General features: G+C 34.6%; 1 protein-coding gene across 1 annotated transcript; it reads left to right on the forward strand.

The window, feature by feature from the left end:
- Nucleotides 1-22,024: 22,024 nt before the first annotated feature.
- Nucleotides 22,025-50,064, forward strand: LOC118201928 (uncharacterized). Its single transcript, XM_085824360.1, has 3 exons — nt 22,025-22,654; nt 28,618-28,941; nt 48,238-50,064. The coding sequence occupies exons 1-3, from the start codon at nt 22,192-22,194 to the stop codon at nt 49,926-49,928; spliced, it is 2,478 nt and encodes an 825-aa protein (XP_085680486.1). The 5' UTR covers nt 22,025-22,191; the 3' UTR covers nt 49,929-50,064.
- The last annotated feature ends 22,025 nt before the right edge of the window (nt 50,065-72,089 follow it).

Here is a 72,089-nt window from a genome sequence, read left to right on the forward strand (position 1 = left end):
ATACTGGCATATTCTGATAAAACAACGAAATGATCTAATTTTGAATACGATCCCAATATGTTTTTATAAAATCCATTTCATATTTTGTAAAACGTGAACGACTGACTTTCAAGCTGGCTGCATGGGTGTTTTTTTTTCGTGGTTTTTCCCCATGTGTAACGTGAATACGAGCCAGTTTCCCTTCCAAAGTCCTCAACGAAGGCATTTCTTAAGGCAAATAGCCGTCAAATGCTTTACCGTCCTCCAAATCGACTTGACCTCTCTCCAACTTCCACGGTGTCATTTGAATGCTCGAGTCGGCTGTTGGAAAAAAATGTCTGACAGCTGAAAACAATATCTCCACACACCTTCACAAAACCTCTTTCCAGGAGGAAGCAGCGTGTATTCAGCTCCAGTGCACAGCACAGACTGATTTAAAGCTGAAACGCGAGTGGTTTAAATAGATGAAAACCCTCTATAGAAATAATTTGAATATATCTGATTTTGTGAATCAAGCCAACTGGGAAAAAAATTCTCAGAGCTCAGAAAAAAATTCTGAGATGTAAAAAAAAAAAAAAAAAAAAAAAAAAAAAAAAAAAAAAACCCTTTTTGTTCATTTTTATCATGTCTTCTAGACATGATAAAAATTAACTCCCTTCTCTTTTTGTCTGGGAATGTTGTCTCACTCTTTCTAAAAATAGACTATAACTCATTCTTGTGGAATTCTGTTGGGATTTTACTTTCGATTGGTTTTTGACTTTGTTTCAATTCCCCAGTTATCTATAAAAGCATTCCGCGTTTCTCTTCAGATCCGTGTGGGCTGTGGAAGAGGCAACACATCTCTCTCTTTACCCAATCTCATGATATTCTTTAAGAATTTCTTAGCCATTTGTCAAAGAAGGGGACTATAATTGAAGAATTTATGAATTTGGGAACATGTCACCCATGGAAAATCTAAAATCTTGGAAGTGGATACTGGAAAGCCCCGCTCTGATTATAATTCTGAGTTCTAGCATGGGACATTTTTTAAATCAATAAGCTAAACTATTCCGCGTTTCACTTCAGATCCGTGTGGGCTGTGGAAGAGGCAACACGTCTCTCTCTTTACCCAATCCCATGATATTCTTTAAGAATTTCTTAGCCATTTGTCAAAGAAGGGGATTATAATTGAAGAATTTATGAATTTGGGAACATGTCACCCATGGCAAATCTAAAATCTTGGAAGTGGATACTGGAAAGACCCGCTCTGATTATAATTCTGAGTTCTAGCATGGGACATTTTTTAAATCAATAAGCTAAACTATTTTTCTAGTCTCATATTCTCTCGTGACTAGGGTTCCAGATTTGGGTAGAGAGAGACATGTTGCCTCATCAACAGCCCGCACTGTTCTCAACAGAAACGTGGAATGCTTTTAAAGAAAAGTGAAGAGTTGAAAGTGAAAGTCGAAAAACGAAATGGGATCGGCTAGGAAAAATTTCTCAGAGCTCAGAAAAAAATTCTGAGATGTCAAAAAAAAAAAAAAAATCTTTTTGTTAATTTTTATCATGTCTTCTAGACATGATAAAAATTAACTCCCTTCTCTTTTTGTCTGGGAATGTTGTCTCCCACTTTCTAAAAATAGACCATGACTCATTCTTTCTAAAGAATAGAATTCCAAGAAAAGATTGGATGAGTTATGGTCTATTTTTAGAAAGTGGGAGACAACATTCCCATACAAAAGGGGGGGTGAGTTAATTTTTATCATGTCTAGAAGACATGATAAAAATTAACAAAAAGTTTTTTTTTTTTTTTTACATCTCAGAATTTTTTTCTGAGCTCTGAAAATATTTTCCCAGCCGATCTCATTTCGTTTTTCGACTTTCACTTTCAACTCTTCTCTTTTCTATAAAAGTATTTCGAGTTTCTGTTCAGAACACTGTGGGCTGTTGAAAAGGCAACACGTCTCCCTCTCTACATTAATTGGGAATCCATGATGTTCTAAAGAAGAATTCTTTGAGAATCTCTTAACCTTTCTGAACTTTAGACGAGCTAGCTGGATATTTCTTCATTTCTTTTTCAAGTATGGGTTCAAAGGATTTTTTTAAATAGTTGCAAGTAAGACGTTGTATCATTTTCTGTTGATCATGAATCTATTAAAAAATTTCAATGCCTAGTTTTAGGGCTACATATACCCAACATGATTCATATGTTTTACTCTACGTTTTAGATGAGACCCTCTCTTAAAAACATGATTTTCCTATTCAAAGTTAAAATGATTTTCCAAAAGCATGATCCTTTTAAAAAAAACATGTGTGTTTGTGTAGGTGTGGTGGGACGGTTAGCTTTCTTTCTTACGAGATAGTCATCTCCACGAGATGTGTTTTGGATATCTTCTCCACCCTCTCGTGGTCGCTGAAATCTCGTGATGGATCAAGTGAAAAGGGTTCGTTTATTTTGACTCACAGCCACGTTATATTTTTTTGGATATCTCCTCCAACGTCTCGTGGAACTCTTTTCCCTGAAATCAGGTATGTTTAGCAAGCCCTCTGAAGTGAAGGTCGGAATACTTTGACAAATCCTGTCGAGTGGATTCTGAAACCATTTTTAAAGGATCTCAGAGAAACACCCATGAAGACCATAGCAACGTGTCGTTTTTTTCGGAAAGGATGAAGCTGGCTCATAGTGAGAGATGTTGCTGTAAAATGTTTTTTTTTCTTAGAAATTTGCAAAAAAAAATAGAGAGTAGTAAGACACAGTCTCTTTTTTCGAAACTGAGTAGGAGGGTCATTTTGAGATGAGCTGGAAAATATTTTCTGAGAGATTTGAAAAAAATTTTTAAAAAATTAAAAAATATATATATTATATAATATATATTATAAATACTTTTTGTTCATTTTTATCATGTCTTCAGACATGATAAAAATGAACGACATCTCTCTTTTCTCTTTGAAACCTCTTTCAACCTATCTCGTCCTGTTTCTCAAGTAACATTTCTTTCCTGAAAAGCTAATTTCTTTAGAAACCTAAGACAACTCCTTTCCTGAAAAGCTAATTTCTTTAGACACCTAAGACAACAGGTAGAGACATACTTCGAACCAAAAAGAGAGTAGAGATCCTTTTGAATAATGTCGAATAGACAAAAGACGAGTAGCCATTTCCGTTCTATGCTTCTTCCTAGAGACGATCCACGAAAGGGTCCTCTTTTGTTCACGACCCGTGGTTCACCCATGAATTAAACACGTAGGCTTGAAACTTTCTAACATCTCTACCTCCACGGTGCAGTTTGAAAGGAAGGTGACCCACCCATCACCCCAGCTATGAAATGAAACGTCAAAACAGTGCACACGTTCTAGAATAAGAACCCTTGTAGACATTTGGGGGCTCTACAGCACAGACTCAACAGAAACAAAACGATAAAAATTTTCATAGATCCCAGAGAGTGGATGCTTAAAAATAAGGTGATGTCTCGTCGATCAAATCAGCTGTAAATAAATGTCTAAGAGCTGTGAAGAATGGATGGCCTACCTTCACAAAAGCTCTTTCTAGGAGGGAAAAGTGTGTATCCAAGCAGAATACACAGCACAGACTGATGTTAAGTCGAAACTGGAGTGATTTCAATACACAAGTATGAATTCGTTCTAATAACACTTTAGATAGGTCTCGTTTGACTCATCGAGTCGAGGGGGAAAACATTGACGTGTTGCCTTTCCAACAGCCCACACTGTTCTGAACAGAAACGTAGAATGCTTTTATAGATAAGAGAAGAATTGAAAATGAAAGTAAAAAAACGAAATCAGATCGGCTGGGAAAATATCTGAGCCGAGAAAAAATTCTGAGTCAGGAAAAAAAAAATAATAATAATAATAATAATAATAATAATAATAACCCTTCCTTTTTTCTTTTTTAATTTGATGTCTTCACTTTTTGATATTCTACAAGGTCAAAAGAGTGAAGACATCAAATTAATAAAAAAAAAGAAAGAGGTTTTTTTTTTTTTTTTTTTTTTTTTTTCAATCTCAGAATTTTTCCTGAGCTCTGAAAAATTTTTTCCCAGCCGATCCCATTTCGTTTTTTGACTTTCACTTTCAATTCTTCTCTTTTTTATAAAAGTATTCCACGTTTTTGTGAAGAACAGTGTGGGCTGTTGAAAAGGTAACATGTCTCCCTCTCTCTTTACCCAAATCTGGAACCCATGATGACCTTAAGAAGAATTCTGTAAGAATCTCTTACGATTCCTGAACCTTAGACAAGCTGAATGTTTCTTTTTCGTATTTCGAAGCTATTGATGGATCAAAGAAGAAGATTTCAATGGAATGACTTCATCGTTCTAGGATAGAATATTTTTCGAAATCTCTTCCTACTTTCGTCTACACAGAAATGCTTTCAACGAAAGTTAGGTCCTCTTTTACATTTCCTTTTTAAATAGTTGTTCAAAGGGATTTTCGTTCTGCTGATTCAGGTTTCCCGCGCTTCACGCTACCCATCCTCACCCATTCCTAAAGGATCTCAGAGAAAATTGAAAGGGAGATCGCGAAAAAGAAATACCCTCCAGTGAACACAGTTCCAACGACAGTGGATAGATTTTTTCGGTCCTTCCAGAGATATCCCCGGTGACCGATAGGTTGTTCAGCCACATGGGTGTCACGAAAAGGCACACCATGCCTGTTTCCCTCCCTAAAATGTTTCTTCGGAAAAGGGAAAGTTTTTTTCCCACCCCTTTGGAGATTCCTTTTCCGAATCGATACCCAAACCCATCGGCCAGAAAAATAATTTTTTTAAGAACATGCCGTTTCTGAAATATATTACAAATATACGTATTTATTCTAATATTGTTAACAAATTGGATGAACTAGTCTGTAAACTCTAAATTTCTTAACTGATTCCAACAACATGAGACTTTAGTGTTATTTCATCAATCTTTTAAATACTATTTGTGTCTTGTCAAATCCTTTTTATTTGAGATGGATCATTGCTAAACAAAATGGTTGAAATAGCATGATAAGAAGGAAACGAAATACGTGTTAGCAAATATTTACGTGACATAAATATTATCTAATTATTTCCACGGATCCAGCTAACTCAAACTGCCTATATATTAATTGTTTTGGGGAGTTAAACTCATCTTGTCATAGATTTTAGCTAAATACACAATGTATTAGAAATTCCTTAGAAACTTTAAACAATATAGTTGTAAGAGTTTAGAAGAAAGAAATAATAATACGGTTCTTCCAAGCTACTTTACGTAAGATTCACGAAGCATTGTAAGAAACAATAAATAACCTCTTAAAATACATGTATGCATAATTTATTAAAAATATTACAATGAATACGTATCTTATCTACGGGTTTCAAGAGTAGAAAAGTTCTTAAAAAAATTTATTTTTCTGGCCGATGAGTTTGGGTATCGATTCGGAAAAGGAATCTCCAAAGGGGCGGGAAAAAAACTTTCCCTTTTCCGAAGAAACATTTTAGGGAGGGAAACAGGCATGGTGTGCCTTTTCGTGACACCCATGTGGCTGAACAACCTATCGGTCACCGGGGATATCTCTGGAAGGACCGAAAAAATCTATCCACTGTCGTTGGAACTGTGTTCACTGGAGGGTATTTCTTTTTCGCGATCTCCCTTTCAATTTTCTCTGAGATCCTTTAGGAATGGGTGAGGATGGGTAGCGTGAAGCGCGGAAAACCTGAATCAGCAGAACGAAAATCCCTTTGGACAACTATTTAAAAAGGAAATGTAAAAGAGGACCTAACTTTCGTTGAAAGCATTTCTGTGTAGACGAAAGTAGGAAGAGATTTCGAAAAATATTCTATCCTAGAACGATGAAGTCATTCCATTGAAATCTTCTTCTTTGATCCATCAATAGCTTCGAAATACCAAAAAGAAACATTCAGCTTGTCTAAGGTTCAGGAATCGTAAGAGATTCTTAAAGAATTCTTCTTAAGGTCATCATGGGTTCCAGATTTGGGTAAAGAGAGAGGGAGACATGTTACCTTTTCAACAGCCCACACTGTTCTGAACAAAAACGTGGAATACTTTTATAGAAAAGAGAAGAATTGAAAGTGAAAGTCAAAAAACGAAATGGGATCGGCTGGGAAAAAATTTTTCAGAGCTCAGGAAAAATTCTGAGATTGGAAAAAAAAAAAAAAAAAAAAAAAAAAAAAAAAAAAAAAAAACCTCTTCCTTTTTTTATTAATTTGATGTCTTCACTCTTTTGACCTTGTAGAATATCAAAAAGTGAAGACATCAAATTAAAAAAGAAAAAAGGAAGGGTTATTATTATTATTATTATTATTATTATTATTATTATTTTATTTATTTATTTTTTCCTGACTCAGAATTTTTTCTCGGCTCAGAAATTTTCCCAGCCGATCTGATTTCGTTTTTTTACTTTCATTTTCAATTCTTCTCTTATCTATAAAAGCATTCTACGTTTCTGTTCAGAACAGTGTGGGCTGTTGGAAAGGCAACACGTCAATGTTTTCCCCCTCGACTCGATGAGTCAAACGAGACCTATCTAAAGTGTTATTAGAACGAATTCATGCTTGTGTATTGAAATCACTCCAGTTTCGACTTAACATCAGTCTGTGCTGTGTATTCTGCTTGGATACACACTTTTCCCTCCTAGAAAGAGCTTTTGTGAAGGTAGGCCATCCATTCTTCACAGCTCTTAGACATTTTTTTACAGCTGATTTGATCGACGAGACATCACCTTATTTTTAAGCATCCACTCTCTGGGATCTATGAAAATTTTTATCGTTTTGTTTCTGTTGAGTCTGTGCTGTAGAGCCCCCAAATGTCTACAAGGGTTCTTATTCTAGAACGTGTGCACTGTTTTGACGTTTCATTTCATAGCTGGGGTGATGGGTGGGTCACATTCCTTTCAAACTGCACCGTGGAGGTAGAGATGTTAGAAAGTTTCAAGCCTACGTGTTTAATTCATGGGTGAACCACGGGTCGTGAACAAAAGAGGACCCTTTCGTGGATCGTCCCTAGGAAGAAGCATAGAACGGAAATGGCTACTCGTCTTTTGTCTATTCGACATTATTCAAAAGGATCTCTACTCTCTTTTTGGTTCGAAGTATGTCTCTACCTGTTGTCTTAGGTGTCTAAAGAAATTAGCTTTTCAGGAAAGGAGTTGTCTTAGGTTTCTAAAGAAATTAGCTTTTCAGGAAAGAAATGTTACTTGAGAAACAGGACGAGATAGGTTGAAAGAGGTTTCAAAGAGAAAAGAGAGATGTCGTTCATTTTTATCATGTCTTTAAAAATTTTTTTCAAATCTCTCAGAAAATATTTTCCAGCTCATCTCAAAATGACCCTCCTACTCAGTTTCGAAAAAAGAGACTGTGTCTTACTACTCTCTATTTTTTTTTCAAATTTCTAAGAAAAAAAACATTTTACAGCAACATCTCTCACTATGAGCCTGCTTCATCCTTTCCGAAAAAAACGACACGTTGCTATGATCTTCATGGGTGTTTCTCTGAGATCCTTTAAAAATGGTTTCAGAATCCACTCGACAGGATTTGTCAAAGTATTCCGAGCTTCACCTTAGAGGGCTTGCTAAACATACCTGATTTCAGGGAAAAGAGTTCCACGAGTCGTTGGAGGAGATATCCAAAAAAATATAACGTGGCTGTGAGTCAAAATAAACGAACCCTTTTCACTTGAGCCATCACGAGATTTCAGCGACCACGAGAGGGTGGAGAAGATATCCAAAACACATCTCGTGGAGATGACTATCTCGTAAGAAAGAAAGCTAACCGTCCCACCACACCTACACAAACACACATGTTTTTTTTTAAAAGGATCATGCTTTTGGAAAATCATTTTAACTTTGAATAGGAAAATCATGTTTTTAAGAGAGGGTCTCATCTAAAACGTAGAGTAAAACATATGAATCATGTTGGGTATAGGTAGCCCTAAAACTAGGCATTGAAATTTTTTAATAGATTCATGATCAACAGAAAATGATACAACGTCTTACTTGCAACTATTTAAAAGAATCCTTTGAACCCATACTTGAAAAAGAAATGAAGAAATATCCAGCTAGCTCGTCTAAAGTTCAGAAAGGTTAAGGGATTCTCAAAGAATTCTTCTTTAGAACATCATGGATTCCCAATTAATGTAGAGAGGGAGACGTGTTGCCTTTTCAACAGCCCACAGTGTTCTGAACAGAAACTCGAAATACTTTTATAGAAAAGAGAAGAGTTGAAAGTGAAAGTCGAAAAACGAAATGAGATCGGCTGGGAAAATATTTTCAGAGCTCAGAAAAAAATTCTGAGATGTTAAAAAAAAAAAAAAACTTTTTGTTAATTTTTATCATGTCTTCTAGACATGATAAAAATTAACTCACCCCCCCTTTTGTATGGGAATGTTGTCTCCCACTTTCTAAAAATAGACCATGACTCATCCAATCTTTTCTTGGAATTCTATTCTTTAGAAAGAATGAGTCATTGTCTATTTTTAGAAAGTGGGAGACAACATTCCCAGACAAAAAGAGAAGGGAGTTAATTTTTATCATGTCTAGAAGACATGATAAAAATTAACAAAAAGATTGTTTTTTTTTTTTTTTTTTTTACATCTCAGAATTTTTTTCTGAGCTCTGAGAAATTTTTCCTAGCCGATCCCATTTCGTTTTTCGACTTTCACTTTCAACTCTTCACTTTTCTATAAAAGCATTCCACGTTTCTGTTCAGAACAGTGCGGGCTGTTGATGAGGCAACATGTCCCTCTCTACCCAAATCTGGAACCCTAGTCACGAGAGAATATGAGACTAGAAAAATAGTTTAGCTTATTGATTTAAAAAATGTCCCATGCTAGAACTCAGAATTATAATCAGAGCGGGGCTTTCCAGTATCCACTTCCAAGATTTTAGATTTGCCATGGGTGACATGTTCCCAAATTCATAAATTCTTCAATTATAGTCCCCTTCTTTGACAAATGGCTAAGAAATTCTTAAAGAATATCATGAGATTGGGTAAAGAGAGAGACGCGTTGCCTCTTCCACAGCCCACACGGATCTGAAGTGAAACGCGGAATAGTTTAGCTTATTGATTTAAAAAATGTCCCATGCTAGAACTCAGAATTATAATCAGAGCGGGGCTTTCCAGTATCCACTTCCAAGATTTTAGATTTGCCATGGGTGACATGTTCCCAAATTCATAAATTCTTCAATTATAGTCCCCTTCTTTGACAAATGGCTAAGAAATTCTTAAAGAATATCATGAGATTGGGTAAAGAGAGAGACGTGTTGCCTCTTCCACAGCCCACACGGATCTGAAGTGAAACGCGGAATGCTTTTATAGATAACTCGGGAATTGAAACAAATTCAAAACCCAATCGAAAGTAAAATCCCAACAGAATTCCACAAGAATGAGTCATAGTCTATTTTTAGAAAGAGTGAGACAACATTCCCAGACCAAAAGAGAAGTGAGTTAATTATTATCATGTCTAGAAGACATGATAAAAATTAACAAAAGGATTTTTTTTTTTTTTTTTTTTACATCTCAGAATTTTTTTCTGAGCTCTGAGAATTTTTTTTCCCAGTCGGCTTGATTCACAAAACCAGATATATTCAAATTATTTCTATAGAGGGTTCTCATCTATTTAAACCACTCGCGTTTCAGCTTTAAATCAGTCTGTGCTGTGCACTGGAGCTGAATACACGCTTCTTCCTCCTGGAAAGAGGTTTTGTGAAGGTGTGTGGAGATATTGTTTTCAGCTGTCAGACATTTTTTTCCAACAGCCGACTCGATCATTCAAATGACACCGTGGAAGTTGGAGAGAGGTCAAGTCGATTTGGAGGACGGTAAAGCATTTGAGGGCTATTTGCCTTAGGAAATGCCTTCGTGGAGGACTTTGGAAGGGAAACTGGCTCGTATTCACGTTACACATGGGCAAAAACCACGAAAAAAAACACCCATGCAGCCAGCTTGAAAGTCAGTCGTTCACGTTTTACAAAATATGAAATGGATTTTATAAAAACATATTGGGATCGTATTCAAAATTGGATCATTCTGTTGTTTTATCAGAATATGCCAGTATAAGATTGAACAATTCTATTGAATCACATGATCTTGCCTTCTTGAAAGTCATTTGTTAACGTTTCACAAAACATATATCAGTATAAGATGGAACCATCGTGATCCGTTATCCTGACTGATGGAGTCAGCTGTGGATCACAAGACCTTGCCTTTTTTGAAAAGGATTTGTTAAAGTTCCACAAAATATATTAGTATACAATGGAACTATCGCGATCCGTTAATCCTGACTGATTGAGTCAGTTCTGGATCACGAGATCTTGCCTTCTTGAAAGTCATTTGTTAAAATTTCACAAAATATATCAGTATACGAGCAAACAGTGGTGATCCGATTATACTGACTGCTCTAGCCAGCTGTGGATCACGAGATCTTGCCTTCTTGAAAAGGATTTGTTACAGAAGTTTCACAAAATATATCAGTATACGATTGATAAAATCGTGATCCGTTTTTTCTGACTAATGGAGTCAGCTGTGGATCACGAGATCTTGGCTTCTTGAAAGGAATTTGTTAAAGTTTCACAAAATATATCAGTATAGGATGGAACAATCGTGATCCAATTACACTGACGGGTCTAGCCAGCTGTGGATCACGAGATCTTGGCTTCTTGAAAGGAATTTGTTAAAGTTTCACAAAATATATCAGTATAGGATGGAACAATCGTGATCCGATTACACTGACGTGTTTAGCCAGCTGTGGATCACGAGATCTTGGCTTCTTGAAAGGAATTTGTTAAAGTTTCTCAAAATATATCAGTATAGGATGGAACAATCGTGATCCGATTACACTGACGGGTCTAGCCAGCTGTAGATCACATGATCTTAGCTTGTTGAAAAGGATTTGTTAAAGTTTCACAAAATATATCAGTATATGATGGAACAATCGTGATCCGATTACACTGACGTGTCTAGCCAGCTGTGGATCACGAGATCTTGCCTTGTTGAAAAGGATTTGTTAAAGTTTCACAAAATATATCAGTATACGAAATAATAGCATGTTTTCTATAAAAAACAGCTATTGAGTATAACATTTCTAGCCTTGAAAAACAAAAACGGTAGCAGGGGGGAAAATATTACCCTACGTCAAAGTATTGAAAGGAAATAAGAATACATTTCTATAAAATGGGTGACTCAATAAATATTTGTATTCTATGAAATACAAAAGAGTAAGAAAAAATGTTCACATACCTTCACAGAAGCTCTTCCCAGGAGAGTGAGAAGCGTGTATCCACGTTGAGTGCACAGCACAGACTGATCTGAAACTGAAACGCGAGTCGTTTAAATACATTAACGAGTTGCTTCTAGAAACCGACTGGGAAAAATTCTCAGAACTCTGGAAAAATTTTCACAAATTTAAAAAAAAAAAAAAAAAAAAAAAAAAAAAAAAAAAAAAAAAACTTCCTTTTTTCTTTCTTAATTTGATGTCTTCACTTTTTTTATTTCTACAAGGTCAAAAGAATGAAGACATCAAATTAAGAAAGAAAAAGGAAGTATTTTTTTTTTAAATCTTTTTTCAGCTTTGAAAATTTTCTTCCCAGTCGTTAACATTTCGTTTTTGGACTTTCAGTTTCAATTCTTGGACCCATGATGTTCTTTTCTTGATGTTCTTGTAGTATATTCCTATACAAATTCACTCCTTTTCCCCAAAAAAGATATTTTTTTTTATTTTTTTTTACCTTCCAATTTGTATAGCTATATACTGAAAACAGGCATTAAAGACAGTTTGTAGTATATTCCTATACAAATTCACTTAATTTCCCAGCAAAAAGATGTCTTTTTTATTTTTTTACCTTCCAATTTGTATAGCTATATGCTGAAAACAGGCTTTAAAGTCCGTTTGTAGTATATTCCTATACAAATTCACTGCCTTCCCCCCCCGAAAAAAAAAGATGTCTTTTTTTATTTTTTTTTACCTTCCAATTTGTATAGCTATATGCTGAAAACAGGCTTTAAAGTCCGTTTGTAGTATATTCCTATACAAATTCACTGCCTTCCCCTCCGAAAAAAAAATTGTCTTTTTTTTTATTTTTTTTACCTTCCAATTTGTATAGCTATATGCTGAAAACAGGCTTTAAAGTCCGTTTGTAGTATATTCCTATACAAATTCACTGCCTTCCCCCCCCTCGAAAAAAAGATGTCTTTTTTTATTTTTTTTTACCTTCCAATTTGTATAGCTATATACTGAAAACAGGCCTTAAATTCCGTTTGTAGTATATTCCTATACAAATTTACTCCCTTTTCCCCAAAAAGATGTCTTTTTTTTAATTTTACCTTCAAATTTGTATAGCTACATACTGAGAACAGGCGTTCAAGTCCGTTTGTAGTATATTGGTATACATGGTCTATTTTTAGAAACAGTGAGACAACATTTCCACACAAAAGGGGGGTAGGGTTAATTATTATCATGTCTAGAAGACATGATAAAAATTAACAAAAAGTTTTTTTTTTCTTTTTTTACATCTCAAATTTTTTTTTTTCTGAGCTTTGAAAAATTTTTCCCAGTCGGCAACCAAGTGAAAATTCTCAAGCCAAGACGATTGGCCTTTTACTTTCACTTTCAACACTTTTCTATAAAAGTATTCTACGTTTTCTGTTCAGAACTGTGCGGGCTGTCCAACGTGCAGCATGCTTTTTCTCTCTCCACCTCATCTGGACCCAGGACCACTCTTCTAGAAAGAGCTTCTGTGAACACAAGCTTTTTTCCAATTTTTGACGTCTCACAGAATAGAAAACATTCCTCCTTTTAGGGGAAAATGTTTCCCATTTGAAAAGCTAGGACCCCTCGTTTGGATTTCATCAGCAACCGTTTATCAGGTTCTAGCGAAATTGGATGATCCATCCATGAATCAGAATTTCCCATCCGTGGTTTTTATGCATCAAGATTTCAACATAGTTTAAGAAAAATCCTTCAATCCTATTTGAAAAGAGATGACATGATATTGAAAGACATTTTCCCATGACGGACATTGAAAGACATTTTCCCATGACGAAATCTCTCTATCCCACATCTTCTTCTTTAAAGAGATTTTTCATACCGGGTTTTCAATTTTCACCTCAAATCATACCGTTGACGACGTGTGACACACAAACCGTGACATAAATTTCAGTTTCCATGACAGCTAACAGTCTTGAGGTTTAAACAAATGTATGAAAGAATTTATTTTTGATCCGTTTCAGCGATTGAGTGGGCTGGGATAAAAAATGCTCTTTCCATGACAGCTAACACGCTTGAGCTTTAAACATGTATGAAAGAATTTATTTTTAATCCATTTCAGCGATTGAGTGGGCTGTGAAAAGAAAAAGCTCTTTCCATGATACCTAACACGCTTGAGCTTTAAAAACTTTATGAAAGAATTTATTTTTAATCCATTTCAGCCATTGAGGGGGCTGGGAACATAAAAGACGATTGGAAATTTTTCACTTGGTTGCCGATTGGGAAAAAATTTTCAAAGCTCAGAAAAAAAATTCTGAGATGTAAAAAAAAAAAAAAAAAAAAAAAAAAAAACTCTTCCTTTTTTTCTATTAATTTGATGTCTTCACTTTGTTTACTTTGGAATGGAGAAACCCAAAGACCATGACTCATCCTTTCTAAAACATTTAATTCCTAGAATGAGTCATGATCTATTTTTAGAAACAGTGAGACAACATTCCCACACAAAAGGGGGGTAGGGTTAATTTTTATAAAAATTAACAAAAAGTTTTTTTTTTTTTTTTTTTTTTTTTTACATCTCAGAATTTTCTTTTTGAGCTCTGAAAATTTTTTCCCAGTCGGCAACCAAGTGAAAAATTTCCAATCGGCTTTTACTTTCACTTTCAACTCTTTTCTATAAAAGCATTCCACGTTTTCTGTTCAGAACCGTGCGGGCTCTCCATGGTGCAACTTGCGTTTTCTCTCTCTACCTCATCTGCAGCTCTATGACAGCTAACACGCTTGAGCTTTAAAAATGTATGAAAGAAGTTATTTTTAATCCATTTCAGCGATTGAGTGGGCTGGGGAAAAAAAAGGGCCTTTCCATGACAGCTAACACGCTTGAGCTTTAAAAATGTATGAAAGAATTTGTTTTTAATCCATTTCAGCGATTGAGTCTGCTGGGAAACATTTTCTTAGAGCTCAGGGGAAAAAAGGCTCTTTCCATGACAGCTAACACTCTTGAGCTTTAAAAATGTATGAAAGAATTTGTTTTTAATCCATTTCAGCGATTGAGTCTGCTGGGAAACATTTTCTTAGAGCTCAGGGGAAAAAAGGGTCTTTCCATGACAGCTAACACGCTTAAGCTTTAAAAATGTATGAAAGAATTTATTTTTAATCCATTTCAGCGATTGAGTCTGCTGGGAAACATTTTCTTAGAGCTCAGGGGAAAAAAGGCTCTTTCCATGACAGCTAACACGCTTAAGCTTTAAAAATGTATGAAAGAATTTATTTTTAATCCATTTCAGCGATTGAGTCTGCTGGGAAACATTTTCTTAGTGCTCAGGGGAAAAAAGGCTCTTTCCATGACAGCTAACACGCTTAAGCTTTAAAAATGTATGAAAGAATTTATTTTTAATCCATTTCAGCGATTGAGTCTGCTGGGAAACATTCTCTTAAAGCTCAGGGAAAAAAAGCTCTTTCCATGACAGCTAACACTCTTGAGGTTTAAAAATGTATGAAACAATTTATTTTTAATCCATTTCAGCGATTGAGTGGGCTGGGAAACATTTTCTTAGAGCTCCGGGAATGTGTCTCCAGGTTGAATGCACAGCACACACGAATGGGAAGTCGAAACTCGAGTGGCTTAAAAAATAAATATACGAAAGTTGGTTCATCGAGCTGACTAGGAAAAATTTTCAGAGTTCTGGAAATAATTCTGAGTTCAATCATGGGACACGAGAACAGAAATGTATTACAATCATCATGTCATCATTGTTTTCGAAAGCCAAAAGAATTCCTCATGAAAGAACATCTTTTTTTCCCCTGGTTGTGGGATGGAGTAGAGTTGCTGCATCTTGAACAACCCACACTGATCTGAACAGAAACATGAAATGTTCTTCTAGATATAAGAAATGAATTGAAAGTGAAAGTAAAAATGAAATTGTATTGGCTGGAAATATTTCTTGGCTGTTGAATGGGGAAAATATTTCCAGAGCTAAAAAAAAAAAAAAACTCTTCCTTTTTTTCTATTAATTTGATGTCTTCACTTTGTTTACTTTGGAATGGAGAAACCCAAAGACCATGACTCATCCTTTCTAAAACATATAATTCCTAGAATGAGTCATGATCTATTTTTAGAAACAGTGAGACAACATTCCCACACAAAAGGGGGGTAGGGTTAATTTTTATCATGTCTAGAAAACATGATAAGAATTAACAAAAAGTTTTTTTTTTTTTTTTTTTTTTTTACATCTCAGAATTTTTTTTTGAGCTCTGAAAATTTTTTCCCAGTCGGCAACCAATTGAAAAATTTCCAATCGGCTTTTACTTTCACTTTCAACTCTTTTCTATAAAAGCATTCCACGTTTTCTGTTCAGAACCGTGCGGGCTCTCCATGGTGCAACATGCTTTTTCTCTCTCTCTACCTCATCTGCAGCTAGGATGTTTTTCCTTCTTCAAGAAGTGGAATTTTTTGGGAATACCTTACAATTTCACGAGCTAGCTGTTTCTTATATTTCGAGGAGATTTCAATGAAATTGTTTATAGATGTCACCTATTGCAGATGGGGAAAAAGTCTATACTGGATCGCTGGAGACATCTCATCCAGATAGGTCACGTTATATTTTTTCCCACACCTAAATAAATTGGACATGAGCCATCCTTTTGTTTTCTCATCCAACAAAGATAGACACTGCAGACCGTTTTGGGTTTTCATTCTTCGCGAACCGAGACGAGCCGCAGCCACACTTTGCGTTTTGTATGAGCGCAATAATGGATCACGTGAGCAGCCATTTTGTTTCCCATCTCACCCAGATAGGTCATGTTGTATTTTGTTTCATGCACCTAGCCAATTTTGGACATGAGCCATCCTTTTGTTTTTTTTCTATCGAACCAAGATGGACTCTGGAGACAATTTTGTTTCTCAACGGAAAAGTAAATTTTCTGAATGGGTGCCGGTGTTCGAATACTTTTGTGACCGACTGTACTTTCATTCACTTGCGAAACTATTTTCTGGAGGTCGCATATCCCAAATTAATTTTAATCATACATATTTGTTTTCTAATAATGCAAATATTTAATAATTTGTATATATATAGATATAGTTTTAGTCAGCTTTCCTTTTAAATTCTATATTTAAAGTATCCTTTATGTAATATGGCTTCTTGTGCTGTAGCAACGTGCCGTAACGCTTATAGAAATACGAAAGGAAGAGATATTGTATTTCATGCTTTCCCAAAGGACAATTTGCTTTTGACGAAAGAATGGATACATGAATGTCGAAGACAGGATTCTATTAATGTGAAAAACGCAAGAATTTATGGCGAACATTTTCTGTGCAGTGATTATGAAGATGACATAAGAAATCGCTTGCTTGGATTGCGCAAAAGAAACTGTTGAAATGCAATACTGTGCCGAAAGTAAATTTATCGTATGCAATAAACGAAACAACACCAAGAAATCGGAGACATTTGAAAAGAAAAGTGGTTTCGAAAAACTACATGAATTAATACCAAAGAAAATTTATTTTGAAGCTGAGAACGAAATTGAAGCTGACAATAATAAATCAAATGTCAATGATTTTGAAATAAAATTCACAAGTGACAATGTCCTAAGTGACAATATCCCTGAATACTCTAAGTGTAAAGATCAACAAGAATGTATTGATAATTTGAAGAACAAAATAATATCCTTAGAAAATTGTAATAAAATATTGAAAAATAGAGAAAAGAAAAATTTTAGAATGTTTGCTCAGCGACAAAGAAGGTGGACGACATCTATAAAGAAATTTGTATCGGAAATTTAGAAATTAAAATCCCAAACAGCGAAATTTAGGAAAAAATAGCACGGATCGGAGAATTAGGAAAAACGGTCTAAAGCATATTTTTACAAAGACGCAGATTAACGCATTGCTAGAAAAGAAGGAAAAAATCAGGTGGACTAGTGAAGATATTTCACGTTGTCATAAGAGCTCTGTCATCTATAAGGAACGTTTTTGGTAAGAAAAAATAGGAATTCCTTACCTAGCACTAACATATTAAGGAGATGGTGCGCTAAATTTTCATGTAGTTCAAGAATTCAGAGTGATGTTCTTCCTGTAATGAAGGAACGATGCGAATATTTAAACTCTGTAGAAAAAATATGCGTTCTCGGTTTCGACGAAATGCATATAGATTCTAAACTTAACTATGACTCTAAACTGGACCAAATTCTCGGTCCTTTTTCAAAAAGTGCAGTTTGGTTTAATCAGAGGTCTCATTTCGCAGTGGAAACAACCAATATTTTTTGATTTTAACACTCGAATGAAAAAGACATATTCAATCATCTGGGCCCACCAGCGGCCGGGCGGAAAAGTCGCTGAACACTGGTAGTTCGGTCCGAGGTTCAAATCCCGCGAACGGGCTGGCTGCATGGGCGTTTTCGTGGTTTTCCCCATGTGTAACGTGTATATGAGCCAGTTTACCTTAGAAAGTCCTCCACGAGGGAATCCCTTCCCTTAGGCAGATAGCCCTCGAGGCTTTGCCATAATCACACACGCAAACACAATCATCTGGAGTAGAAGGGAAAGCAATAGTGTCTGATTTAGGATGATCTAGTACTTTGTGGAAAGAGTTACAGATTTCGATTAATAGTTCTCAGTTTCCAAATACAGTATTGCAAACGAAAAAAAATATGGATTTTTGCAGATTTAGCGCACTGCTTCAAATTACTGAGAAACCGCTTTTTCTTATGGCTTCCACTTTTTCCTATGGAACCTTCTCCTATATCTTGGGAATTAGAATTGAATTCCGCCAGACAATTTTCGACCGCCGAAAAAGAAGCATTAACATATGTTGCAGGTTATATTGCCTACCGTGTGCGAAACAAAGACCCATCATTGGGAACAATATCTAAAAATAGTGCTGATGAACCAATATTTTAATTCAGAATGGATTAAATTATTCATTAATTAAAATATTGGACTTATTAATAGATTGGAGGTTTGACTACACCTTCCCATTCATAGATGAATACAGTTTACGAGTTCGAAAATATATTTTGTGCAGTTCATGGTACAGGTTACTATAAAGGGAAGCATGTAATTGGCTCTTTAATTAATAAACTGGAGAAACATTATCCTGAAGTTAACAGAGAAGCAATTCGTTTATTTTGCAGAGGTAGTTGCATTGTGACTGTACAAGAAAGCATATATAATATATTTTGCTTTGAAGTATTTATAGATGACATTTTAGAAGTTAATAGCGTAAAGCATATTTCAAATGAGAACTAATTTTGTTAAGTTATTGTTAAAGTTATTTTTATTGTATCCTGTGTTATTATTGATTCGATGATGTGCTAGCTTAGCATTCTAGATAAAATATAATAATATAAAATTAAAGTAATTGACATAAGAAGACTTGCCTCCTTAACCCCCACTTTTGAAAAATTAAATAATTTTTTTTAGGTACTGTGAGTAAAGTTGTTTTGTCTAAATTAAAATAACAATCTTACATGCATTTATTTAAATGTAATATTGATGTAAGCCTAAGTTACAAAATTATTAAAAAATATATATGTTATTATATTGAATCGGGAAATATACCAATGTAAAATTTACAATTAGGCTGAAACTCAGATTAGCAGAAATTTTGAAAACTAAGCCAATTTAAGGTTGCTTTTTGATTAATTTTACAAAGCTGTTATTATAGTTATCTTAGAAGCAGTAGTAGAGTTCTTTTAATTAAATCTCAGACAAAGAAATGATTAGAAATAAACAGGCATTTAAAAACAATCCCTGCAAATTAAAAAAATGGAACTTTATGTTAAGAGTAGCGTATTTTATTTGTTATTTTAAAATTTGTTAAATTAAATTTTTTAATGTTCAGTGTAAAACGCATACTACAGTAACATTGTCTCTTCTAAATGATAACTGTCTTTCACACACAGCTCATTTTAAACGCTGATTCTTCAAATTTAAAACACTAATTTCTATATTGTCAATTGCATCTCCGCGTTCAGTGTCATTATGGCTACGTCATCACTCCCCGCTGCCTGTTTCAGGGGAAAAAGCTCTATGAGCTAGCCCTTCTCTTTTAAGTCCTGGTGTGAGTTGCTGATAAGAACGAACTACTGATAAGGAATGTGGCGTCTCTACGGAATAGTTACGAAGAAAAGAACCACATGACTTGCTACTATTACCTAAGGCTACTATAAAGGGGAGCTGAATCATCATCCATTTTGAAGCTAACTTGTTGGTATTCACTATTGGATTAGCACTGATTTCTTGACATATTTGTGGATCGATTCCGACCTAATTTTCAGAAAAATGGGTGGTTGTGCTGCACCAAATTGTTCGAATCAGTAGCTCTACTATTACCAACTGTTGTATAATGTTAGAATTTTATGAAAAATAATAAATAAAGAAATTTAATGGCTCTCTAGTGATAGAGAAACAGATATTGTATAGAGAACAGAATGTTACTTATCTGAATATTCCGTGTCAGGGCTTCTTTTGATTTCTCGTGTTGATAGTGAACAGCTAACAAAACACCTGAAGTTTCGAAGAAGCGAAATTTCCTTTTTCAATTTGATGAATGAGACATTGCATAGGAAAGGTGCATTAAACTTATTTAGAGAGTTGAAAACATTTACTAAAACTTTTATTTAAAAAATTTCGGAGCTATGTTTAGACACTGCATCCAGCTTTCGTGATAGCAGCGCAAGTCCGAGCGGGATTACAAGCTGGCAAAACATAAAAAAACCTGGGACGGCCATCCCATTGACAGACAGACAGACAAAGTAGACAGATGTCTTTTGTTGCACCCGCTAAGTCTTTTTGCACCGATGGGCGAAAAATCAAGCATAGGTGCGAAGGAAATGTATATAGAAAGGGGGGCAATTTCGTATTTCAGAGGAGAGTAAAAAGGAACTTCGTATATTTTATAAGAGTTCGAAAGGTCAGGAAGAAAAGATGGGACAAAATAAAGTAAAAAATAAATGGCCCAAAAGTAATGAAGAGGGAAAAAAAGTTATATTTATAATTAAAAAAAAGGGCCTATAGAAAGAAAAGGAAAGGAAGGCAGAAAATTTTGTTAAAAAAAAAAAAGAAAAAAAAAGAAAACCATGATTGTGTCTATGAGTGTAGTCAAATGAAGTTGTTATCATTTACATTAAATAGAGTCTTCCAGGTGTGTGTAATGAGTGTGTTTTGTAAAGCTGAATAGATGTAAGGATGGGGGAAAATTAATAATAAAAAATAAATATTGGGTGTCCAGTCACATAACAGTATAAGTCTAGTTTAGAAGCTAACTTTTACTATAACAGGGAAACTAAAATTTAAAAATTTTTAAATTAGACTTTTATTTTTTTTTAACATGGAAAACAATATGTTAGCCTCTACCTTGAGACACAGTAACAGAAGACACATAAGATCAAGATACATATAATATCATGTAAAATTAACTTAAGTAATATAATCTATTGCGGTTTCCAACATATTCATATACTCAGAAAACACCATCAGATAAAATCATAAATCTAAAACAAGGCGAGAACACATCAGCAAAAATAAATAAGTAAATAAATTACAGAGTTTTTTTATTTTAATATTAATTATTTTTTTTAAATAGGCATTTTATTTATTTATTAAGTTAATGGTCATAATTTATTATATGTGTACTATTTTATCAATTTGAGTCACACTGTATTAATATATGCTTTTAATTTAAATAGATAGGAAATATAGATTAAAGGAGCAAAAACTACAAATCTATACATTCATTGAGGCCCAATATCGTGCTTTTTGCCTCTCGAGAAATTCCTCAAGGGGCCCCAATGGGGAGTGCTAACAGACTACACTACTGATAAGGGCTACTGATAAGGAGAGCGTCCCTACGAGATGGTAACCAAAAAACAAAAACAAAAAAGGAACCACATGATTTAAGGCAATTACTAAGTATTTAATGCCAGAACATAATAAAATGAGCATAATAATAATGATCATAATAAATAAATGAATTTAAAGGTACTTTAGTGACAAATATTTGATTTAGCTTAGAGAAAAGAAGTTCTACTTATTTGAATGTTCCGTCTTTGGTGTTGTAAAAGATTGCAAGGAAGATAAAACCTTTATGTACACGAAAACTTTCGGTTTTGAGAACGAGGCAATGTAGAGGATATTCGCGAAAATTTTTCTAAAATAAATGAACGTTTTCTGAAAGAAACCTTTGAAAATTTAGGAGCTCTTCTAAGATCCTGCCTCCATCGTACGTGATCACAGCGCCACCCCGATGTTATCATGCCAAGGAGGTTAGAATAGCTAGTTAGCTAACCTCCTTGTATCATGCCATCCCATTGTCAGACAGACAGACAGACAGACAAAGCAGACAGATGTCTTGTTTTGCACCCGCTAAGTCTTTCTGCACCGATGGGCGAAAAATCAAGCATAGGTGCGAAGGAAAGGTATATAGAAAAAGGGCAATTTCGAGATTTAGAGGATAGTACCATCCCATTGTCTCCATTCGGTTTTTTAGGGTCGAGTTACGGTTACGGTTACGGCTACGAACTTCGTAGATTCGAAGAAGGTTGTTTTTCGTCTCGTCTGCTGCTCCCGTTCGGATTTCCGTCTGCGTCGCTTTCCCCTTGTGGATGACTCAACGCACATCTTATACGTCTAGCTTTCAGCATCACATCTGCCGTTCTAAATCAATGAGGTTAGATATGCTGAGTTTCTTAGCTCACTAGCCGCGACGCGCAACTCTGTCATGATCTTTTTGTATCTCATCCCATAATTTTTACAAGACCTGTTTCGTACTTCACCCTTTTTATTTCCCGTTATATCTCATATCAAGTCCTAAGAAATTATTTTTTTACACTCAGAGAAAATTTCCCGATTCCTTCTTTGCACTTATGATTACGTTTTCGCCCTAGGGACAGGAAGACCCAAAAGGTGCAAAATAAAAAACTGTTAAGTATGTGTCTGTTTTAAGTTATATGTAATGGCTGCGAGTTATTTAAGTTCTAAACTTTTATTTTCATAATGTTCTTGCCGCATAATAATAACGTTCTATAGAACATTGAATAAACGATGGAACAAAGTACCGTATTCGTTGTAAATACTCCTTTCCCAAGTAACGAGGAAGAGGTTGCATCGAGTTATATTTTAACTGAAAATATTGAAACAGATGAAAACCTTATAGATTTAAATGAAGGGAATTCTTCAGTCAGCGATACCATGGTAACTTCTATTTCTGGAGAAAAAGAATGTGTTGTGACTGTTTCTGAACACAGTATCCCTCCCGATGAAAGTACATCCGATGCAGAGTCTGATAAGTTAACATGCGAGTATTGTTCAAAGAGATTTACGAAATCTGTCAATAAAAAAAGGCATGTGCGAAGAGTACATAATGTACGAGCTGAACATGGGACATATATCAGATGTATTGAATGCAACTGTCACTTTACCAATATAAGTAGATTACGAGAACATTTGCAGATGGAGCATAAAATGAATATGCAAGAAGAAGAGTTGCGTTTTCCCAACATGAACGGTATTTAACTATGATTTTAATTTTTTTTCAGTAGTTGTGAAAAGTATTCCCAATTGTACTTATGAAAAGTTTTTAGTATAGGTTGACTTTTAATTTTACAATTGTAGACAGTGTCATTACTGTGAGATTTAGTGATAATGATTTTCATTTAACAATTAAGAAGTGTCTTTACGTTCATGTATTCAGAAAAGTATAGCTGGGTATTTATTATATGATAATGTTGTTAAATCTGAAAACAAAATAAGATTTTAAAATTTCTTATTGGGTTCACGTTGGTGATCTTGGCGACTTTTTTTTTTTTTTTTTTAAAGATAACCAGACTATCGATATTTAAACACTTTTAGATTAAAATAAACTGACGAACAACGATTATTTTAGAAGTCAAAATGAGCATTATATTTGCAAAATTTCCAGGAATACTTATGATGATTTAACTATCAAACCATTATCCTCAGCTGCCAAAGTGCAAAACACTTTGGCAGCTGAAGGAACTGAACACCTTTGCACTTCAGCAGCTGAGGATATTAGTTTGGTAGTTAACCCTTTGAGGGGCAGTATATAAAACAATTTAAATTGTGGTGAAATTTTGCATGAATTGTAACTTATGGACCTTAAGAACAGAATTGAGACTTAAAAGCAATCTAGAGTTCTGAATTTTGAGGGCCAATATATATTTTATACCAATGTCCCTCAAAGATTTTTTTTTTCCCAGGTAGCTGCCAACAGTTAATTTTTGTTTTTTCATCTATTTTTGGTACTTTTGATATGCATCTACAGATATGAGTCCTTGAATATATATAGTTACGCAAGTCTGAAATCAAAAGCTTTTAAAATTTGATAGAAATTAAAAATTTTAAAAATAAAATTTGTTTTTATGCACTTTGATGATGCCACCCAGCTGATATTATCGTCTTAGATTTCTTTAACAAAGATTGTGCCCTCGTTGGCTATCAAATCCAGAATAGCTGTGGTTGATCCCCTCATAATCTCTGAACTTCTATAATTTGATTGACGTAGGACTGAATGGTTTATACAGTCAAGAGTCGTTAATCCAGACACCCATAATATGGAATGATCTATAATCCGGACCTCAAAGCTACAAATGCGTTGATGTATGCGCATATGCGTGCGCATAATACGTTTACGCATACGCGTTTAATGTATAATGGAGGGTATAAGCTAAGCTAAATTATCTAATTATCTATTTCAGTTAATGTTGCAGATTGCGTTGTTCCTTAATCTTCGAATTGGATCCGGCTTATTATTTTTTGCAGACTGTTAGAGCAATTTTATAAAAGTAAGTTGGAACTTTCAATTATGTCAAATAGAATTTCCAATGCTGGATCTACAGAGGCGATGTTTCGATGTCCATCAAACAAAAAGTGGAATTGATGCAAAAAATGGATAAAGGCTCCTTTGTTTCTCTAACCATTCCGAAATCTGTTTATCTATTTCACGCTGCTCTGCGCAGGGGGGGGGACGTCGCGGCGCGCAGTGAACTGGAAGTTGATCTGTAAGACTATCCTTATCTTCAGGGAAGATGTTTTTATTTTATTCGGCTTATAATTCCTTACTAAATGTAGTATTTGATCTCGATGTACTCCATCTTTGATATGATTTAAATCAAATTCCTCATCATTATAAATATCACAAATACAAATCAAATAGTTTTCTGGTTGCAATTTTCTTATTTCGACTATGCGTAATGTATGCTTTACGCATGCGTGCGTTAAAGAAATGTTTAATAAAGTAAACAAATAAATATTAAGCTTTTTATGTAAATTTTGATACCCTTTAGATCATAATTGCTCTTTATTTCATAAATTATGGTTTCATATTTTTAATTGTATAATTTCTGCAATTTTGTTACCGATGATGCCAGAGTGCGCTGGAACTCAGAGCAACTGGAGCCTTAAGTCTGGCGAAATTTGAAGCTGCAAAAACGACTGCTTCAAAGTGGCAAAACGACTGCCATCGAATATCTCCTGTTGTAGAAGTACACTACCAGCATTGCTTTTTCAACCCACAAACAAACTCTTGTCATTTTCAACTGCTTTTTCTAGGGCTGTCTACCCATTCTTTAATTTGTCAAAATAAATCTATTAAACAACCGCAACTACTCTTATATACAACCTTGCTTGTCGATAAATTTCTCGTCAAATATTTTTGGCAAGAAACTCCACGGTGCCATATTACTCTCAAATTTTTTATCTACATTTCGAACTTTAAGCCTAAAATGTCTCCAAAAACGCGGTTTTCGCACATTCAAAAACCACGTTTTGAACACACTATTTAAGCTAAAAGTCCGAAACAAAAACAAAAATATTAGATAGCAAAAATGTAAAGTTTCTAACCAAAAATATTTGAGAAGGATCCTTGTACACAGCGATATGTTTTAACTTTAAAAAATCTACAAATTGCACAATCTAGGCATCGAAGAAATCTACGAACTACGCACACCTCACATTAAATAAATTCACATAGCAGCAATAAATTTCAAAGAATATCATGCACACAGCATTCTGTTTAAACTTTTAAAAAAAAAATCTACAAATTGCATAATCTAAACATGTGCACAAATCAATAAAATAAACTAAAATAAATTACAAACAATTCAAAAAACAACAATAACAACAGAAATGCATAGTAAAAAAAAAAATTAACGTAACATTCTACAAAATAAAAACAATAAAATAAAGTGCACTTACCATAATACATTCGTAAATAAAATTTCGGCAATCACACAACGTCTGTGAACAAAAGTGCCACGATTTTTCTATATCCTATGTTTTTCTGCGATTCAAAATTTCAAAAGTAATGATAAAAACTTCCTCCAAAGTTAACTTACTACAGGAAAACCACGATCCAAATTTTAAACTCCGCTGACAGCCACATACTTTACCAGCAACCGTTTGACTGCAAACCCCCAACATTCTTTGTCCAAGTTCTTATATCAGCTCTGCATTTCAGACATGCCAAACTCCGTTTTATAAGTCCTGACTCCCACAGAAATTCAAAAAATACACTTCGATCCGCATAAATACACCCGTGAACAAAAGACTCGTTAACAACTCCAACATCATACCTTTTAATACTATACTTTGCACACCATCTAAAATATGCAACTGAAATGTTACCATTATGTCTCTCATTGCCACATAGGCCATTTCAAAATGCACACGGGGCCCACCAGCAGCCGAGCGGTAAAGACGCTGAACGCTGGTAGTTCGGTCCGAGGTTCGAAATCCACGAACGGGCTGGCTGCGTGGGCGTTTCCGTGGTTTTCTTCATGTGTAGCGTGTATACAAGCCAGTTTTCCTTAGAAAGTCTTCCAGGAAGGCATCCTTTCCTTTAGGCAGATAGCCCTCGTGTGCTTTGCCATAATTAAATAATCCAATCCAATCAAAATGTGCACGACACGAACCAACAAGCAATTACACTACTGTAGCAAAAGAGTTAAGTTTCAACGTCAAAAGGGTTCCCATACAAACAACATCCTCCCCAAAACCATCGTATAGCATGCAATGACACCAAAAACCAGCGCAGAACACATATCGCCGCATTTGGTGATCTTAGGGCATATTTAAGAATAGAGTCAATAAAAACTTCTCTCATAAAATTGTTCTAGTCAATTGTGGTATTTTGACAGATGTTGGGTTGTTTATAGCACTACTTAATCAACATTAATTCCTCTGTTTTTCTCCACATACTTTCATTTACATATAATTTAATTTTGTGGTATTTACGCATGTTTAGTTGTGCGGTAATACGTCCTTTTTCTGGAAAAACAATACAGCATCTTCACTCCTCGGTAAATTAAAAATTATCACCACATTTTTTACAAAGTTTAAATTGAAAAAATACTATTACGATTTCACACTGTTTTTTACACAATTTGGCAAATATCATGGAAGCTTTGAAAAATCAAGTAAGCTCTCAATTAACTTGAATATAATAGAGTTTTAGGAACTTTTTTGGTACAACTCTGATATACGCCCTAATTTTCACCAAATGTGGCGATATGTGTTCTGCGCTGGTTTTTGGCGAGATTGCGTGTTGTATGGCAACTCTGTTGACGTTGAAAAATCTTTCGCTGGAGTTCGTTGGTTCTCGTGATGCTTTGTGTCTGAGAAGCTAGGGGGGAAAGATTTAATGGTGAAAGTTGTTGAATTGAAGTTCGGCATAAGGAAATATCGTCGTGGCCATCCTGTTGAGGGACAGTGGGTATTTTTAGGTGTGGAAAGAAGGTATGGGAGATTATTTTTAGTGGCTGTGCTTGATAGAAGTAGGGATTTGTGATTATTTGTTATTTTATTTATTTGTGAACCATAGTATGAATTTTCTGGATAGTGTGTCTGTCTGTCATATAAATACGATAGTGATTACGTGGCGGTATGTTAAAGGCGGTATGAAATTGGTATTTCTGTTGTTCGAAAAAGCATTAATGCATAAGTGCATTCTATTTTATTCTTGTTCTTATTTTGTAGAATGTTATGTTCATTGTTTTATTAGTATGAATTTCTGTCGTTATTGTTGTTTTTTTTGAATTGTTTGAAATTTATTTTAGTTATTTTGTTGATTAGTGCATACCGTCTAAGCTGTGCAATTCGTAGATGTTTTTTAAAGTTGAAACAGAACGCTGTGTACATGGTATTCTTTGAAATTTATTGTTGTTATGTTAATTTATTAAAGCGAGGTGTGTGTAGTTCGTAAATTCGTTCGTTGCCTAGATGGTGCCATTCGTAAATGTTTTTTTAAGTTAAAACATATCGCTGTGTACATGGACTCTTGTCAAATAATTTTGGTTGGAAACTTCACGGTTTTGCTACCTAAATTTTTTTTTTTTGTTTAGGATTTTTAGCTTAAATTGTGTGTTTAAACCGTGTTTTTGGAGACATTTTAGGCTTAAAGTTCAAAATGTAGACAAAAATTTAGATAGCAATATGGCAGTGTGGAGTTTCTCGCCAAAAATATTTGGCGCCTTGAGGGCGCATATCAGAGTAGTTCCACGTTTTCCCCTAAAAAATTAATTGAGAGACTTGTAAAACATCATAAAGCATGTTGCTAAACATGCATCAATTGTTTACTAATTATGGATGTAATATAATGTCACAATATGATCGTAAAATTTTCACTTTGGTTTTATTTAAACCCATGTTGTAACCATTATTCTCAATGAGCTAGTTTATTTTTTATAAAGAAGGATGTAAGTTAACTATTATTTTTCTAATTTTTCTTTTCTGTTTGTTTATAAAGCAAAGGGGGCACTTTAAAATAATAATTTCTTTCTTAATAATATTATTAACATTCTTATCATTATAATTTTAAAAAGGTATTTTAATGCTATGTATTAAATATATTCTGCATATTGCAGAACATGTAATATGTATTACAGTACAAAGTCTTTAATCCGGATGTCCATTATCCAGAATGATCTATAATCCGGACCTCAAAGCTACAAACTTTATGTGCATGCGGAAATGCATAATGCATTTATACATGCACATAATACAACGTGCGCGTCCGCTACACATGCGCGTAAAGAGAAGAGATACTGTTTATAGAAGAGAGAATTAAAGAGAAAGTATTAGCACAAAAAAACAAAGCAACTTAAACAACTTACATTGAAAGAAATGTTTAATAAAGTAAACAAATAACTATTAATCTTTTTTTTTATAAATTTTGATACCCTTTAGATCATAATTGGTGTTTATTTCATAAATTGCAGAATCATATTTTTAATTGTATAATTTCTGCATGCCATCTTACCAGATTTAAATTGATGATCTATAATCCGGAAAACCCCTAATCCGGGATCGCCGAAATCCCGACGAGTCCGGATTATGGACTTTGTACTGTAAATACTATGTAATGCATGCAATGTGTATTAAACAGATTGCTTAATGTGCCTTTAATTTTACTTGCTGGGATATAATGATGAGTACTTTTTTTTTTTTTGGCAGCATTTAAGAAATGGAAATGCGAGACTGAACGAAAGACCTTGTGTTCCTATACGCTTAGACATGGAGCTAGGAAAAGTTCACAAGGAGCTATGCTATTTTACGCTTGTCATCGCTCTGGGAAATATTTACCTAAACTTCGTGGTCCTCGACAAAGAATGTTGAAAACTCAAGGTACTTGCAAGCTGGGTATCATATGTACTGCTTATATTTCTTGTAGAGAAAATGCAAATGAAGTTATTGTCAAATACTGTCCGCATCATTATGGTCATGGAAAAGAAACAGCACTTATACAACTAACTGCTGAGGAGCAGCGTGCTATAGAAGGTTTGTATTTATTTAAAATTCTTTACTGATTTAAAGTTCATTGGTAATAAAAGTTATAGATTCAGTTTGCTAAAAGAAATTTTAATCATTAAAGAATTTTGTTCTGTTTTGTGTGTTGATTTTTTTCTGTCTGATATACTTTCATTAATTTATTTTTCCTCCCCTCAAACTGTTTCATTGTATGCACATGTGAGTGTGATTATTGTGATCTTAAAATTTTTGTTACTAAAATATGCATTGATATGTATTGCTCAGGCATCTGCTGAACATTTTATTAAGCTTGTCGTGATGGCTAAAATAAGAAATATTTGAGTTTTATTATTTTCAGTTCATAAAAAAGTATTTAGTACAAATGAATGTTAAAGAACAACAAATTTGTGGTGAATATCAAAATACTGTATTCTTCTGTTACAAGCATAATGTGTTTCTGAAATAACTGAAATAAATGTTTTAAGATAAGTATTTAAATTAAATACTGTATCATATATGAATGCCAAAATGTAATTCTGTGTTTTTCTTAATAATATTTTAATAGTTTACACTGTTAACTAAATTGATAAATAAGTGTCTGTCATTTTAATGATATGACTTCCATACAATAGTTTCTCTATTATTTTTAAATACCAACTTGATATATGTCTTGTTTGGATGTGAAAGTTTTGTTTAGTGTAAAATATTTTTTTGGAATATGACTCAAGTTCAGTGAGTCACATATGCATGCGCTATCCTTGTTTACCTTTTTTGAGACAGTACTACTGTGGGGAAAGGCAACGACCATAGTTGATAACACACATTTATTACTATTTACAAATATAAATTACATTAGGATTACAATTAACGAAAATGGTATACGAGTGATCGAGCGACGTGTGCTCTGCTCGCCAGCTAAACCTCGTCTTCTCCCGAAGGCGGGAAATACATGCTGACGCAATGCACACATCATACAGTAGGGGATTAGGGAATATCATGACATAACGTTTCCCACATTCGGCCATCATGACCGGACAGGCGACCTCGCCTGAAGCAACATAGTATATCATCAAATTAAAAAAAAAATTATTATAATATAGTAACATAGGTATGAAAAAAGTAATCTGTAGATACAAAGCTGAGGATACTTACACAAATGGAGCAAAAAAATAGTTTAAACACACCACAGCAGTTAACTAAAAATAAAAAGAACATTAGTATGACAAAATGAATTAAAAAGTTGATATGAGGAAAAAAATTATTAGAAAGTTCTCAGGTGTCATCTGTCCAAACACAGGAGGACCTATAATGCTGACAGTTTAATAAAAATCAAGTGATACGTTCAATATTGTTGGACCAGGGTTTCATGTATTCAACACAAGTAGATGTTTTGGATGGTCCGTCGAAAAATGCACACTTTTCCACATCGTATGTGTCATTTTGTTTGAGCCTGGTGACTTTATAAGGTCCGAGAAATTTCTGTTTGAGTTTTAGACCAGGGCCAAACTGAGTTCGTTTGATAGCCACGAGGTCAAGAAGTTGAAATTTTTGTGCCTGTTTTCGTCACAAATTATAAGTACGGCGATTTTCGTCTTGCACTTTAGAGATTTGCTGTTTTGCGTCCTTACGGAGATCGTCACGTTGCTGAATGAATGCAGATTTGATCTCCTCGTCGATTAGAGCAGCGATGTTTATGTTGTTTTGCGATTTCATTTTAGTCCCAAAGAGAAGTTCAAAGGGAGTGGAATTGATGCTACGTTGAAAAGTTGAATTAATAATTTGTTGCACGGCGGGAACATGGCGGTACCATTGCTCAGGGTTGGTTATGGAGAGTTTAGAAAGGACAGCAATAATAATGGAGTTCAAACGCTCAACTTGACCATTCGATCGTGGGAGGCCAGCTGTTATAAGAACGTTCTTTATTCTCTGTGTGTCACAATAGTTTGCAAATGCAGGGCCTCGATCAGAGATAATCCGTGAAGGATTTACGAAGACTGATCTTTGAAATTCCAGCCGACTGATAACTTCATCTGCGTCTGTAGATTTTGTCGGATAAAGCCACACGAATTTAGTAAACGAGTCTATAACTGCCAAAATATGTTTGTATTTCTTTGATGTGGTGGCAAGGGGACCTAGGTGGTCGATATGGTATGTGTGCAAGGGTGCATCGTCTTTCTCAATGGGGTGCAGTAGTCCATCTTGTTTGCCACGCTTTTGATTAGTGAGGATGCATGGGATGCAGTTATGGATACATCGCTCAATTTTTTCTTTCAGATTTGGGATAAAATATTCGTTCTTTAAAAGTTCTTGAGTGCGGATTACGGCGAAGTGGTCTCGTTCGTGAGCTGTTTTAATGACATTTGCCTGCACATTCTCAGGCACCACGAGTAAGTCAATGCCGTTAACGTTTTTGTACAGGAGATTGTTCTTAACGAGAAAGTTATCATACGAAGGCATCGTTTGAAGGAATGCTTTAATAGCCGTAATATGCGCGTCGGCTTCTTGTGCTTTGCGAAATTGGAGGAGGACACTGTCTTGGATAGTCATGCAACATGAACTGCGACTAAGGGCATCCACGTGAGCCATCTTTGAGCCGGTACGGTGCTCAATTTCGTAGTCAAAATCTTGGAGATATAAAACCCATCGGGCTATTCTCAAATTGAGTTCCTTTTTATTTAAAATTTGTACAAAAGCGTTGCAGTCAGTGATAATTTTAAAATGTGAACCAAGGACGTAAATGCGGAACTTTTTTAAAGCTTCAACAATTGCAAGGACTTCGAGTTCATAACTGGTGTATTTACGATCATTGTCCGATGTTTTCTTTGACATGTAAGTAGACAGGGTGAAAGCTGTTATCATTCATAGATTTTTGTAGTAGGACTGCCCCCAAGCCATCAATGGATGCGTCGGTATAAATTTCGATAAGACTCTTTTTATTAAAAATACTTAAAACTGGTTGTTGAGAAAGCAAATATTTTAATCTGTGAAATGTGGCTTTCTGATCAGCATGAAATTGAAAGGGGGTGTCCTTACAAAGGAGATCACTAAGGGGTTTTGCAATGCTAGAATATGAGGGGATGAATTTCCTAAAATATCCCGTGAGACCGAGAAAGCATTGGACATCTTTCGTACTCTTAGGTTCGGGGTAGTTAATTACAGATTTTGTTTTCGAAGGGGAAGGAAAAAGTTTACCACCTTCGATGATATGTCCAAGAAATTCGATTTTTTTGTGAAGAAATTGACATTTACGAAAATTAACTTCTAGACCATATTCACTAGCAACTTTGAGTACTTGGTTCAGACGATGAATGGCCTCATTTTCATTTTTGGCGGGAATAACTACATCGTCCATGTAGGGTAAAACATAACCTTTGACAATTAAATCACGAAAAACATAATTTATAAAGCGCTGGAATACTGAAGGGCAATTTGAAAGACCAAATGACATTCGAAGAAACTGGAATTGTCCATTGTGAGTTACAAAAGCTGTATATGGTTTACTTTCGTCCGCTACTGGCACATGAAAAAAGCCATTATGTAGGTCAAGAGTACTAAAAATTTGCGCGTCTTGAAGTTTATCCAAAATGTCATCGATAAGAGGAAGAGGAAAATGATCCTTAATTAAAAGTCGATTAAGTTTCCTATAATCGATGCAAACACGGGGTGTACCATCTTTTTTACGCACCACGAGAACTTGACTGGCATATGGAGATGAACAAGGTTCAATAATTTTAAGTTTCAACCATTCATTTATTTGTTTGTCAACAATTTCCCGTTCAACAAAAAGAAGGCGTCTAGGAGGGTGAAAAATCGGTTTATCATCGGATAGAGTGATATTAAGTTTAATATCTGTCGTCTTTGTTTTATTTGGGACATGCGAATTCAGCAAACGTTCTGCCGCAGCACGAGTTTCTTTGGAAACATTTGAACCAATATCAAAAGCTGGAACATCGTCATTTATTGCAAAAATGAAAGATTCGGGAGCAGTTTCAAAGCATTGCTCGGAAGGTTTTGAAAAATATATACCGTCTGGTGTAATAGTTAATTTAGCATTTGTAATTACGTCACAGCCTACAATAAGAGAAAATTGCATTGAATGATTTGGAACAACTCTAATATTAACCGGAAAGTCCTGATTATCAATGTTGATAATGGTTTGAAAATAGCCAATAATAGGAATTTTCGAGAATCCGAAACCAGTTAACACTCCAGAATTATTTGAAAGTGGTAGGGAACCAAGTCGAATCCATGTGTTTTCGTTCAGTAATGTGACCTCACTTCCAGTGTCAATTAATCCAGAAACTGTGCTATTGAGTATAACGACAGTTTTACACATATTACCATGAGAGGTTTGTACTGTATTTACTTTGGCAGGTGGAATGGAAGTCTCATTTGATGTAGTGGGGCGGCAATCCATAGATTTATGTCCAAAACGACAACAAGTTAGACACTTTGGGCCAAGACAACGATTAGGACAGGACCGTGAGAGGTGTCCGACTTCATTGCAGTTAAAACAAGTTTGTGGTTTAGTTTTAGATGGACCAGTATTATTAAATTTCGTGTCGTGTTGTTGGTCTGAATTTTTTCGTCCAGTACTACGTCTGGGGCCATTATTCGTATTTTTAAAATTTGATGGATGAGAGATATTTGTATGTCTAGTTGTAACTACAGATTCATATGCGTAGCTTTTCCTTGAATTCAGAATATGATTTTGCACCGTAGAGAATAATTTTATCGGATGGGATACCTAGTATTCCTTGAATGGTATACTGAATGACGGAAGCCTCGTCGATAACACTGTCACCATGATTCGCAATTTCGCGCATTGCGATAAAATATTGCAAAGAGCTTTCATTCGAGCGCATTTTTCTTCTTTCGAGTTGTTTATGAATTTCAATAGACGCAATTTTATCAGAGAACTCATTAAGTAATACTGTTTTAAACATGTCGTATGAATTGAGATTCCATTGTGAAAACAAAAAAGTTTTAGCAGTACCCACAACAAGTCTTTTCGCAAAAACTAATTTTTGCTGGTCGGTAAGATTTGGGAATAATTGGAAATTATCCTCTATATTGTTGAAAAAAGCACGGACTGAATAGGAATCATTGCCTGAAAAGTTTCTGCAAGTGTTTGAAAGATCTCTCAAAATAAACCACAAGTCATGACTCATCTCGGTGTTCGCCGTCATATAAACACCGGAGCGACTCGAATTCAAATTTATTACTTCCACGTCAGAAGAAACAACGCGATTTGGGCTTGGTGCCATGGAGGGAGGGGAAGGGGGAACAGAAGAACTTAGACCTACAGGCGTCGGTGCACTGTCGGTGTTTGAAATTGAATGATCGTCATCGGATAAAAAACTAACATCTAGGTAATTGTGAAAATCCATCAGATTAGTGAGCGCATGAAAAAATTTTTCACATAAAACATCTTTATTAGTGGAAGCTTCCAAATGCAATAAATTCGCCACTGATATAAAATCTGATAAAGAGAAATCTTTTAATAGAAGTTCTTTATGTTTTGCCAAATCGAAACTATCCGGGAACGCGGCAAAATTTCGCATTCGCTTTCGCGAAGAATGATCAAAATCGCAATATCCGAGCACGGTATTAAATAATTTAATAACTCGTGTTGTGCCATATTTAAGAAAATTCGCTATCAATGGGATATCACCTAATTTTAGATCCCTAGTTCTTTAAACAGCAAAATAGGACAATATGAATATGAAATAGGGTATGTATGAATGAGAATTAAACAGTATAAGCACAGCTTAAAATCGTAATACTAATAAATTATGAACGGATTAGGGAAAAATGGGCCTACCTAACTTCGGGGCAGTCCTTATAATCCAATATATATCTTGGCCAATCCAATGTAATCCAAAATCGAATTTCGGTTTAACGTCCAAAATCAGAAGAATGGACAAGTAGCATGTAACATCATTCACATATGTCGTCCAGCTTGAAGAATATTAAATTGTCATAAAGGCACGTCTTCATTCACATACGTCGTCTAGCTTGAAGAAGAATATTAAATCGTCATAAAGGCATGTCTTGCCTTTGTTAGCTTTCTGAACGTCTTTAGTGATTACTGGTGTCTAGGGTTCGATTATAACGCATGCACAAAAGGCACAGTCGAGCCCCCAAAATGTGGGGAAAGGCAACGACCATAGTTGATAACACACATTTATTACTATTTACAAATATAGATTACATTAGGATTACAATTAATGAAAATGGTATACGAGTGATCGAGCGACGTCTGCTCCGCTCGCCAGCTAAACCTCGTCTTCTCCCGAAGGCGGTAAACACATGCTGACGCAATGCATACGTCATACGGTAGGGGATTAGGGAATATCATGACATAACGTTTCCCACACTACAACCAAATTAAAAAAAAAAAAAAAAAAAAAAAAGAAGAATGCAATAGTAAATGTATAACAACCTCTGGTGCCAAATTTGGCATCATTTATATCAATTGCCTTAAGTGTTCCTACTCATGGGTTGCTTTCTCGATTCTCTCGTATGAATATGAATTTTTTATCTGTTTAGTGAATTATTTTATCTTTTTTTTTAATTTAATTTTGATACTACTCTTATATACACCCTCAGGTCACCAAATGTGGCGATATGTGTTCTGCGCTGGTTTTTGGCACAATTGCGTGTTCTGCGATGGTTTTGGGGGCGATGTTGGATTCTATGGCAACCCTTTTTATGTGGAAACTTGGATTTTACTGTAGTGGTTTTAGTTGCTGTTTGGTTCGCGTGGTGGCCGGTTTAAAATTTTTTGTGATGTGATGAAAGACGTGTTGGCAAAATTTTAGTCGCGTGCCTGGTACAACTATTTTTTCAGATGGCTGGAAATTCTACAAGGATTTAGGAGAAGAAGGTTTTGAACATTTTTTGTGAAAGATAGTGTTAATTTTGTGGATAGTGAGTCTAGCTGTCATATTAATACGATAGAGATTACTTGACGGCACGTTAAAGCTATGTTACCTACTTATAATTGGAAATGCGATTTTGAGTTTTATTTGGCGGTTTATATGTTGTTCCATCGCTGTACTGAAACTGAAGAAGATCCTTTCAACAAATTTGTGGTGAAATTATTTTGGTGATGTTTGAAATTGATATTTTTGCTGTTAAAAGAAGCGTTCGTTCATGGTATGCGCATTTTATTTTATTGTTGTTCTTATTTTATTGTTGTTATTTTGTAGAATGTTATGTTCATTGCTTTTTAGTATGAATTTCTGTTGTTGTTTTTTTTTTTGAATTGTTTGTAATTTAGTTTATTTTGTTGAAATTTATTTTGTTAATTTATTTAAGCTAGGTGTGCGTAGTTCGTAGATTCCTTCGCTGCATAGATTGTGCAATTCTGTGATGTTTTTTAAGTAAAAACAGATCGCTGTGTATATGGATTCTTGTAAAATATTTTTGGTTAAGAACTTTATGTTTTTGCTATCTAAATTTTTTGTTTTTGTTTCGGATTTTTAGCTTAAATTGTGTGTTCAAAATGTGTTTTTTGGACTTGTGAAACCGCGTTTTTGGAAGCATTTTGGGATTAAAATTCGGGAACTACTCTCATATATGCCTTCGGTGGGTTACAGTTTTGGCGAAAAACTCCACACTGCAATATTACTACCTAAATTTTTTTACTACATTTCGAACTATAAGCCTAAAATGTCTCCAAAAATGCGACTTTCGCACGTGCAAAAGCCATGTTTTTAACACACAATTTAAACTAAAAATCCAAAACAAAAACAAAAAATTTAGGTAACAAAAATGTAAAGTTTCTAACCAAAAATATTTCAGAAGAATCCATGTACACTGCAATATGTTTTAACTTAAAAAAAAAAAATCACAGAATTGCACAATCTATGTAGCAAAGGAATCTACGAACTACACACACCTATCTTAAATAAATGAACATAACTACAATAAATTTCAAAGAATACCATGTACACAGCATTGTGTTTAAACTTAAAAAAACATCTATGTATTGCACAGTCTAGGCAGTGAAGGAATCTACGAACTACGCACACATCGCTTTAATAAATCAACATAACAACAATAAATTTCGAAGAATACCATGTACACAGCATTCTGTTTCAACTTTAAAAAACATCTACGAATTGCACAATTTAGGCACTATGCACTAATCAACAAAATAAACTAAAATAAATTACAAACAATTCAAAAAAACAATGACAGAAATTCATACTAAAAAAACAATAAACACGACATTCTACAAAATAAGAACAAGAATAAAATAAAATGCACTTACCATGAATGAATGCTTCTTTGAACAGCACAAATACCAATTGCATGCCGCCACGTAATCACTATCGTATTTATATAACAGACTCACTATCCACAAAATTGGTACTATCTTTCACAAATAAATGTTCAAATCCTTCTTTTCCCAAATCCTTGTAGGATTTTCAGCTATCCGAAAAAATAGTTGTACCAGCCTCAGTCCACTCTTTAATACACTGCATCAGAATTTTCTTACTTGTATCATGCACAGCCGCCATAAATAATATCCCAGACCCTCTTTCCACACCTCCAAATACCCACTATCCCTCAACAGGATGGCCACGAGGATATTTCCTTTTGCCAAACTTCAACTCATTAACTTCCACTTTTATCTTTCCCTCCTATCTTCTGAGACACCGAGCATACAAAGTCTAGCATACATAAATCAGTCATAAATCACACCAATACCACACAACTAGCAACTGAAATATAAGTTTCCACATAAAAAGAGTTGCCATAGAAACCAACATCGTCACCAAAAACCAGCGTACAACACATATCGCCGCATTTGGCGACCTGGGAGCGTATATAAGAGTAGTACCAAAGTTCGAAATGATCGCGCAGATGGTATAGTAGTTAGGAAGCCTGACTGTGATACCGAAGGGCCTTTTTCGAATTCTGGAGAATGCATGGTTGTAACTGTCCGTCCCTTCATAGGGGGCGATGGTGGTCCACCTGTTAGGTCCCTCCATAATAAAGAGACCACCACATCTGGCCTTGTATAGATTAATGGACTGTGTTACACTGTAACTGTTCACAATCTGCCATTGGAAAAAAAAAAAAAAAAAGTTGGAAATGTAGACAAAAAATTTAGATAGTAATATGGCAACGTGGAGTTTCTCGCCAAAAATATTTTGCGAGAAATTTGTTGCGAAGCAATGGCCGATATGAGAGTAGTTCCTTAATTTTTTATTACTTTTTTATGTATACATTTATTTATTGATACATTGTTTAACTGGCTTATTGACCTGATTTTGGCATTATATTAATGGATTTAATAATTGGAATGATTATCTGTTCCATTGTTTTTTTGCTTAATTTAGTTTTTCCATTCCTTTATGAAATATTTGCTTGTATGTTTGCCCAATCTGGATTGTTTTTATGTTATAGTCGTTTGATTTATATATTTATTTGGCACTTTCTGATTATGCACACCCTTGCCAATCTCAATTGCCGCATAAACACATTTTGATGCCAATGATGTCATCAAAATGTATTTATGCAGCAATTCAGGTATGCACATGACCACAAATGTCGTCTAAACATATATATGGCCAAGTATGTAGTTAGAATATGAGCAATTTCATTTTAATCGTTTTGTTTCAACAAAGGTTACACAAATAAAGAAATAAAGTATTTTTATTTCCTTTAAACTTTAACTATACAGTCAAAAGTCTTTAATCTGGACTCATCAGGACTTCGGCGATTCCGGATTATCAGTTTTTCCAGATTATAGATCATCAGTTTAAATCTGGTAAGATGGCATGCAGAAATTATAAAATTAAAAATAGGAAAACGTTATTTATGAAATAAAGAGCAATTATGATCTAAAGGGTATTAAAATTTACAAAAAAAAAAGCTGAATATTTATTTGTTTACTTTATTAAACATTTCTTTCAACGCGTGCATGCGTAAAGCATACATTACGCATAGTCGAAATTAGAAAATTGCAACCAGAAAACTATTTGATGTGTATTCGTGATATTTATAATGACGAGGAATTTGATTTAAATCATATCAAAGACGGAGTACATGAGATAAAATACTATAATTAGTAAGGAATTATAAGCCAAATAAAATAAAAACATCTGCCCTGAAGATAAGGATAGTGCTGACAGATCAACTTCCAATTTCTTGCGCGGCATTAAAGATAAACAAAGTTTAGATAAACGAACGTTAAAGTTTAGATAAACAAAGGATATGCCTTTATCCATTTTTTGTAGAAATTCCACTTTTTGTTTAATGAACTTCGAAACATACTTTCGCTTTGTAGATCATTTACATATTAATAAATATATATCAGAAATTCTATTTGACATAATCGAAAGTTCAAGCTTACTTTTATAAAATTGCTCTAACAAACTGCAAAAAATAATAAGCCGGATCCAATTAGAAGATTAAGGAACAACGCAATCTGCAATGTTAACTGAAATAGATAATTAGATAATTTTAGCTTAGCTTGTACCGTCCGTTATACATTAAACGTGCATTCGTAAACGCATATGCGCATGCATAAAGGTATTATGCGCATGCTTAAATGCATGTGTGCATGCGTAAACGCATTATTGTTGGCAGTGGTGATCATAAAGGCAAAGCATATCTTGCTTCTCTTAAATAAAGCTAAGACTAATAATACTCGGCCAACCCGCTGATCTTGACATCATCAGCCAATCAGCGGCAACCACATGAGCTTACTGCCGATTGACCTCCGATCAAAATTTGCATGTGAAAAACTAAATCCAACAAACGGCCCTCTTTTCCTCATGCAAAGACAAAAACAAAACTTGCACAGAATTACAGTTCATAGTTCAATTCTATTATACGAAAACACTTATTGTTTTAAACACTGAAAACATCTAAACAAAACTTTCTTAAATTAACAGCAGTCGCCGCTTTTGTAAATAAGTCGGCAGTATTTAATTTACTGGTGATAAATTCAAGGTCAAACACTTCTTCATTACTAGTGATAAAGTGATATTTTATGTCTATGTGCTTAGTATGGCGATTTTCTATTGCCGATCTAGAAAAATCAATTCCAGACTTGTTATCACAAAATAGTTTACATTCTCTTAAATTAAACTTTAAAATTTCATCTTGTAAGACATTTTTCGTCCACATTAATTCCATCGCTGCTTCAGATAAGGCGATATATTCCGCTTCCATGGTTGATAAACTTACACATTTTTGTTTAACAGTTTTCCAGATTACCAGTACTTCATCTAAATATAATATAAATCCTCCCATGGACACGCGGTCTTCTCTATTACTTGCATAATTCGCATCTGAATAACAATATAAATTTAGATGTTTAATCTTCGATAAGTTTAACTTACATAATTTAGTACAATTGAGATAACCAAGCAATTTCAACAATGCTTCCCAATGCCTAATTCCAGGATTCTCCTGAAATTGTGATAAGATATTCACTGCATGTGTAATATCAGGCCTTGTCCTGTTAGCTACAAAAACTAAACATCCCAACAGATTTCTAAAGGGTAATGTATGCATTTCCGCAATTTCTGCATTTGTAGATGGACAGTCTAATTTTGTAAGAATAGTTCCTTTAGCTATGGGAAGTAAAGTTATTGGTATCTGGAAATGTTTAAATTTTAAAAAAATTTCTTCAATATATGTTTGCTGATGTATAAAAAAACCCATTCTCATTCTCTAAGAATTTAATTTTTAATTTTGCCAAAGGTAGATTGTCTTTCTGCAGAAGTCCAAAAACACAAGTAAATATATCTTCTCCTGTGGTAGTACCAGGCATCGGTATTAGTTCCAGTAATTCATCAAAAATGTTAAAATTCTTGTCACAAGAACGAAGAAACACTGCTAATTGAGCTTTGCCACTAATGTCCGTGCTCTCGTCACAGGCAATGGAGAAACTTTCGAAACTAGATGATTTTGCTTTGATCACTTAAATTCGCGGCTAAATCAGTAACTCTTTCCGCAACTGTATTTCAAGACAATGAAATTGATTGAAAAGCCTTCACATTTCCAGGACAAACAATTTCTCCAGCTTTCATTAGGCATTCCTTGATGAAATCACCGTCAGTAAAAGGCTTCGAATGTTTAGCTATCAACTCGGAGAAGACGTAGCTTGCATGTACTGCCGCTTCACTTTCTTTTAATACTTTACTAAACATGGACTGTTGCTTTTTCACTCCTAACTTGAGCTCTTTCAACCTTTCTTCTCTCATTAATCCTTCGTAATTGTTATATTTCGATTTGTGTTGTTCGTAATGACGTTTAATATTATATAACTTTGGTACATTAATAGTATTATTACATATCAAGCAGATTACTTTATCTTTTATTTCACAGCAAAAATATTCTAATTCCCATTTTATTTGGAATATTCTATGTTCGTCAGCGATTTTTCATTTAATTTTACTACCACTTGGTTTTGATATAGACATACTGAATGCAAAGGGCTGGAATAAACACGGTTAACGTTAAAAAGTTAACAAAAATTTATTCTTTCCACAAGAGATAAATCAAAATGCTGAAATATTTCTTCAAAAATATTCTAACAATATCAGAAAATGTCAAACGTTTAGCAAAAATCAATTCAAAACAGAGAAACTAATTCTATCTCACAGCGAAATCACTACAAATCAATCACAGCATTAAGTAAACAAACAGTTCGCTAGAACTACAGCTACTACTGAGATGAGTTGTTTGTTCTCGGCTTTTATAAGCTTTATAATTAATTTCTCGAGTATACTGGATAAATATCTGGATTTTTGTGGATGGCAACAGCAATTACGAGATATTTATTTATTAGGTATTAAATGCATGCGCTGTTCTATTTGTAACCTTCCAACGCAGCCGTCTTTTCAAAAATCGTCTGCGTTGCTAAGGCAACATGAAGCAAATCTAATTACAATTCTAAATAGAAAAAACTAACTAAATAAATAACTATGAAATCCGTAACAATATGAATTAAGTAATAATTAATAATAAAGCAAAGTGCATGCACCAATATATCGTACAAAACTATGATTGGAAAACTAAGACCATGAGTTCGGCCACATTCGGCTATCGGTGGATGCGTACAAGTTCTGAGTGCGTCCCCCAAAAGCCGAAGGTAGCTGAACGCAGGCTACTCACACGCGTTTGTAATTTAAGTAGTGTGTATGTCAGCTCGCTGTGAGTAATCTAACAACACTGAATAAGTTATCGTTAATTACTTAGCAGTAAACATTTCATTTTTTTCTTCGTCGATATGTTATTTTATTATTATATATTATTATTTGCCGATGTATTGGCCGGGCCGCAAAAATATTTGTTGTGGGCCGCGAGTTTAACATCCTTGATGTAGACCGTAAATGGCCTTCTGTAATAAACACACTTTATTTTCCTCTTCAATAAATCCCTCTAGTTGGGTCATATGTATTTTATCATTTAGGTTTGCATATAAATATGCGTTTTTTACATCTAACTGACAATTAGTCCATCCAAATAAACATACCAGGATAGTAAAAAATATTCTTATGATTGAAAAATTTACTACAGGCCTGTAAACATCATCAAAATCTTCACCTCTTTTCTGCCTGAATCCCTGTGCTACTAAATGTGCTTTGTATCTAACCACTTGATTCTTTTCATTTCTTTTTAGCGTATAGACCCATTTGTTTCCTATTATAGTTTTATTTTCTGGCTTTTCGACTAATTCCCAAACCTTTCTTTTCTTCAGTGTGTCAATTTCTTCTTTCATTGCCCTATCCTATTCTTCGACATTTACTGATTTTCGTGCTTCTTTAAAATTTTGTGGGTTAACAATTTCTACGGAATTTGCCTCTTCAGACACGGAGCTAGTCTCCTGTTCTACAAAATTAACTTTCCCGAGTATTCGTTTTTCCACTAAAATCGAACTTATCTTTTTCAAATTTAATATTTCTTGCCTCGCAATACTTTTCAATATCATTATGGGATCTAAAACGGGTTTCCGTTCCCTCTACATAATAATATATGTCTGTACGTGTTCCGTCTGGCCTTTTAACTGCTTTTCTTTGCCAGTTTAAGTCTGATACTTCTTTTGGAGTAGATTTATCATCTGACAACTTTATTTCTTCTCTAGAAGTTTCTTGTTCTTCACCTGATTCTGCTAATAGCTCATTCCTGTAATCTTTTAAATTTAGGTTTTGATTTCTGTTCCAGGATACCATTTGCTGCATTCAGTTTTTCATCGAACTTCACATTACAAGTTTCTATTAATCTGCGTTCTTCTGATAGCCATATCCTATAACCCCTAGTTTCCTTCACATATCCTACCATGATTCCTTCTTTGCACCTCATTTGTAATTTATTTCTAATCTGTTTTGGCACGCCAACATAGGCTTTACAACCAAATATTTTAAAATAAACAACACTGGGTTTTCTATTTAGGAACATTTCATAAGGGGTTCAGTTGCTTTTATGACATACTCTGTTCCATGTATGTACGAAACAGCCAAGAGCTTCTGTCCACCATTCTTTTCCCATTTTACCATCATTAAGTCTGCGTCTAATGCCGTTCGGTTAAAACGTTCACACACACCGTTCTCTTCTGTGGTGTACGCGTTTGTGCGTTCAACACTAATTCCATTTTCGACTAAGTACCCTTCAAATTGCCTGTTACAGAATTCCCCACCGTTATCGGTGCGTATACTTATTAATTTTCTATTCGTCAGTCTTTCCATTTGCCTATGATAAATCATAAAGTTGTAGAACGATTCATTTTTATTTTTCATACAATACACTGTTACTAATCTACTATAGTCATCCGCAATAGCAAGGAAATATTTACTCCCACCCATAGATGGAACTGGTAGTGGGCCACAAACGTCTAAATAAACCAACTGCAATGGTTTATCCGATCTCTTCGGAACAGTTTTAAAAGTTATTTTACTAGATTTAGCAATAATACATGGTTCACACCTCTCCATTGGTTTTCCAATTTCTGGTAACCCTTTCACGCTTTGATTCTTACTAGTTTTCTTAATATAATCAAAATTTACGTTGCTAAATCTCCGATGCCATAGCATCGCATCGTCTACTTTATTTAACTTTCCAATTTCTGTACCGTAACCAGCTTCCCTTTTATTTGTTGCATATCTAAATGGTTTTACGTGATAAAGTCCGTCATATCGTTTAGTGTAGCATAATCTATCCCAATTATTAAAGTATATCCACATCTTCCCTTTTTAAATCGCAAAATGAGCACCTGCCTTTTCTAACCTTGCTCCTCATAGTAAATTTCTTCTTAGATTTGGGTTATATATGACATCTAACTCAATCCAATCTATTCGATTGCCTACTTTTACTGCAAATTTGATGGTACCCTTTCCTAGTACTTTACTTTCACAATTTCCTACAGCTAAAGACGTACGTATATCGTTTATTTCTTCAAAATTTGTCATTAAATTTGTATTACAGAAATGAGTTGTAGCTGCAGTATCTACGGCCTAATTAAATTTATCTGTATTACTTCCTTTATCTGTAGTTGTTACATAATTTTCTACTAACATTAATTCTTTATCTTTAAACAGTCCATTTTTATCGTCTATTTTAAGCATCTGATTTTTACTTACATTTTCTTTACATTGAGCGATTAAGTGCCCAAATTTATGACATCTGAAACAAGGTCCTATTCTCATATTCTTAGATTTAGTTTTATTTTCAACTTTATCTTTCCCTGCATTTGAACCAATAGTATTAAACACGCTTACCTTGCTGTCATCTAAATCGGCATTTACCCGGCGAAGTCAGCTTTCTTCCCTTACCAGTTCTTCAGCAATTTTTTCCAGTGTAAAATCTTCGGCCTTCCACCTATAAATCAACTGTACAATGCCGGAGTATTCCTAGGGTAATCGCCTTATTGCCTGAAAGCATTTAAAAAGATCTGCCAAGTTGTGACCAGCTTCAGCCAACTTCTTTGCAGTCATTCTTATCCTCGCAATGAATAATCCTATTTTTTCATTTCGCGTATATCTAATACTAAAAAATTCATCCAGTAACTGAATTATCCTTGCTCTTGTTTTGTGTTCAAATTGCTTCTGTAGAACTTCCCATGCTTCTTTACCACTTGAACATTCTTGTATCAGCGGCCTAAACTCAGTTTTAATTCCATAATATAATGTAGTGAAGGCTCTGTTCTCTCTCAGTGTGAATTCCTGCTTTTCACGCCTTGTTGCACTTTTATCTAATTTTTTTTCTTTGTTCTCTATGAAGCTCCAACAATTTCTATCCAGTAAGAGCATTTTCATATCGACTTTCCATCGATCCCAGTTGTCATGGTTTAACAGCTGAAAACCTTCAGGTAGTAATGACATCTTCAATTAAGTGTGAGCACAACAACTTGAACAAACTTCTAAGACAGGTCAGCTTCTTTTCGTGGATAACGGCCCTCTTCACCTACATTCCTTCAATGCTGAGTTGAACTGGATGACTGATTATCTGTTGGCGCTGGGCCCATAACACTGTTGGTAGTGGTGATGATAAAGGCAAAGCACATTTTGCTTCCCTTAAATAAAGCTAAGACTAATCTAAATAAAATTCATGCTTTATTCCGTAAATAAAATAAAATAAGCTAACACTGTAGCCTTTACATTTAAAATCATTGAGTGAAAGAAAACTAGCATAATGCTAACTCATAATACCAAGAGATCAAGACATTCGCCGATACCAGCGTACATATATAATACTCGGCCAACCCGCCAATCTTGACGACATCGGGCAATCAGCGGCAACCACGTGAGCTTACTGCCGATTGACCTCCGATCAAAATTTGCATGTGGAAAACTAAAGCCAACAATTATATGTTTACGCATGCGCAGAAAGTTTGTAGCTTTGAGGTCCGGATTATAGATCATTCCGGATTATGGACGTCTGGATTGAAGACTTTTGACTGTATAAACTTTTTGACACCATTAAGATTATCTTTTCATTTGTCTTGCAATCAGTTCTAATTCAGTTAAAATAAAAGAGTAAAATAAATTTTTTATTTTTAATGTATAATTTTTTTTTAAAGTGTACTTGCTCTAGACAGAATATAGCCTATTTTTAATTAATTGAAACTAAGATTTTTTTAATTGTTGTAAAATAATAATGAAAATAATATAAAATACATTTTTAAAAAAAACTTCTAAGGCTCAGGGTAATGCGGGTGCCCCTTGGCGATAATTGGTGATTATTGACGGTACATGGACACCGAGTTTGTGCAATTCTTTGACTTGTTATTTTGAATTTATATAGCGGTGATTTTGGGCACAAAAATAACAAGTCCAGGAATTGCACAAACTGGATATTCATGTACACATTGACCTATTTTCACTTTAAAAAAAAAAAATCCGAGAATTGCACAAACTAGGCATTGCGCATTTCCCTGACTTTGTCCATGTACACATCAATCTATATTCACTTTAAAAGTAAAAGGAGCAGCCAACAAAAAATATATAATCTCAGTATACTACATTTCAAATCAAACAATGAAATAACTTGAAAAAGGAGATTAATCTTAGCACTACACAAAGAAAATATCCACTTGTCTTATTTACAAATTTCTCTGTCTTCTGTCAAACAAAATTCCTTAACAGCATACAAAAACTTTCTAAAATTATCTGAACTAGAATCTGTATACTGGTGTCACCACATAAATTCACAAAAATAAAAGTAAAAAATATCCTCCGACGTTCGACCATATGCATTTTCTTCCTACAAACAGAATGCTTACAATGGCAACTAAGTAAACCTTCATTTACATACCAGTCAATTAATGCTTTTTTCCCTTTCATTCCAAATCGTACAGTAATTTCAAATTAATCTTGCAACATTCAGCCATTTTACCGTGTAAACCACAAAATAACAACGTTTTTGTTTGTTTGTGTGTTTGTTAGAGAGACTTAAAGATTCTAAAATTAAAAGTAAATTGGATTCAAAGCAAGGTTATTGCTGAACAATATTAATATTAGCAATCGTGTACAAGAGGTTTAACACAAAATCCAAACATATCAAAATTAAAATAAGAATTCATAGTAGTACAAACTCTAAAAATAAAAATGAAAATGCAAAAGGGAGAAAAATACATGATAAAAATACAAAAATAATAATTAAAATCCTTTTACTGATGCTCCAATTCAGAACTCATCAGGGGAAAATGAGTAAATAGTTTCAGTAAAAGTCATTTCAGTAAACTCCCATCTTTTAATTTTAGCCTCTTATTATATTTCTTTTTGTATTTATGTAGTGATTTAAACGACTCAGCAAGTTACTAATGCCAAAAAGGTGCCAGGATATTTTATTATTTTATGCTACTAATTAATAAAACTATGTGCAATTTATATTCTCTCTATTAATTATTGGATTAATTTACATGTAAAAATATGTATTAGGCTTCTTAATATCACTTAATTAGAGCTTTTATTTACCACTTTATTAGCTTTGTAGCGGCCACAGAGGTGTGGAAATTTATAGCTCATGGCTGTTCAGTGCTTTCAGCATTAAGCAGAGGGTTTTGCCCATAGCAACATCTATGGGTTGAATCAGAAGTGTCATGCAAAAGACCACATGACCTTGGGGACAGTGCATTTCATGGGAGTGAAGTACTCTTTGATGACAAATTCAAGTAAATCAACTCTTTCAAATTAGCAAGAATTGGCTGGCTCTGTAGCCTGCCATACACTCTTCGCAGCATCTGTATGCTAATGAGGAAGTATGATTTGCCACCGTGTTTTAAGCCCATGCGATGATGAGACTCATCATTACATTGGTGGGCTGTGTTCATCTGCACAGCTAGTTAGGCCTGTTGAACACTTGTGAAGTGAGGCAACATGGGCTGTGTGAGTGATGTAGTTTGTCAGTTTTTCCATAGGTTGGTGGGTGAAGGAGAATTGTGTTCCTCTGACATCTGAAAGGGTACCTCTGTGGCAGCCACAATGCTGTGGTTGATTTAATGCATGCAATTGTTCAACGGTTTTGTTTTTGTGGAGGCTTTGCCCGTGGTGACATCTATGAATTGAACCAGGCATACAATGCGAAAGACTGCATGTCCTTGAGGACAGAACTTGGGTCTGTTTCATGCGAGTGAAACACGTCACCAGGTTACAAAAGAGTTCTTCAGTGACAAATTCAAGTAATTCAAAGAGTTTTGCTACTATATATCAGAAAATAACTTCTTTTTACGTCTCACAGTTTTGTAACAGAGAGATGTAATGGATTATTCAAAATTTGCTTTAATTAAATATTTATCAGTTGAGACTTTTTTAATATATAGGTAACATATGCTGATGATTTTCTCTCTGTTTGTTTCAGAAAGTGTCTCTAAGGGAATTCCAGTTGAAAAATTACTGGATGGCATACGAGATTCTCAATCACCTAAGGATCATTTTCAACTGCATCTTCTAAAAAAGAAGGATTTCCGGAGTATCAATAATGCTTATAATTGTGAAGAATATAATAATGGATTAAGTGATGCTGAAAGTGTTGATCATTGGGTTCGTCTTTGTTGCCAGATGGAGAATTCACCCATTCTTGCCTATAGACAGGAGGATTTTGTAAATGAAGATGGAAGGCAGGATGAATTTTTGTTGATTATAATGACTGAATTCCAAAAACATATACTCCTTACTTCAAACAAAGAAGTAGTCTGTGTGGATTCTTTGTTTCGAAAAAAAGGTAGTCGTTTTTACCTCACTGTGCTTTTTATAATGGATGAGCATGATCTTGCTTTTCCAGTTGCATTTTGCATCAGCAGTAAAGTTGATAGATATGTAATAACTAAGTTCTTTGAGGCAATTAAGCAATCTACTGGACCTTTATCTGCAACTTACTTTATGTCTGATAGTTTATCATTGTACTACGATGCATGGAGAGAAATAATGAATGATGAAGCAAAGTGGCTGTGGAGTATGTGGTATGTGGATAGTAGAATCAGGGTACAAATGAGAATCTTTAAAGGTAATACTGCAAAAAGAGCTGATGTGTATAAAACTATGAGAACCCTTCTTGAATGTCAAAATGAAACAGTATTTTGTGTTATGTTTGAAAATTTTCTGGAAAATCTCTTGAATGATCCCCAAAGTAGAGAATTAGGTATTTTTATTAAACAGCATTATGGATGCAATCAAGAGATGTGGGCCTATTGCTATCGCAAAGATATAAATTTGAGTACAAATATTCATTTGGAAATCATGCATCGCACTTTCCGATATTGCTGCCGAGAAGGAAGAAAAAAGAGATTAGATAAATTTATATTTGTTTTGATGAAATTAGTTCGAGATAAAGTGCTGGATCGTCTTTCAAACTCAGTTGATGAAGAAAAACTCAATTTAGCTCATGAGAGTATAAATGCTTGTCACAGTTTAGGTTTGGAAATACCTGCTGATGAAATATCTGCCCTTTCAGAAAAAATATGGTTAATTCGATCAGACGAAGAGAATTTTTATGTAAGTCGGGAACTGATGACCTGCCCAGAACATTGTAATTTGAAATGTGAAGAATGTGATATTTGTGTACATATGTTCACTTGTAATTGCATTCATAACTTAATAAATGCCAATCTCTGCCCACATATTCATGCTGTTGTTTGGAACTTTTTGACGCCACATTTTACCCATTCTGTTTCAGACCAAGGTACCGTGGATGAATCTGTTGATGACAATGTGATAATAAATACAAAGGACAGTTCTGAACTTTTTTCAAGTGTCCTTAAGAAAACTCATGATTTATATAAAAATATTCAATCTAATAAATGCAATTTGAATAAAGAATCATTGAATGCTCTTCTTAAAAGACTAAATGAATGTATTGATGTATGTAATGGTAAAGTGCCTGATACCTCACGGCAGGCAGAAAAAATTGAAAGGTCAACTCCAAGTTCAACAGTTCTGTATGTGAAAAATAATGTATCACAACCTTTAATATTACCAAACCATTTTCCAAATGCTTTGCCACAGACTACGCCACTTTCTCAGTATGTAATTCTTCTTCCAAGTAGTAAATAATGTTGCCTGAGTTAAATTCTTACATGTATGCATTTTAATGCTATAATTTAGCATTGAAGTACTGTAAAATGTTTTCATTTATGCACTGTACAACATCAAATTGAAGAACCAGATATTTTGTATTGAATCCCCCCCCCAATAAATGTATTATAATACGGTTATAAAGAAAATTCTATTTTTAAAAAAAGTTTGTATTATATATATGTAATGAATAAAATATTTTCATGAAGTACAAAATGTTTGTTGGATAATTTATTCAAAGTTTACAGATTTTTGTTTCTTATGATCTCTAAATATGTTAAAAGAGTATTCTGATCTCTTATACTTGTTAGTCAGATCTTAATCTTAACTGTTAACCAAAACTTCATTGTAAAAAATCACCATTCTAGTTATGCTAATTAAAATATGATAGAGAAATGAATGTGTGAGAAAGGACAAATTGCCAAAATTACATTGCAGCTTACTTTTACATTTGTTAAACTGTGTCATGCAGTTGGTGACATATTTTAACTAATATCTTTTTCTGACATTTATATTATGTCATTTTTGGTTTCAACTAAAACAGAATAAGGAATAGTTGTATATTCACAATAAAATCATTCAAAAACTCTTTGTATGTCTGGGGGGGGGGACATGGCCTGTGTTATTTTTCTTTTTATGAATAAGCTTTCAGCAATTTTTACAATTTTATTGCATGCATCAGTTTTGATGTCGGAATGAGATAATTTAGAATTGGCTCTTGTGATTAAGGGAATGCACCTTTATGTTATGATTCAGTTGAAACAAACTTTGGTTAGCAAAATTCCATAAATGTTAATTTCTAACACCGTAAGTTTAATCATTCATGACCAAAAGAAGTATGTGATCCAGCAAACCATGTTATGTTCAGATACCTTTTTCTTCCTGACATGAAGGAGCCTTCTCAGCATTTCCTCGTGAAATTCAAATATGACTTGAAAGTGAAAGGCTGCACAACTATTTTGGATTTGAGTCACATTTGAATTTCAAGAAGTGGATAGTCAAACATAATCTTTCTTTTATAAAGAACTTTTTTTTCCCTTGAAGAAATCTGAATTAAATTCTGCATCTCTCAGCCAATAGCAATTAAAAGGGTAAAAAAACTGATTAAATAGGAGGAAAATGGTTGTAGGAGTGATAGTTATAAAGAAAATTATCACAGGTAAAGAAGCCAAACCAAACCAGTAACCCCTGGCACCAAGGAAATGCACCAAAACAAAAAGAAACATGCCAGGTGATATGTATTGCTATAGTATTTTCCATTTCCAAAATAATTTCTTCATTCTAATGTATCATTAAAATTTACTTTATTCTTAATAAACATTGCCACTAATTCATTGCAGCTTGCAAAACATAAATGCATTTTGGTTTTATACGTATTTTGTCCTTTGTTTAAATTTTCTAATTTATTATGTATATACAATAAGCCAATATATGTGAATAACTTCTAAACTCTCCTACAACATCGTTTACAATTTCCTTACTTTTGACTCATAATATTTTAATACTGTAATATTTTCTGAAGTATTTCATTTAACTACAGTAACTAAGTAACTTCACGAGCTGAGCCCTTCTAAAATATTTAATGGCAATCTACTAACCCTGAACTTGATTCAAGCCCCCTTCATTTAGCATTCAAATGAATACAAGTAAGGTCAAAAAATTTTTTCTTAGGCTGCTTATTTTTATACATTTTTGTAATATTTTGGCATGTGTCACCAGAATATTGTATAAACTTGTGTTTAGTTCTTAAGTTGTATTTTACTGACTTTTTATTACATTTGAAGGTTTTTTCATTAGTTTATTTTTTCTTTTTGGAGTTTTTTCACATATAATATATTATTTTTGCCACTTTTGTTTACTTTTACCACTTTTGTTTCCAAAATTATTCTTTCATGTTTTTACATTATGTTGGTACCCAGAAATACAGAGATGGTTTCCTATATTTGTCAGAGGCATGTATATGTAAAGTTATTATGTTTTATAATTTTAATTGGGGTTTTTTAAATGGATCTGGTAAATTTTAGAGAATTAAACATATTTTTGGGGTACCAGATGCTTTATTAGGTGATGATCGCTTGCTGGTCACCTAATGATTTCAGACAGATATTATTAACGAAACAGCATCAAATTAACACCTTTTCCTTTTTAATGAGCTCTAATTTTAATCAGGTCTTTTTTCAAAATAATTTGATTATTTATGCATATTTTTTGTTCAAGTGTTTAGACTGATAATCTGTTTTATCAATATATTCACAGTATTGGAATTTTCTCATTTTTCTTGAAACTGGATGGTGTTGGGGGATTTCTTTTGTGTATTTGAAAATAATTTAATTAATATGAATTAGTTTAATTAAAATGGAATGTCTCTCTCAATATTGGATTGAATTTCATTCAGATGTACGAGACGAATGAAACAGGATCAGATGTCAATAATTGTTAATAATTTTATCAAGAAGGCCTCATTTCCCTTGAAAAATCAGTCTTTACCCATGGAATCAGTAATGATTAAATATGTTATTATTTTTAAATAGTTTTTCTACCACATTAAATGACACTAATTAATTTTTATAATTACATTTAAACTCTTTATTTTCCATGAGTTTGTTCTTTAGTAAGTTTTAAAATTACAATAGTTTATACTCTTCATTTTCCAAGGGAATAATTTATATTAATAATTTATTATGAATAATCTTAGCAGTGTTAGTACTAGATTTATGCTTTGAAGATCCATTTTAGCCTTTTTTACTTAATGTACTGGACTTGTACACTGTATACTGGTTTCCAAAAATTAAGGAAAAATCACAAAAATAGCGATAACTCGTTAAAAAATAAGCCAATCCGTATAAAATTTCAGTATGTTGTCAAATAAGAATTGCTGAGTAAAACTGCAGTATGCAAATTAGTGGCGCTGCAATCGAAATATATCATCTGCGAAAAGCTTTCGAATTGCTTGTTTCAGATAGCAATTTGTAACAATGAACTCTAGGCATCATTTACTCGAAGAACTGTGATGGAGAGCTATTGAAAGACTAGAGGAGGGACAAAGTCAGACAGAAGTGGGCAGATAGTTAAATATGAGTCCTTCTGTCCTTCATAGACTTTGGCAACTATTTCTAACCACAAATTTGGAATCCAGGAGGTTCAGCCAAGCACGGCCAAATGTTATGACGTGCTCTATTGACAGATATTTGATGTTATGAGCACGAAGAAATAAAACCTTATCTCAGGTCCTCTCTTAGTGCAGCTACTGAAAGGTTGGGGTCAACGACAAGCGTCTAGCCCCTCAGACGATAGTTTCCTCCTGGTTCCTCCCTGAACATCTGCGCAGATTACTGCGCATGTCGTCATTTTCCTGAAGGCGCCTCGTATTTACTATTATTTACTCTGCTCTTTGACTGCTGTGGTAGCGTGTGATCGCTGATGCAGTTCTCTTTTTTATTTTGCTTCGATTATTATATCTTCTGCACAAAATCAAGAAAAACTGCCCATTTCAGGGCCAAGTACTTCTGTTTCCTCAGAAGGTATTTTTGATTCTAAATCGAATCAAAGTCAGGAAGGAGTAACCGTGTGCGATAATTCCAATTGTGGTATGTGTGATAATTATGATTGTGTTGTGAGTGATATGGTTCATTGTGCAAATGATTTTAGTATAGCTGAGAGTGATTTTGTTTGCCGTGATTGCTTAAAACTTTTAACTATAGATACAATTTGAAACGCCATGCATATAAATTTCATTACAATAATACTACATTAATCGAGTTTCTGAAAACTAAGTTCTAATAGTATGGTTGATTGTGCAAATAATTTTAGTGTGGCTGAGAGTAATTTTGTATGCTCTGATTGCTTAAAAACGTACCAAAATAAATGCAGTTCGAAACGCCATACCAAAACATTACACTCTAATAATACTACATTATTGATTCTTTAAAAAGTGATCGATCACCAAGCTACAAATGTGAGGACTGCCATCTGAAATTTAGTGACCTAAAAAATTGGAAATATCATCAAAATAAAATTCGTACTTCTAACAAATAATGTGTGTTCTGTATGTTATGCTAATTTTAAAAAGCGAGAAATAATATTTCATTTCAATAATGTTCATGATGTTGATTTGAATCATACTGAGCTAGAATTTAATTCATTTGATGATTTTTTGGCATGGAAGGCAGAAATTGAAAATAATACGAAGTCAAAATTTCTTATGGAGTAAGCATATTTAATATACATGGTGTAATGCCACTGTTCAGGAAATTTTATATCAGAAAGTAAAGGTTTGCGTCACTTAAAAATCCTTGATAGCAATAAAATAAATGCATATTGCCCAGCTGCATTAAAAGTAACAGAACGTGCAGATGGCAAATGTGTAGTGTCATATCAGAAAAATAGGGCCCACCAGCGGCCGAGCGGTAAAGTCGCTGAACACTGGTAGTTCGATCCGAGGTTTGAATCCTGTGAACGGACTGGCTGCATGGGCGTTTTCATGGTTTTCCCCATGTGTAATGTGTATACGAGCCAGTTTCCCTTAGAAAGTGCGGTAAAATCCTAGTGTACAGTGCAGTCTTGACGCGAATTGCGAAAATTATCGCCAACAAAAAAAATGATCCAAGGAACGTCTATATATATATATATACTATACACACATAGTATACATACTATATAAATAGTATATACTATGTTTAACTGTATATTTTCTTTGAATGATCCGTTAACTACTCATTGTATATGTCCCGTTTTTACTGCTCATCATAAAGTCACCAAAAGTAGCCAAATCCTGTGTGCACCGGATACTAGGATTAAACCGAAAGTGCTCCACGAAGGCATCCCTCCCCTTAGGCAGATAGTCCTCGAGGTTTTGCCATAATCTCACACACACACACATATCAGAAAATACATATTGGGCATCGGAATGATTTAGGTCACTTATTTTTAACAACAGATGAAATAAAAAATATTGCATCAAAGATAGCAGCAAAAATTTCCCTGGATAATATTTTAGATGAAATTAGAAATTCTCTATGAGATGCTGGGCTTGAGAGGGTTCATTTACTTACAAAACAAGATTTACATAGCATCAAAAAATCTTTCAATTTGTCTTCTAATTCTGTTAAACATGAAAATGATTGGGTTTGTGTAGATACATGGGTACCTGAAATGCAAAATTCCGAACATCCATGCATTTCATTTTATAAAACCCAGGGATCAACATAGCATGAATTAATCAACATAGCATTAAATTGTTTTGATAATGATGACAGAGCACAAAGAGAGATATTGAAAAAATTTAGTTCTGATATGTATTGAAGTATATGTATTGATGGTACACATGGGGTGAATGCATACAGATTTGAACTCATAACTTTACTTACAATAGATGATTTGTGCCAAGGATTCCCGTGTGCATTTTAAATTTCTAATCCATGTGATCAGCCAGTGCTATCATTTTTTTTTTTTTTTTTTTTCATGTATTAAAGAAAATGTTGGGCAAATACAACCACAAATATTTATGTCTGAAATGGGTTTACTACGGAAACGTCTTTTTTTGTGCATGGCATATTGATAGAGCCTGGACAAACAATTTTAAAAAAAAATCAATGGTGTTGAAAAACAGGCAAAAACATATAAAATTATTAGATCTCTCTTAGAAGAACAAGACATTCATACTTTTCATACACTGACAGAAGCAGCAATAAAATTACTTAAGATCCTGACACTATTGAATTTGCAAATTACTTTGAAACATATTATTTACAAAATACATCTAGCTGGGCATACTGTTATCGACTTCACAGTGGTGTTAACACAAACATGCACATCGAATGATATCACCGAACATTAAAATATATTTATCTTCATGGAAAAAATGTTAAGAGATTGGATAACACTATACATGGTATTATGAGATTTGTAAGAGATATAATGATTAACTGCTTAATTACAGCAAAGAAAGTTAAATTAACAAGTAAGATTTGGGCTTTAAGAATCAGACATAAAACAAATGAAACATTATGTTTATAAGTAATAGAGAATGAGAATGGGTGGTCTGTTTCATCAACACATACAGAAATATACACTATACATGAAAGTAACAAAACTTGTACATGTCACATACAGTGCACTGTGTGTAATCTGTGCATTCATTGATATATATGCAGCTGTATTGATTCATCAGTTTCTAGAGACATTAGGTTTTTTTTTTTTTTTTTTTTTTTTTTTGGAAGCAGGCAAGATGAAAAATATGCAACGGCTTCGCCGGGAAGGCGTTGCACATAAGAAACCGCGGACGTCTGGATACACATCACACCATGAAGGCATGCCAAGAAGGTGGGAGAAATACTTTATATAATCCCTCTTTTAAAGGGCGACTGGGGTTTTTAGGGAACCTAATCGCCAAATCCTGGGTGTGGAGAACAATCATCTAACACCCTTTTAGTTCGGGTGCCACTGTACAGACATTAGAATTTTACATTGGAAGCAAGAGGGATTGAAAAATTAGCAATGCCTTCGACGAGAATCGAACCGCGGACCTCTGGAATATGCACCCAGTGTGCAGACCACCACACCAAGAAGGCGGGAGAAATACCTTATAAGTTAGGTGGAGTATGTGCAAACACACTAGAAATACTGCTACTTATTAGATACATTACTTACATCAGTACATTTGTTGCATCAGGTTCTTCTATTTACAATAAAATTAATGTAAAATTCCTTACCTTCTGCATCTTCAGTGTTCTCGACGCCAGGCTTCTAATAATCACGTTTTCCAGTAAGAGTTTCTATTACAATTAGCAGGCCATCTTGTCTTTTGATTATTTATTCAAAGAAAACGCTAATATACACTATTTACAAGGTAGGTGATAATTATTTTAAGACAGTACATTTTTAGTTCTGAGTCTTTACGCTCCTCAGAGCGGTTCCAATCTCGACTGCTTCTCGGAACTTAATTACAGCAAAAGTAAAGGAAGAGATGCCCGCCACCTAGTGGCAAGAATGTGACATCCTCCCACCTTTTGATTTTACCTCGATAAGATGGGAAAATCAAAACAAAATTTATCAATAATCAAACAAAAATTCAAATACAACTTTCACAAATATGAAAAGTAACTAATGCTCTAAAATTAATACTTACAAAGAAGGATTACACATCTAAACATTTTCTGCATTACATTCATACCATATCCAGATAACATGTTCCAATTGACTACTGTTAGGACAATTAAAATTCTAAAATACTGAAAAGAAACAAAAATTAGTATAGCAATTTAAAAATATGTAACAGGTTTTACAGTTTTACGTCCATATCTAGTTTGATAGTTCATATCACTGTAACACTTATCCGCAGAGATTTTTCTGTTCATGGTGAAGTCACTAAACAAGTTAGGTCTATCAAGTTCGAGAGGATAAATACGTTTCACAGGTCTTAGGAGTTCACCCGTTGCAGTTTTCACTTTGACAACACGTACTTCGTTGTCTTTCCCAGGATATAGTTCTACAACACGACCTATTGGCCAATCTATTCTCTTCTTGAAAGATTTTCAGTTCCAACGAAATTAGTGCCATTGTCGCTGTAAATAATACTTGGACGACCTCTTCTGGCAATAAATCTCCTTAATCCCAAGATGAACGCATTTGTTGATAAACTTTGTATCAGTTCAAGATGTATCGCGCGATAGACCGCGCAAGTAAAGAGCAAGATCCATGCCTTTTTTCCTTTTCGTAAATAAAGAAAACCGGCTACATCGACTCCGGTCACTTCAAACACCAGAGCATCTCTAACTCGATCTTCAGGAAGAGGTGCTGGAACAGTCTCTATATTCTTTGCGCTATATCTTCTACAGCGAACACACTTCATAAGAACTTTACGTACTGTTTTTCTTCCTCTCAGGACCCAGAATTTCTGTCGAATATTGACTAGTACGAATTGCACACCAGCGTGGGATAGTCGCAAATGGTAATCTAAAATTAACCTATGAACTAAGTCATGATTTGAGGGCAATACAATTGGACAGAGAAAATTTTCTTCTTCCTCTCTTCTAGTAATCTTGGTCTTTAACCGAATAAGGCCATCTGAGTCAAAAAAGGTACAAAGGTTGCTAACTTTAAGTTCTTTGCCAAATGCTTCTATTTGTATTATCTTACATATTTTCTTTTCTACGGTTTCTATTTCAGGGACTGTGAGTTCTCCTGATTGTTTAGAATCTGGTCTTCTGCAGTTGTTGATAAATCTGCATATCCAAGCAGTTATTCTTAACATTTTATGGTAAGACGAATATTTCTCAAAAAAATGTTCTACCCTTTGCGTATTTAGTGCAGAAATGACTGATTTCCTTTTTTCTGAATTCACTATTTCCATGTCCGGTATTTCCCTTTGTATAGGCCATTCTTCCTGATTTTTCTTCAGCCAGTCGGGGCCCTCCCACCATCTAACTGCTAAAAGTTGTTTGGCGGTGCAACTTCTTGATGGAAGGTCAGCTGGATTTTTTGTTCCAGCAATATGTTTCCACGTTTTTGGATCCATCAGTTTCCTAATCTCCCTGACTCTGTTTTCCACAAAGACAGCCCAGACAATCTCTTCCCTTTGAATCCATGTCAAAACTGTTGTAGAATCCGTCCAAAAATGCGTTTCCACATTTTGCCATTGCAAACCATTTAAAACAGAAGAGCATAGTCTGGCACCTATCGTGGCAGCTATCAATTCCAGACGAGGGATCGTAATAGATTTTACGGGAGCTACCCTAGACTTCGATGCTAACAGATGAACTTCAACTCCAGAATTCGTCACAGTTCTCAAGAAAACTGCAGCAGCATACGCATTACTACTGGCATCACAGAATGTGTGAATGCTGCAGAACTTCCTATTGTCCTTGCTGGAATGTATCCAACGTAGGAGGGATATTTCTTTTAAGAGAAAAAGGCTTTTATACCAATTCACAAAATTTTGTTTTGTACTCTCGTCAACTTCAGTATCCCAAGAAATTCCTGTTTTCCATAGGTTCTGCAACAATATTTTAGGATACAAGAGAACAGGACTCACAATACCAATAGGATCAAATATTTTGTGTGTTACAGCGAGAATTGTTCTCTTCGTTATTATACCCATTTCAAAATCTTCTAGCCAATTCAGATTCAAAGTTAAATTATCTTTCTGACAGTTCCATAACAGACCCAATACGGGTGAAATAGTTTCCTGTTTCAGGTTATCTCCATTATGTAACAACCTCGAAGATTAAACTTTCCTTCATTCATTATTTCTCGAGATTTTTCGATGAACTGAATCATCTCGGATTCTTTGTCAAAACTGGCAACAACGTTATCTACGTAGAAGCTACGCAAGAGTTTAGCTATTATCTCCGTATCATATGAAGAATTTTTCATGTACTTTTGTAGATGGAATTCTATAACAGCTGCCAAAAGGAAAGGACTACTCTTAACCCCAAATACTACCCTAGTATGACGAAATATTTTCGTTTTCCTTTCTTCCACATCATTCCACCAGAAAAACCGAAGCCAGTCTCTATCTTGAGGCCTTACACTGATCTGTAAGAAAGCCTTTTCAATGTCTGCTATAGCAGCAAACTTGCCTTCCCGAAATCTCAACAAAAGAGATGGAATTAGTTCTATCAAATTTGGTCCACACTCCAAACACTGATTTAGAGAAGGAGACGATTGTTTCCTCGCAGACGCATCAAACACCGGTCGAATTGGTGTTGAGCTATTTTCTTTGATCACCGGTCTATGCGGTAAATAATGTCCATAGTCAACCGCAATATTTTCTTTAACTTCTTCGATCACTCCTAAGTTACACCAGTCATTAAAAACTGCATTGTATGAAGAAAATAAATTTTGAGATAAAAGTTTCTGGGTGGTAGATTGTAGACGTTTCAACGCTAAATCCTTGTGGGTGGAAAGTGGTACATGATTCTCCGCCCACGGAAGTGCGACTTCATAACGCCCCTCTTCGTTTAGAGATACAGAATTTTCGAACTGCAATTTTGATTGCAAATCCCTTTCCTCTCTAGCCTTCTTTGTAACTGGATCTTTTATTCCGATAACATCAAGCCTCCACAGTTCTGACAGAGTGGCATCAGAAATATGTAAAGATAACGAAAGCGTGGAAAAGGAATTTTCTATTTCATAATTGTCAGTGTTCGCTTTCCCCATGACTGTCCACCCAAGTCTTGTACTTACAGCAACTAATCTTCCCCAAGGAAGAACTTCGATTTTACCTGTAAATAAATTTGCAGCAACATCTGCCCCTAACAACAAATGAATCTCTTGGGGGTTCTCCTGAAATAATCTGCAATTTTCAAAAACATCACTGACGTAAATTCCTCTTCTTCTAAGTTCCCTAATCCAGTGTATATTTTTGATTTTAGGGACCGAAGAACATATTTTTCTTTCATCCAATACATTGATTTCGCAATTATACCGTTTATCTACGCTACCCAATTTTATTCTATAACGTTTATGTTTTTCCGAAACTTCTATGCCACCGAAAAGTCCGTGGGTTACACTTTGTTCACCTAAGCTTCTTAATTGTAACCTTTCTGCTGCATACCTGCTTATGTATGAGTTTTGACTTCCGGTGTCAATTATCGCTCGAACAAATTGGTTATTCCCTCTTTCATATATGCGAACAATTAAAGTTTGCAAATATACTTCTGAACATCCTGCTTGATTTGAAAGTACTTTATTTTCTATCTGTTCGTCTTTTTTAATTTCCGAAACCTCGACAGAAGGATTTTGTTTATTACACATAATAGTTGCATGTTGTTTTTTACAAATAGAACAAGTTATTTTTGTTCTGCAGTTTTGAGCCAAATGGTGTAATTTTAGGCATTTATAGCAAGCACATTTTCTTTTTAAAATGTCCCTTTTTTCTTGTAATGATAAGCCGGAAACGAAACTACAGTCATAAGTCTTGTGAAATTGATTACAGAAGACGCAGTTCATATTTTCCTCTCTGCATTCGGATTTTGTAAACAAATCTGTAGCGGTCGGAATCTTTGGTTTATTATGTCTATTTGACAGACCATATGCGCTTTTCGTTGCAGGGGGGGAAGAAGACTGTCGCCGATCTGATACTTTTTGCTGTTGCGAAACCGTTGACCTTGTGCGTTCGCGGGATGAAAGTTCTGCGTGTAAAAATGACATTAAATCTTTTATGTTATAATCGGTGCCAACATTTTGTGTTCTATGAAATTCAAGCGTTAATTCTGAAGGCAATAACTTCAAAATCATCGGACACAGCAAAGCGCTGTAAGATTCCGATACAACATCTAACGCTTCGAGACATCTAATCTGCGTTTGTACTTTATCATACAAGTTACGAAATGTTTTTATGTCATTCGCATTTTTTAATGATTCAATATTCAGCAAATTATTCATGTGCGCATTAATAAGAATGTCTCTCCTTCCAAACCGGTCGTGTAAGATTTGAATTGCTGAATCATAATGTTTTGGCGATAACGGAAGTCCTTGAACGCAGCTAGAAGCTGTTCCTCCTAAATATGCTTTCAGGTAATTAAATTTGTCTACTTTGTTCAATGATTCGTTATTATGTATTGAGGACTCAAAACTATTCCAAAAAGTAAGCCATTGACTACTGTTCCCATAAAATACGGGAATCGAAAGTTTTGGTAATTTAACATTAGGTGTATCTTTTATATTTTGCTGTGTGTTCGGTGCATTTAAGTCATGAATAAGTTCCTTAATCCGTTTCTTAAGCCTGAATTTCCATAACGTTATCTTCTCGCGATATTGTTCTGTAATTTCGAATTCATTTTCGAATTCATCTACACTCAGAATTGGTTCAACTTCCACATCGGCATTAGATAGCGTTTCGGTTTTAGCATTAAGCTGTTCTAACAATTCTTCGAGCTCATTAATACTACCTTCAGATTTATTTAATTCACTTTCGATTTTCTTAAATAGTTTTGTAACGGCAGTTCTTAAGATACTTCTTTTCTTTTTTAATTTATCTACTTCAGCCATTATCTTTCTTAGATTCAAACATTTACACAAAAAATATACGTCTCATGAAAAACAAATATTTAACTCTTACTTAGAAAACAAAATTATTCTTTTGCTGAATACTTCATGAACAAGTATTAAAATCTTCAATTTTAATATTCAGCTTTTGAATTCACTTTATTAGAACTTTTCAAAAAACCTGGCGTCCCTGTTCGGGCGCCATAAAAATGTTGCATCAGGTTCTTCTATTTACAATAAAATTAATGTAAAATTCCTTACCTGCTGCATCTTCAGTGTTCTCGACGCCAGACTTCTAATAATCACGTTTTCCAGTAAGAGTTTCTATTACAATTAGCAGGCCATCTTGTCTTTTGATTATTTATTCAAAGAAAACGCTAATATACACTATTTACAAGGTAGGTGATAATTATTTTAAGACAGTACATTTTTAGTTCTGAGTCTTTACGCTCCTCAGAGCGGTTCCAATCTCGACTGCTTCTCGGAACTTAATTACAGCAAAAGTAAAGGAAGAGATGCCCGCCACCTAGTGGCAAGAATGTGACAACATTAGAAATACTGCTACTTATTAAATACATTACTTACATCAGCACACTAGAAATACTGCTACTTATACTACAACTACAATACATAATGAATTATCCACTTATTATAGATGATGAAAATGAATTTTGAATTAAGTAGCCGAAAAAAAATCACAGACCCTCTCACTGGAACACAGAAAGAATGAACTAAAACAAACATGTTTAGAATTAGTAGATTCATTAAAATCTGACAAACAATGTGATGTGTTAAGCAAGATTCTAAAGTCAGCACCACTATAACTAGAAGCTGCTGATATGTTAAATGCACAACAAATACATTTCCCAACTGCTAATAAAGATATTCCACCTAACAAAAATATAATACTCAAAAGATTCCCAAATACAAAACGAAAAGGAAACTGACAAAATAGTAATGAAGATAATAATGCAATTCTAAAAATAATTTTGGATCACAAAAATTTTACAAATAATACCACAGAAGAAATTTAACACATCTAGTGAAAAATATATATTTTAACAAGTCATTAGTACCTATTAACAATTTCTTTTGTCCATTTTTATCATCTAAAACATCTTCTTTCAACTGCCTGTAAGTGTTTTATATGTGTCAGATGATATTTTTTTCTTATGTATATAATATCTCTCTCATTCGTCAGAACTTCTTTTTAATAATAAAATAATTCCTACTCTGATCCTTAAAATGATCAGGAACATATGTAGAAGTTCAGAACAGGGTTTTAAACCTTTATCTCAGGTCCTCGTGATAGGCTGATGTATTCTGTGATTAATGAGTAAGTCTATTTTTGTTCATCCTCCTTGCATTACTGTCTTCCTTCCTCCCCCCCCCCCAAGTCCAACAGTACCAAATATTGTCCATACAATCAATCATTCATTGACTTTTATACTGTTCAGTCAATAGATTATTACCAAACGTTTTAATGTTGATAAATATATTTTGGTGAAACTGAGTCAATCCCAAATTTGAACAGTAAGCAATATTTTCTACTATTTAATATTTGTCAAGTTTTTTATTTTCTAATTATTCAACCCCATGTACATTCACATGTTGTGTACTGGCCATTTTATTATGCATAGAGTTGTTTAAAACTAACTGAACATTGTAACAATCTCATCACAGTTTTGTGAATTGCCACATGCTGCTACATTTTTATTTTGGGGTTTTAATTATTAATAACATTAAATAGTAGAAACCTTAATTTTTTTAATGCTAACTAGCTTTACATACCTGGTAAAGGTACCTGGTATTCCTGTACCTTGAATAAGGCTTACTTGTACATTATGTAAACTTGTATTTTATGTCAATCAGTCCCCCGCCCCACACATGTTGATGTCAGCATTTATTCGTATTCCTTACATTTTACAGCAATAATTCATAAGTTTGTCTTATGGATATCTGAGATATGAAGGAATATGTAAAGAAAACGCCCCCCCCTTTCGGGGCCGAATTTTGAAAACGTTTGAAATTGGTTTTTAGGTATTCATATTCCATACGTTTTAAAGCAAGACTCTTGTGTACATCTGTTTCTTCCTTATATGAAAAAACGTAAAAACATGTTTTGCCCTCCCCCCTTGGGTGCCGAATTTTCGAAAATCTCTTCTTAAATGACGCCTTCAATAGACAAGAAATGAGCTCCTAGCTTTTGATATCTGCATCTGTAATAGCTTTGGGCGATGATGTATAGATGAATGAATGAATAATGAATGGCGTCTAGTTTAGTCTACTCTAGTCTAGTCTGTGCGACTATAGCCGAAATGTCGCGCGACTGCGCAACTTTTTCGGCTCTTGAAAATAAGCCCAAAGGGCACATGACGTTGCAGTTTCTTGACAAATTTAGAGAGGTCAAAGGTGATTACAGGGGGCGACCATGCGTCGCAAGGCCTTTAAAGGCGCGCACAATAAGAAATTCGCAAAGCAGGAGCCGTGAGGATCTGTGTGAAATGTTTGTGTTGTAACATCAAAGAAACACAGACAAAAACCTACAATTTCAATCTGGACATCTGAATTTAAAACACATCATAATAATTAAGCATATCATACTTTATTACATACATACTACTGTAACGTGAAAAGGAAATATATAAATTATAAATGAAAATTAAAAATAAAATAAATACACTATATACAATATGTACAAGAGCAGTGCGTACCCATCATGAAAATCTTACGTGAGGAAATTTAAGTCCCTGGCGAGGTGGGCCGCGAGTGGTCTTAACGAAGCATCTTCATCAAGAATCACATAATCCAAGACATTAAGATCAGTCATGTGTTCACATTCCTGAGCCTTATTAAAGAATTTGTTATTAGCATTATGCAAGTACGTCTCGACGGAGTCCATTTTCAAGTCACGGTGTAGAGTGTGATTTGAGACGTAATAATGCGCATTAGTTATCATTCGAAGAGCTTTATTTTGTAAAATTTGTAACTTGTCTATCTCCTTCTTCTGAACAGTTGCCCAGGCGGGAGAGGCATATGAAAAGATAGGTCGTATGATAGATATATAAATATGTCTTTTCCTCTTTAAATCTAATCTGGAAGTCGCAGACAGAAGCGGCGTGAGACTTCGTATGACTCCGATAGTTTTTCCTCTAATGCAGTTAATATGTTCTTTCCAGAGGAAATTTGAACAATATTTTAGTCCGAGGTAGGTAGCACTTTTGACAACAGGCACTACAGTGTCAAAGAGTATCAGCTGTGTTGTCAAGGGATGATTCATCTTGTTTTTCTTAAAGATTAGTAGTTTGGACTTATCAGCATTGATTACTATTTTCCATTTGGCGCACCAATGTTCCAGCTTGGGCATAAATCTCTGCAGTTTCTTTAGGGCAAAATTCGGTGTCCCAGACTTGACAGCGAAAGCTGTGTCATCTGCATAGCACCCCATGAAGAAGTTTTGATCAAGGTGTTCAGCAGGTAAGTCTGCTACGTAAAAAAGATAGAGTACTGGCCCCAAAATAGATCCCTGTGGGACCCCGGCCTTTACTTCTTTCGTAATAGATTTACTTTCTCCAATTTGAATGTGGAAAGTTCTGTTTGTCAGGAAAGAATAAATAATTTTAATCAGCGCATCACTGAACTTTAAGCTGATTAACTTATAAATAAGCCCCTCATGCCAGACGCGGTCGAACGCCTTCGCCACGTCTAGCATGAGTAAGGCAACATATCTCTTGTTGTGCAGTGCACTGCCAATGAATTCGTTGAGTCGAACTAGCTGTTTAGTCGTGGAAAGTGCTTTTCTAAAACCAAATTGTTCTAGATGTAGTTTATCCATGTGAGGCTGAATACGGCTAAGGATAATTCTTTCTAGTATTTTACCCATACTAGGTAACAGGCTAATGGGCCTGTACCCTTCTGTTTTCGTAAGATTTTTTCCCGGTTTAGGGAGTACTATCATCTTAGCAGATTTCCAGATTTGCGGAAAATAACAGTTATAAAGGCAAGCGTTTAGAATGCCTGTGAGCCTGTTGACCATGTTAATCGGCAGCCATATAAGCGCCACATTATTTACATTGTCCTGCCCTGGGGCCTTCCTGTTCCTGAGTTTTTTGATGATGCTGAGTATTTCCTGGGGTGAAGTGAGCTCAAGATGACTCTGCGTATCATAATTATCCATCCAGTCAGAAACTGGAGTTTACTAAGGTAGAAAAATCCTGATTAGATGGTGATGTGTTCTGGGTAAACTGCTTTTCAAAATGTTCAGCAAGCGTGTTACATTTTTCACTATTTGTAAGTGCAATCCCATGCTCATGATAAATTGGTCTGTTTACCGTATTCTTATTTTTTAAACGTCTTACAAAAGACCAAAAAGAATTACTTGGCTCATTAAAGCTTTCTATCTTTTCGTCCCATAGCTCCTTACAGTAAATACTGATCTGTTTTTTGATTTCTCTACTGAGCCTATTCATGTCTTTCTTTGTGTTCGGGTCATAGGTAAGGTGAAACCTCTTTCTGATCTTGTTCCTGTCTCTGATAAGATTTTTAATTCTAATCGGTAGTTTATTTGTGATATGCTTTCTAGGAATCTTTCTGGTGGCTGCGTCATAAGCGTTTTGTATATCTGTCGTCAGCTGCCTCGCAGCACGCTCTATGTCATCGGGAGTGCGTAACATAAGGTTTGTGCGACTTTCTGAGAGTATTTCATTATATTCCCTCCAGTTCGTCGTATTGATAAGCTCTTCCATGACTTCCTTAGTCATGCCAATAGTCGCAATGACTGGGCAGTGATCCGAGTCCAGATCATGTAAGACCTCTAGGCTAAAAGACAGTGAGATGGTAGAAAGGAAGATGTCAAGTATATCACCCGAATTACCGTTATTGGGCAAATAAGTGTGCTCACTCGGCACATGTAAATAAACCGGGTAATTATTAATGAACTCCGACAATTTAATACCGTTGTTATTAGTCCTCCTGAAATTCCATTCTTGGTTCTTTGCATTTAGGTCACCCGCCAAAATAACCTGCTTGTTGATATCCAATATCTTTGCTAAGTAATTGACATCGAGAATATTCCTCGGAGGATTATACATAGAGTTAAAATACACATTCCCATAGTGCGGGAGACGGACAGATACCGTGACCAGCTCGTGTCCATTAAATCGCTCGTCATTGATAAGACAGGATTGTAGGGAGTTGCGGACAAAAATTGCGACCCCCCCACCTCGGTGACTTAGTCGATCGCATCTATAGCAAACATAATTCAGAATTTTCATCTGGGTACTCGGCGTAGCAAAAGTCTCTGTAATCATCGCCACGTCAATATCATGATCCCTGAAAAAGGTATAAAGTTCCGTAATTTTGTAAGCAATGCCTCTAGCATTCCACGTCATGATCCTAATAGGAGCAAGCGTAGGTCTAACTTGACCCATTAACGATTGTAGTGGAAGTGTTTATCTCCTGATTGTTTTCATGAATTCCTCTGACCTGCTGCGAAATTTGAAAACCAGCAGTTTTTATAACGGAAACGAGTTCCGCCAGGTCAGTGAAGACTTGCTTCGCTTCACTTAAAATGTCAGAATAAAGTCCAGAGGACAACGCCTGTGAATAAGTTTTGTTTTCAATAACCCTACTGGTCAAATTGATTGTTTTATCAGTTTTTCTTTTCGGGAATTTCTCACACCCCCTGAAACTGGAAGTGTGGGAACCCCCGCAATTTACACAAACCGGAGGCTTTTCTCTATTATTTCTATCAGGGCAGTCTTTCACATAGTGTTCTTTGCTGCATCTGACACATTTGAGTGCATAATTGCAACCCGCCTGTGTATGATTGAACCCCTGACAACGAAAACATTGCAGGGGTCCTTGTATTCCCATATACTCTTTAACTTTGATTTTCATATGGCAAAGAAATCTTTCATTATAGATTTCTTTAGATTTCTCATTTTTTGGAAGAGATATTAAGAATAACGGTAGTTTAGTGACTTCCCCGTTGCGTCGTCTGGTCATTTGTTTGATTTCCTTTATTTGGTAATTTAATTGCTCTAATTCGAATTTAATGTCCTCAATTTGGGAGTTTACAGTGAGTCCTCTAAGGACAACTTTTAAGTATCGGTCGTCTGGGAGGATATATGAATGATGTTCCACGTGTTTTTCTTTGAGAATTTGGACAACTGTCCGGTAATCATCTGGAGTTTGCGTAATCACTTTGATACTCCCATTAGGAATCTGTTCTCCGTGAAATTTAATCTGTTTTTGTAGGAAAATATCACTTATTTCCCTCCATTTCAGTAAATTTTCTCTTAACGTAATTGGGGGAATTTTGGAGTTTTTATTATTTTGCTTTGGATTATTTGTGGCAGTGGAGTTATCATTATCCGGTTGTGTAGTATCCATGCTTTCATTATTTCGTGTGTTTGTGTTTTCATTGGCTGCTACTAGTGTAGCTGATGTATCAGAATTTCCCTTCTGACTTAGTGGTTTTTGTGGAGTACTTTTAGCAGGACTACCAATCTTAATTTTCTTAGCATTGGGTCTTTGGGTGCGTATTCTGACAGTTTGGTCACCTTTAGTTTTAGGAAGATCTTCGTCAGAACTTGTGGGTTGATCTAGAGAAATTTCCTTTAAGGAATCAAAATTATTACGAATTTTAATAGGGCTTCTATCCCTATCAGTTTCAATTTTACTTTCATATGACGTGTTTTGCTGTGTTTTATTCAAATCCTGTTGTGTTAACTGCTTATTAACTACAACTAGCATATCAAACATACTCAGGAAGAAGTTATGCATCTTACCTTCTGCATCTGTGAAAGTGCCATTTTGCAGGCGAATAGTCTCTAGTCCTTTAATTTGAATCCTCACGGCTTCCAAAATCGTATCCATATCGCAGTCCAAATCCAAGCAATCCTGCGCCCAAGTCAGCGATCCAGAGTCCCGCGCCCCGGAACCGGACCCACTCGACGGTGTTCCGGCAGACGGATGAGCGGGCGAAAGTCTACTAGGTCCCTATCTCTCACCTGACAGCGTGATCCTGGGGGTAACTAAGCAGACACAAGGACCAAAATCCAAAATTTTAATTACGCGCACGCAATTAATTTAAAATCTGATGTATTAATTTATAATGCAAAAATAATTACGCAAAATAAAAGCGCCGAAAATCAGTAGCAGTATAGCGCGGTATCACTCGTACCAGCAATTAACCTAATTCGCAAGAAAGGCATAAATAATATAAAAAATCCTAAAATAATTCAAAATAATAAAATAATAAAAGCATGGCGTCGGTGTCAGCTGATTCCTTTCTGCATGCCGAGCTCCCTGACATAAACACGCTGCGCGTGAATCTGCGCAAATGATCAGGGAGGAATCAGGAGGAAACTAATAGCATCTGAGGAACTAGACGCTTGTATTCTTGACCTCGCGGAAAAATTTACGGGAAAAAAATAACGCCAAATGCTCGCCAAGCTTTGTTGCCAACGGAGATATCAAAGGTACATATTCGTAGATGACGTATAACACACTTCCGGGTTTCGATTTGCGAAATTCTGTAAAACTCCAACGCTAGACCGCACTGGGCTGGCAACCTGGATGATTATCTTCATCGGCAAGCAATTCAGCAATCAAAACTATATTTAACCCCTTTACAAGGATGCAATTATTAATATTTTTGAGAAATCGCCTTGCTTTGACTCCAGTTTACTTTTCACTTTAGATGCTTTAGGTTTATTTTACTTCAATCTTGTAGCTATATAGGAGGACGAGTTTTAAAAACTTTGCTTTTAATTTTTGCCACTTATTAAATTTCTTGGATAAGGTTCGGAGAACAGCCTTAACGACAAAACGGGGAGAAACAGCTTATTATGGTAGACCAAGTTATGGTTGTCATCCGATGACGTACTTCTTCTAGGAGGACAGCGTGATACAAGGAGGTTAGAATAGATGGAGTAAGCATGACGTCACAAAATGGAAGCCCACAGCCAACTCTGATACAGTCGGCTGTGTGATAAGCATGGCTGCCGTGTGGCGTACGGATAAGACGAAAGGTTTGTTGGTTTATAATTGTATTGAAACTGATCAGCCAGATAGTTTCACAAATACATAAATTTTATTTGAAGATCTCTGTTGAGATATATTGAAATACATAATTATCAAACATATACACACTTCTTTTTGTTCATTTAGTTGCATCCTTTGTGAGCGTTCATTAGCCATGGCAAATATTCTCTCTGGCTTAATCTTTAGAGAAGGAAATGCATTTTGTACTAATGTTCTTCTCACTGGAAGTCCCAGTAACTCATTTCTCATATCCCGCTCAAAATCCGTAACAAGAAAATGATCAAAGCAAACGTAACTTGTACTGGGATTGAACTTATCTGCTCGATGACACAATGTAATCCACTTCTTTCACATTATAGGATCCTTAGAGAATCTAGTATTTTCAAAATAAAAAATCACGATATGATGAGGCCTGAGTATATTATAATTTATTTTAACATTTCAGCTAATTTTTATGTCATGACACTGTGAAAGCAGACATACTTATAATAATTAAAATGGGCACTTTTGGCATTGCATTACTATAACAGTATATAATTAAATGTATATAATTGTGTTCTAAATATTTAAATGGTAAGGTTATGTATATGATGTTGAAGTATTAGGTGTTTATGGCCTTAATGCCTGTTTTATGCATTAACTTTTACATGTATTTACTGTACTCTAGATATTATGTAATTAGCATTTCCTGGAATAGTTCTTAATACAATAAGGTTTCATATATATTTTATAAAAGTTGAGTATATTTATGTGTGGTATATTTTATGTAATAGCTTTAAGTTTAAATGCATGCTGTGTATTACTCTGTTTTCAAATAATATGAAAGAAAAAAGCTTTAATAATTAGAAAATTAAGATTGCTGAAGGAACTGCTTTACTAGCTTTGCAAAATTACTGTAACTAAATTATCCAGAACTGATAGCTTTAAGCATAATAATACAACTTAATTTGCTCGCCAATTGAATTGTGGACTTCTAATATGTTGTTTTCTGTACTCTGCAATGTTGTTAGTCCTTCTTATTACTTACATGTATCCCGTGTATTACTGATATTTTATTTCTGGTATGTACCTTATTAACAGTTTAAGCATAATAATACAACTTAATTTCCTTGCCAACTGAATTGTGGACTTCTAATATGTTGTTGTCTGTACTCTGCAATGTTGTTAGTCCTTCTTATTACTTACATGTATCCCGTGTATCACTCATATTTTATTTCTGGTATGTACCTTATTAACAGTACAATAGGCTCAAATTCTAATTGACGAGGCCCATCAGCTGAACACTGGTGGTTTGACTTCAATTCCTGGAGAATAGGCTGGTTGCATGGCAGTTTTTCCATGTGTAACAAAAGTTAGTTAATGCAGTGAGTTACATACAGTTTATTTAAAACTATTTAAGCATATTTGGTACTGTGTGTATTTTATGTAATATTATTTATATCTATCTCTACTCTACATATTTTTATTTACATTCAGTTTAACAACACTGAAGTATAGCTATAGTCTACATGTTACTGTGTACTTTGATTGTTATAAAATGAGAAAGGTCTAACCATAAAGAATTATGACTACCTGATACTATACTAATGATACACAATGTTTACAATTATTTTTTTAAACACTAAGTGCATTTATGTACATAGCATCACTTGCATTTAATATATTCAAACTTAAGTGTAAAGTTTCTGTACATATAATAATGGTATTAATAATATTAAAAATTGCATTAGTATAATTACTGTATGTACGTATATAGTAATGCTATATATTAATGCTATTTGCACTTACAAGCAATGCATAATATAACATGCGTGCCCATAAGAGTACTGAAGGAATTGTATCAGAGGTTTTCTTATTTATTGTACATAATCATACGTATGGTATTTTATGTATGGAGTGTTATTACATATACTGTATTTGTAAGTATGTGCAACATTTCACCAATGCCCACTGTGGCCCAGCATTTAACTTGCTAACACTGGTAGGTCAACTCAGGTTCATATCCTGATGAATGGGCTGGCTGCATGGGAGTTTCATGTTTTTCTTCATGTGTTATAGGGATAAAAGGCAATTTCTCTTAAAAAAGGCCTTCACAAAGGCCTC

This window comes from Stegodyphus dumicola, chromosome 1 (assembly GCF_044657685.1).
Source record: "Stegodyphus dumicola isolate Sdum_Otavi_A_Nest chromosome 1, ASM4465768v1".
Lineage (NCBI taxonomy): Eukaryota > Metazoa > Arthropoda > Arachnida > Araneae > Eresidae > Stegodyphus > Stegodyphus dumicola.

Excerpts from the sequence above, each read along its gene's own strand:
- LOC118201928 (XM_085824360.1), top strand. The coding sequence starts at position 22,192 with ATGGAACAAAGTACCGTATTCGTTGTAAATACTCCTTTCCCAAGTAAC. Across the intron at positions 22,655-28,617 it reads GCGTTTTCCCAACATGAACG|CATTTAAGAAATGGAAATGC; the intron begins GTATTTAACTAT and ends TTTTTTTGGCAG. Across the intron at positions 28,942-48,237 it reads GGAGCAGCGTGCTATAGAAG|AAAGTGTCTCTAAGGGAATT; the intron begins GTTTGTATTTAT and ends TGTTTGTTTCAG.